Genomic DNA, 71,271 nt, shown 5'->3' with positions numbered 1-71,271 from the left:
GAATATGTGATCCCAGGTTCAATACCTGCCCCTTTGGGCCTGGTTGCTTCTCTAGAGCCCTTTCCCTCTTTACATGGATAGAAAGTGATTTAAATGAAGAAATACAGACCACACGCTTCTCAGAAGAGGAGAAAGACCCCAGACCCAGGGAGGTGGACAAACACACCAGAGAGCAGTAGCTTCAGGAGAAGGGGAGCTCGCCTGCTCCTGGGGGACTTGTTTCCAAAGACCGTATCTGAACTGCACCTTGTGATGAGTTAGCGGTGCTCCGGTTCCATTATTAAACCGCTCAGCTCAATTACGTCAGAAGGCCTGCTGCCTTCCCTTCTGTGTCTGAGGAACGATCGTTTATACCTCGGTGCTCCAGAGCCAGGGCTGCCCTCGGTCAGCAGGGAGCTGCTGCTGTGTCTGACGGCTCGATCAAGAGGCCTCCCCTCCACCCACTCCAGCAAGAGGGAGCCAGAGAGCTTTCACCTGCTTCTCTCTCTTTCTCTCTCTCTCCTCCTTCTCTCTTCTCCCCTTTATTTGATAGGACAGCGATAAGCTCAAGGGGGAGGAATATAGAGAGGAAGAGAGAGAGAGACACCTGCAGACCTGCTTCACCACTCCTGAAGCTTCCCCTCTGCAGGTGGGGACCTGGGACTTGAACCCCAGTCCTCTTGCATTTTAATGTGTGTGCTCAACTGGGTGTGGCACCACCTGGCCACATCCATCTCAACAACTGTCGGTGATGGTGTATCACCTTGGTAAGCCGCTCTCCTATATCCTGGGGAAACCAGTTTCTCTGCACTGAACTCACACACTTTCTGTGTTTTTGGAAGCTTTCCAACTAAAAGCTATTTAAGCAATGCCTTTAAAAGGGGCTCAGACACACCAGGGAGAGAGAGATACATCTGACAATTAAAACCAGCAGGAAAGATATTCGTGAAATGGAAACAGGTCACAGAAACAAGACATATCCTTGCTTAAAAAGATAATGCCAGGGGTCAGGTGGTAGCGCAGCGGGTTAAGTGCACATGGCGCAAGGACCATGGAACAAAGACCCTAGTTTGAGCCCCCAGCTCCCCACCTGCAGGGGGTGGTCACTTAATGAGTGGTGAAGTAGGTCTGCAGGTGTCTCTCTGTCTCTCTCCTTCTCTGTTGCCCCCTTCCCTCTCAATTTCTGGTTGCTTCTATCCAATAGATTAAGATAATTTTTAAAAAAGAGAAAAAATGAGAGGATGAAAGAGGCACCAGCACCAAAGTGTTAAGTTTTGCTTCCGACTGTGCCCGTTACAAACTGAGGCCAGCACAGGAAACAGATGAAGTTGAAGTATTTATTCACACAAACACAGAATAGCCATTATTACAAACTTACACATGTAAAGACACAGAAACTGAAACACACAGGGACCACAGGAGAGCTGAGGGGTCCCCCCACAAGCTGGAGTGCCAAAAGTGGCCCCTTTACTTGAGAGAGAGACCCAGAATTCTCAAACTCATATCTACTTATAACGGTCAGGAACAGCATGGTCCCTCTTAGCAAACAGGAACCAGATGACTGAGTGATCTAAAGAAGCCCACTGGCCTTGAGCGTTCAGCAATGGAGAGTTTCTCAACATCTGAAAAACCAGGTGGCCTCTGCCTGCAACTCTCAGGATGAAGAACTTTTTAAATGAAAGAGCTCTGAGAAAAGCATCTGAGTTTCTGACATCAATTTAGAATGCAACATTTTCAAAATGTTATGTATTACCGATCACATATCAATTAGGAGAGAGAGAGAGGGAGAAAGTGACTTAGAGCATTTCTTGCTCATATTAAGGGCAGAGGAACTCAGACATCACCAAACTAGGCCCTGTGCACTGAACCACCTCCACAGACACCAGAGACCTTGGAAGCAATAAGGAGCTGGCTCACAGCCTTCCTTCCAGCAGTAAAGGATTAAATCCCCTTGAAGGATTCCTGCTTGTGTGACCTCCATCCTGGCGCCTCAGCCATGCAAGCCTGGTGCTCTGCCCAGTCAACTCTGCCTCCTGCCTTTCTCTAGCTCCTGGCAAGGAAGCTGCGAAGAACAGATCCTGTGAACAGACTGCAAACACACTGCCCACATGAACACTCAAGGGGAGCCAGGCTCGCCCACCAGAGAGTGTTGTGAAATGTCGCCGCCTTGTGGACACGAAGTAGAATGCGCCTGAAGCGAGACTAGAGCCAAGCAAAGGGCTCCTGTCGTTCCCCGAATATTCTCTTCATTTTCTTTTCCTCACACACATCCACTGAGAAAAACACACACCACAAGAGACACACCACAACAAGGCTCACCTCAAGCTCAGGATGGTGCCGGGGATTGAGACTGAGATTTTGGCAGGGGTAGATACCATTAAGCTTATGAAAACAAGAGTCTCATGCCAAAATCCCAGGTTCAATCCTCCACCCTATCATAAGACAGAGCTGAACAGTGCTCTGGTAAAGCAATAAAACAAACAAGAAACACCTGGGTTCTTGAAGACACAAGCATGAAAGTCTTAAGAAGAACTCACTCATAGCTCCTAAGCCCCAGGTCCTCTGATTTTAAATATTTGCATTGTATTATATTAAATGTAGCTACTGATAGAGAAATAGAGAATGCTGCTAGCTAGTAAGCTGTCTCCCAGCCTATGGAATTCTTTTTAAAATATGTTTATTTTACTTTACTTTGTTAGTAAGTTTAGTCATGAGAGATAGGTTTAAAGAGAAAAGGATGACAACTAAGAGGCAGTTGCTCTTCCCAAGCTCTTCTGACTGATTTACTATTTCATGCTATTTTCTTTCACTGTTATCTTTAAGATAGTGAGAGCTAGAGGCCCATGAGAAAGATACAGAGACACTGACATGGGCAGGGGCAGATATCATAACGGTGACACAAGCAGACTCTCATATCTAAAACCCTGAGGTTCCCACAGCTGTATGATGCAGGATTGATCCAGGCTTTGGTAAAGAAAGAAAAAAGAAAAGAAAAGAAAAAGAAAGAAACATTCCAGATTGAGGCCACAACCACTGCTCAATCAGACTTACACCGAAGGGCTGGGAAGTGAACCTCAAGCTTTGGGACATCAAGCATAGAGCCTTTGACATGACCATTATGCTATCTGCATAGCCCCATGGTGTTCTTTCAACTCAATCCCACAGATTGTTGATTCAGGCCAAGAATGGAGCGGCCTGCCAGAGGGCTCAATGCAGGACAGAGATTCTCACATCTCAGAGCTCACTTTGATGCCCTGCCCTTACGAGGCCTAACTGTTCTGATCCCCTCTTTACTGGCTTGGCTAAATACACAAACCTGTTTTCCCCCAGAGAAAAGTGTGAATTCCTGGGCAGCATACAATGCAAAGTCTCCAGATCCCTGGACAAAGAGGAGACCTTGACTCACATCCCCCTTGCAGTGGGCAAAACTCTGCTCCTGCTGGGTGGAGTTTCCCTTTTCCTAGCACTGAGCAATGCCCAAGTCAACAGGATTTCCATTTCTCTCTCTCCCTCTGTCTCCCTATCTCTCTCTATCTCTCTCTATCTCTCTCTGATCTTTTCTGTAAAAATGCCATCCATTGTGCGCTGGGCAGTAGTGCAGCGGATTAAGTGCACATGGCACAAAGTGCAAGGACTAGCATAAGGATCCCAATTCGAGCCCCCATATCCCCACCAGCTGGGGGTCACTTCACAGGCGGTGAAGCAGGTCTGCAGGTGTCTCTCTCTCCCCCTCTTTGTCTTCCCCTCCTCTCTGTATTTCTCTCTGTCCTACCCAACAACAATGGCAGCAATAACAACAATAATAATAACAGTGATAAAAAACAAGGGCAACACAAGGGAAAAAATGGCCTCCAAGAGCAGTGGATTCGCTGTGAAGGATTCACTGAGCCCCAGCAATAAACCTGGAGGAAAAAAAAAAAGACTTTAATTTAGAATGCAACATTTTCAAGATATTACGTATTATTACCTATCACACACAAATGAGAGAGAGAGAGAGAGGGAGAAAGTGACTTAGAGCATTTTTTGCTCAGATTAAGGGCAGAGGAACTCAGACATCACCAAACTAGGCCCTGTGCACTGAACCACCTCCACAGACACCAGAGACCTTGGAAGCAATAAGGGGCCGGCTCACAGCCTTCCTGAGTCAACAGCAGTCAGTAAAGGATTAAATCCCCTTGAAAGATTCCTGGTGCCTCAGCGATGCAAGCCTGGTGTTCTGCCCAGTCAACTCTGCCTCCTGCCTTTCTCTAGCTCCTGGCAGGGAAGCTGCCAAAAACAGATCCTGTGAACAGACTGCAAACACACTGCCCACATGAACACTCAAGAGGAGCCAGGCTCGCCCACCAGAGAGTGCTGTGAAATGTCGCCGCCTTGTGGACACGAAGTAGAATGCGCCTGAAGCGAGACTAGAGCCAAGCAAAGGGCTCCTGTCGTTCCCCGAATATTCTCTTCATTTTCTTTTCCTCACACACATCCACTGAGAAAAAAAATAAAAAGCACAAGGACTGGCATAAGGATCCCGGTTGAGCCCCCGGCTCCCCACCTGCAGGGGAGTCGCTTCACAAGTGGTGAAGCAGGTCTGCAGGTGTCTGTCTTTCTCTCCCCCTCTTTGGCTTCCCCTCCTCTCTCCATTTCTCTCTGTCCTATCCAACATCGATGACATCAATAACAAAAATAATAATAACTGCAACAATAAACAACAAGGGCAATAAAAGGGAATAAATAAGTATTTTAAACAATTAAAATATATACATAAAGTAAACACAGAAAGATTAGAATTTCTTATACCTCAGGACATTGACGTACATGATGGTGTCCTTCAGTACCCAGACAAGAACATTTCTGCATGGGGAGTTGATAATTTAGGACTTCGTCACACTTTCAATTTTTCTGGTTGGACCAACTTAACATTCATCAAAGCAACCATCTCACATAGGATGCTTTACTTAGATGAATGTAAAATATATACAAAAGGGATTAGACCTAGATGTAAGGTTAAAGCAGTGGATGATAAAACATTATTTTGGTGGGAAAACATGGAATATGACAAGGAACATCCATGAGCTTTTCCATTCCAACTTGCCAGATTACTTTTCCTACTTATTACCTAACCCCCTCCCAGACGCTGACCCTAGTGATATAACAGGTGCCCCCTGGACATGGCGAATGTCAGACTGAGTGGCGCACAAACCCAAACAAGCCCCTACAGACACTGTACGTGACTCGTGGAACAGTGCATATTACCTGCCCTTGTCCCACTCTGGATATAATAAATCAGCATTAACCACTCCTTATCTCATGGACAAAGGCAAAGTACACGTCTCTGAAACCAATAAAATGATATATTTTAAATCAGCTCATTATCCGAGGAGATGGCTTATTCCTCCCCCGGGTGGTCTTAAGATCAATCGCGCACCCATGGCACTGCCAAACATTAATTAACATGCCAGCTACCATCATTATAACACCCAGGATACGTTCCGTCCAGATATCTTTTACATTGACCGCGTTCCAACCAGCTACAGCATACTGTAAGAACCTAACTAATTTAGACAGGCTGCAATATTCATCCCCCACAAAAATGGGGAGGAAGCCTCTTCAACTCTTTGCCACAGGAGCTCTGGTTGGCGGGCTTGTTGGTGGTGGTGTACCAGCGGCCATAGGCTGACATTCATCATTTAGAAATGATGAACACAGATGCGACACAAACCCTACATGCCATGTCTCAATTGTTAGATACCGTGCGTACTATTATTAATAGAGCAAACTGAAATGGACCTATTCAGGAAGAAGAGAAAAATACAACAGAACTCTCTCCTTGACTAGTAGTAACCATATAACCTCATTATGCGCCAAATGTATCTATCCAATCTGAACGGCCTAGAAAGGGAGCTAGACACCCTTTTCACCATCGGTTTAGGTAGATTGACTAAGGAATTCCAAACCCTTTTGAATCCAGAAAAAGACTCCTATTGTGCTGAGGCATTTGCACTCTAAATCTATTGCAGATATTCCTTGAGAACACCTACATAAGCGTATACCATACTCAATCGGTGCCACAAAAATTAGGAGACCAATGGGTAGTTCGTACCGACCATTTCCTACAGTCTCTCCTGAACACAACAGGTACAGCAATGTTCATACCTATAGAAGATTGTATGAGACTTGGACCCACAATGCACATACACACAAATACCCCTGAAACAAAACTGACTACTACAGACCTAGCTTCAGCCTATGTGCCAAACATGCTGAAAGATTTAGGCGACGACTCATTCCTGGCCTGCACTAGAGACAAGACCATCTTAACATGCTCATTCCTAGATAGGCACTCCCTTGTAGAAAATAAAACTCTATATGAACTTGACACTGGTTGTTATGTTGCATCTAACTTCTCCATGGTTTCAATCCATACCACCTCACAAATGACCACCTTTAGGCCTGAACAAAAGCATTATTTTGACTCCACTGGCATGTTTGGCTTTAATCTTGAATGGGATAACTACCGAAATTACTTGAAGATAGCTCAAGACATATTGAATATCGCCACACACTATGAAAAACAGCTTGATAGTCTACACAAAAAGATAGTACAGCACAAATCCATCTTCAGTGCACACCTGCAGGGTGTACACAGATGGTAGGAATATTACAGACTGACACATTCATACATAAAGACTGGAGCAAGGGCATCCAAAAATGCTCACTCTGGGACACACTCGCACGAGCAACCCAACTCGACCTTGTCTGCATTCCCATATTTAATTGATGACATTGGATAAAGGAAATATTTTGATTTATGCGCTTGATTATTGTACTTGTAATGCTGAGTCTCTTCAACAAATGGTGATGGAAAAAATGGGTTGAAACATGCAGAAGGATGAAACTGAACCACTATATTTCACTCAGCACAAACATAAATTCCAAATGGATCAAGGACCTGGGTGTTAGAACAGAAATTATCAGATACTTAGAGGAAAATATTGGCAGAACTCTCTTCTGCATAAATTTTAAAGACATTTTCAATGAAACAAATGCAATTACAAAGAAGACTAAGGCAAGTATAAACCTATGGGACTATATCAAATTAAAAAGCTTCTTCACAGCAAAAGAAACCATTACCCAAACAAAGAGACCCCTCACAGAATGGGAGAAGATCTTTACATGCCATATATCAGACAAGAGTTTAATAACCAACATATATAAAGAGCTTGCCAAACTCAACAACAGAAAACAAATGACACCATCCAAAGAAGGGGCGAGGACATGGACAGAATATTCACCACAGAAGAGATCCAAATGGCCAAGAAACACATGAAAAAATGCTCCAAGTCTTTGATTGTTAGAAGAAAAGCAAATAAAGACAACAATGAGATACCATTTCACTCCTGTGAGAATGTCGTACATCAGAAAAGGTAACAGCAACAAATGCTGGAGAGGGTGTGGGGTCAAAGGAACCCTCCTGCACTGCTGGTGGGAATGTCAGTTGGTCCAACCTCTGTGGAGAACAGTCTGGAGAACTCTCACAAGGCTAGAAATGGACCTACCCTATGATCTTGCAATTCCTCTCCTAGGGATATATCCTAAGGAACCCAGCACAACCATCCAAAAAGATTTGTGTTTTCCTATGTTCATAGCAGCACAATTTGTAATAGCCAAAACATAGAAGCAACCCAGATGCCCAATAACAAATGAGTGGCTGAGCAAGCTGTGGTATATATACACAATGGAATACTACTCAGCTATTAAAAATGGTGACTTCACCGTTTTCAGCTGATCTTGGATGGACCTTGAAAAAATCATGTTGAGTGAAATAAGTCAGAAACAGAAGGATGAATATGGAATGATCTCACTCTCAGGCAGAAGTTGAAAAACAAGATCAGAAAACACAAGTGGAACCTGAAATGGAATTGGCATATTGCACCAAAGTAAAAAACTCTGGGGTGGGTGGGTGGGGAGAATACAGGTCCAAGAAGGATTCAGAGGACCTAGTGGGGGTTGTATTGTTATATGGGAAACTGGGGAATCTTATGCATGTACAAACTATTGTACTTACTGTTGAATGTAAAACATTAATTCCCCAATAAAAAAAGAGGGAAAAAAAGAAAGAAAAGAGTATAGGCAGATATCTACATAGGCAGATGCAGATGTCATCACAGATATATAGATGACCTTTGAACAAGGTATGATGGAACTGCCAGGCCCATTGTTATGTCCATTAGCAAATATCTAAGTGTCACTTCTCTTCCTTATGGTTTTATCAGTGACATTTTATTTTGTTTACTTTGGTATAAGAATTCACTGTGTGATGCATTCAGCTTACAAAATATGTGTTCCTCAACTGTTCATGTTGTCAGCAAGCCTTCTGGTCAACAGGGGGTTATGAGTAGTTCAGTTTGGCAGGAGAGGAATTCTCCCTCTCTATCTTCCCCTCCCCACTCAATTTCCCTATGTCTTATCAAAAAATAAAAAATTAAAAAATGATCACCAGGAGCAGTGGATTCATACATAGTGCAGGCACCGAATACCAGCGATAACACTGGAGGCAAAAAAAAGAAAGAAAGGAAGAAAGAAAGGAAGAAAAGAAAGAAAGAAAAGAGGAAAAAGACTTTCATGCCTGAGGGTCAAAAACCGGTTGTTCAGTCTCAAGGACCATCATAAACCACACATAGCACTATTTTTTTTTCTCAGACCTGATTGAAGGTAGGCATTGAATTTGGGATTTTAGAACCTCGGACAGGAAAGTACCATTGCATAACCACCCTGGCAGCTGCCCGGGGGACCCTGGAACACCCAGCTGAGCACATACGTCAGCATGCACAAGGACCTGGGTTCAAGCTTCCATCTCCACCTGCAGGCCAGTGGTGTGTGTGTGTGTGTGTGTGTGTGTGTGTGTGTGTGTGTGTGTGTGTGTGTGTGTAAGCTTCACAAGCAGGGCTGCAGGTGTCTTTTCTCTCTGTCTGTCTTCCTCTTTGTCAAATAAGAAAAAAAGGAAATAAGAAATAAGGGAGGTAAGGAAAATAAAAGAAGCAAAAAGAAAGGAAGAAATGGCTTCTCGAGCAGTTAATTCATAGTGTAGGCACCAAGGCCAGTGATGAACTCTGGTGCAATACAAAAAAAAAAGAAAAACACACAGGTAAAACCCTCTAACAATACTCAATTCATCCATAAACTGTCAACGGTGACTCAAATCACAGGCAAAAGGCTGTTGGGAACAAGGCAGACACGATTTTCTATTCACCAGAGCCTACTAGGTTACCAGCAGGTTGACTCTCTGGGCTCACTAAGGAGTGCTGTGGCAAACAGACTATCTTGTCAATGAAGTGGCATTTCCAGGCCAGGAGGAGATGTACTTACATGGCCATATGTTGACCTTACTACTCAGTCCAAATGTAGCTTGTTTTCCTTCAGGATTTTGTTCTTCATATTTTATTTATAAAATTACTTTGCAATTTCCAAACATGGGGCTTTCTGGTTTAGCTTGATCAATAACTTCAAGCACAATTATATTAAGTGTTTTATGTGATTTCATTCCTGTGAAAGCGAAATTTTCTCTGTGAACAAAATAAATAAACTTTTGTATGTGGACAAATGCTTACAATTGTGCCCTTAACCATTTCTCTGTAGCTAAGAAAAGGTACAGACACAGACTCAGGCGACGGGTTGGCTGTTAAAATTTCCCTTAGGGGAGGTAGTTTAATGGTTCTGTAAAAGGCTTTCATGCCTGTGGCTCTGAGGTCCCAAATTCAATCCCCAGGACCACCATAAGCCAGAGGCAAGCAGTGCTCTGGTAAAAGAAAAAGAAAAAAAACTCTCAGTTTTAGATTGGCCTATCTGCATATGTTATCAGCTGACACAAAGGCTGTGTACACCTCCCCTGCTTTGCGTCTGAATCTGCCATCTTCACTTAATTTTTCTTATTTTTATGAATTTATTTTGGATAGAGACAGAAATTGAGAGGGAAGGGGAAATTAGGGAGGAGGGGATAGAGAGACAGGCTGAGAGGGAGAGAGACCTACAGTACTGCTTCACCGCTTATGAAGTTTCAACACTGCAGGTGGGGATCTGGAGATTGAACTCAAGTCCTTGTACACTGGGTGTTCTCAACCAAGTGCACCACCACCCAGGGCTTTTTCCATCGTTAGGTTTATATGTCTTTCAGCCACTGTCCATGGAAGACTTTGGCAGTTCAGAGAAGGAGAGGCACCCCCACCCCAGGAGTGGGCAGCAGGGGACCAGAGCTGGGAAGGACCCAGAACTCAGAAAAGTTTCCAGAGAGGAACTGCCAGTTACAGCTGCTACCAACTGCTGCCAACTGCCATTGGGCTGACATGCTGAGGGGCTCCCACTGGCATGGGGGAGGGGACACTCCATGGATGAGGTCACCAAGGCTGTGCATTGTGATGGGCAGAGACCAGCTGGGGATTGGCCAGAGCAGAGGAGGTGGCGGGGTTGCACAGGGGAAGGTTCAGAAGCTGCTGGAAGTCACAGAGCAGACAGCACAGAGCACCGGCTGGTTTCGCTGCTTCACACAGGTGCCCACACCGAGGGTTAGACTCCCCCAGCTCCGGCCGGGGCTGCCACCATCCACAGACAGGAAGAATGGACTCGAAGGGAAGCCAGCTTCACAAGCAGTGAGCCCCAGACTAGCAGAGAAAGAGAGAGACCTGCATCCCTACTTCACCACATATGAAGCTTTCCCCTGCAGGTAGAGACTGGGGGCTTGAACCTGGGTCCTTGTGCATAGTAATGTGTGTGCTCAACTGGGTGAGCCACCGCCCAGTCCCTAGAGCTTTTCACATTAAAAAAAAAAAATCAACTTCCTGAGCCTCAGTCCTCAGACCATGCCCCCCCCCCCCGTGAAGCCCCCCAGATCGGTGGCTGTGCATAGACCCCCAGGCCCTCCTTCTCCCTGAGCTGTTTTTAGGCTTCCTTCCTGTCAACCCTCTGCTCTAACCCCACAGCCTGACAGGCCCAGGACTCAGTGGACAGCTATGGCCAGAGCCCTGCTGGCTGGCCAGGAAGCACCTTGGGGCCTAGGGTAACTGAGCACACAAATCCTCACCGCTAGAGGGGCTCCCTGACAAAGCTGTGCTCTCTCCCCCATGTGGAAGAGCTGCAGAAGAAGGGAGCCAGGACATGTTGGGGTGCACAGAGCATGGAGGCTGAATGTAGAGGAGCCCAGAGCAGGAGCAGAGAGCAGGCTCCATGCCTCTAAGTCCTCACAGGGATGCTGAGGTCCCAGGAATGAGGTGGGGTGGGCAGGGCAGAGTGCAGAGAGAGGGAGTGTGGAAACAGGTGCGGGGTCTGGAGGGGTGTGGGAGGGAGAGGATGCTGGGAGAGAGGAAGGGGCTGTGGGAAGTACCTGGTCAGTGTAGGAGGCAGAGGAGGTGAGGAGGGCCAGCGGGTGGGGGGGCGGTGGCAGGGGCCATGCACCTCCCTGGGGATACACAGCAGGGCCTGGGCTGCAGGAGCAGTGGGGGAGCTGGGCTCCTGTCCCTCTGAGCAGCCAGCAGTGTGGGTGCTGCCATGACACTCTGAGCTCTGTCTGGCCAATCCCCAGCTGGCTTCTGCCCATCACAATGCACAGCCCTGGTGACCTCATCCATGGAGTGTCCCCTCCCCCATGCCAGTGGGAGCCCCTCAGCATGTCAGCCCAATGGCAGTTGCTCTCTGGAACCTTCACGGAGTTCTGGTGTTTCTGGTCCCAACTCAGGCTCCCAAACACCCACTGTGTGACAGCTTCAGTGGGACAGGCCACCCAGGGGCCACCACCTGTCAGTGGCTGAAAGGCATGTAAAGCTAATGATGGCAGCAGGCTGGGCAGTGACACACCTGTTTGAGTGCATATATGGCAGTGTACAAGGACCTGGATTCAAGTCCCGGGCCCCCACCTGCAGGGTTGGAGCCTCACAAACGGTGAAGCAGGACTGCATCTCTCTCTCACTGGAGAACCAGGGCTGGCCTAATGGGCAGGGTGTGTGTGTGTGTGTGTGTGTGTGTGTGTGTCTGTCTGTCTGTCTGTCTGTCTGTCTGTCTGTCTCGAGGGGCCTATAGTTGGGTGTGTGTTAGCACCACCGCTGACGCTACCTCTGAGTGCCCGGGTGAGGCTGGGTGGTTCTGAGTCCATGTGTCTCCTCTCAGCGACACCTCCTGTGAGTTTCCATGTGGGTGTGTTTTGATACCCCAGAAATAGCCACCACAGAAAGGGGGGCTCTCTAAGGTTTCCGCCCTTTTGCGGAAACTGAGCCCTTTTGCGCCCGCTACTCCACTCCTCCCATCTGGGATGGATGAAGGAAGGGGTCTGTTCTCAAGCTCCCAGCTGAGAGAACTTTGGGCAGTGGGAGGGGTACAGAACATGGGGGTTTCTGGGGAGGACTCTGAGGCTTGGGAAGGAGGGAATGGCATGTTGTCTTTGGTGAGTAAGATCCTGGGCCCCTGGGCAGCAGTGAGGGAGGGCATCCCTGTGATAGGGCTGCTGGGCCCCTGCTGGGCATGGCTGTCACACCCACCCAGGTCTGAATTGAGCTGGGCCGGCAGAGGCAGGACGGCTGGGGTCTGGGGAGAGGGTTGGGGCCAGGCAGTCTCTAATGGGACCAGGGTGACAATAGAAGGGCTGTGTTGAGTACCATGGATGCTGAGGCTGGTATTTTATTCTCTGCACACTTGATCCCAGAGCTCAGCAGTGACATCCAATAGAACGGGCAGACGTGGCTGAGATTAATTTTAAAAGCTGACAACATGGATACTGGCCCCCCCATGATGCTTTCTCTAGGGCAACCCTCCCCCAAGTGGGAAAGGGAGGCAGCCAGGGACTCAGCTCATCTGGCTTCATCTGGCTTCATCCTGCGACACCTGGCCCCACTCCTTTTTCCGAAGGTCGCTTCTCTTGATCTTGCCAGTGATGGTTTTGGGCAGCTCCGTGACAAACTCCACCTGGATGGGAGGAAGAAGAACCCATCCTGACTCAGTCCAGCTGCCTTGTCCTACCAACGCCCATGTCCCCTGGACAAGCCAGCCCAGGGCAGTGATCTTAACAGGGGCCCCCAGAAGCTCAAGTTCTGTGTGATCCCCTGGAGGTGGGGTGCATCCTGACTAATGACCATGCAAAGGAGGGGAGTGTGTCACCCCCAGTGAAGTGTCAGAGCCTGTAGAGGCCGGTGACTGTCCCCTCCACCTCTTGCTTCACATGCCCCGTGTCTCTCTGGTGGCTGCCCCCTGCCCTGCCCCAGGGTGCAGAGTTTAGAGGGAGAGATCCCCCCAGAGGCATGGAAGCCCCCAACATGGGCTGTTGTCCACCACACAGTGATGTCAGGCATCCCAGTCAGTCACGCCTAAAGTTCTCTCTCCACGAGACAACAGAGTAACAGGGAAGTGTGGCTTTGTTCTCACACACACACGTTTGTGTTCCAACTCTACCTGTCTTCGTGGATGCTTTATCTTCTTATTTTTATTTATTTGGATGAGATGGAAATATAACGAGAAGGGAGAGAGAGAGAGGGAGAGAGAGAGAGACCTGCAGTACTGCTTCACCACTCATGAAGCTTCCCTCTGCAGGTGGGGGCTGAGGGCTTGAACCCAGGCCCTTGCACATTGTGACCTGTTCTCAGCCCAGCATTCCGCCAGCAGGCAGCCCTTTTTTGTTTAAAACTGTCACCAGGTTGGGAGTTGGGCGGTAGCACAGCAGGTTAAGCACGTGTGGCACAAAGCACAATAACCCGCGTAAGGATCCCGGTTCGAGCCCCCAGCTCCCCACCTGCAGGGGAGTCGATTCATAAGCGAAGCAAGTCTTTCTCTCCCCCTCTCTGTCTTCCCCTCCTCTCTCTATTTCTCTCTGTCCTATCCAACAACGATGACATCAATAATAACTACAACAATACAACAACAAGGGCAACAAAAGGAAATAAATATTTAAAAAAAATAAAACTGTCACCAGGTTTACTGCTGAGGCTCAGTGCCTACACATGAACCCATCACTTCCAATGCCCCCCACTTTTCTTTTCCTGTTTTTAAAAACAGAGATTGAGAGGGAAGAAGGAGATAGAGAGGAAGAGAGAGATAGAGAGAGACACCTGCAACCCTGCTTCACTGAAGCTTCCCCTCTGCAGGTGGGGACCTGGGGTTTGAACTCAGGTCCTTGAGTAGATAGCTATTTTAGATCATTGACCTCTGAGCCCAGGACACACTCCCTAAAATGGGAGGGTGATACCATCTCAGACTGTGGGAACGAAATAACAGTATGCAGAGCCCCGAGTGCAAAGTCAGGCGTTCACCCAGCTCAGCAAGTTCTCAGCAGCCTCAGCCTAGGAGTGACTGAGCGTTCAGGAGGGCAGGAATGTAGCATTACAGAGAAAAGAGAGACTAACTCTGAGTTACATTTCTCCTCTTGGGACTGCTGCACTACTCTTTGCTAAACAAATAAACGAGTAAGACAGTATTACGGATATTACAGAGCCATTCTTTCTTCTCCTAGTCACATATGGCTGTGCTGTTTTGTATTAATATCTACTGCAGGGACTGGGTGGTGGGACACAGAGTGTAGTGTTAACATGAGCAAGAATCTGGGTCCAAACCTCCCCCTTCCCTCGGTCCCCACCTGCGGGGTGGGGAGGGGAGTGTCACAAAGAATGGAGCAGTGCTACAGGTGTCTCTCTTTCTCTCCTCTCTCCATCTCTGTTTCTCTATCTCTATCCACCCCCCCAAAAAAAGGGAAGGAAATAGGGGGATAAAAAAGGATGTCACAGGGAGTCGGGAGGTAGCACAGCGGATTAAGTGCATGTGGCACAAAGCGCAAGGACCGGCATAAGGATCCTGGTTCGAGCCCCAGGCTCCCGACCTACAGGGGAGTTGCTTCACAAATGGTGAAGCAGGTCTGCAGGTATCTATCTTTCTCTCCTCCTCTCTGTCTTCCCCCTCCTCTCTCCATTTCTCTCTGCCCTATCCAACAACGACAACATCAATATCAATAATGATAACTATAACAATAAAACAACAAGGACAACAAAAGGGAATAAATAAATATAAAGAAATTTTTTTTTTAAAAAGGATGCCACAGGGAACTATGGATGCGCACAGATGCTGAGCTCGAGGGATACACAGGTGTAAAAAAAATTGATTTCATTATTGTAAATTACAGGATAACTTAAAATTTCACAGATAATTTAATGACATCTCTACTGAGCAGTTTTGTAATTTGTGCAAATCATCTAAAACAAAAATACAGGTGGGAGGTAGGCAATGATGCGCCTGGTTAAGTGCACACACTGCAGTGCATAAGGACTTGGGTTCAAGCCCCTGGTCCCCACCTGCAGGGGAAAAGCTTCATGAGTGGTGAAGCAGGGCTTCAGGTGTCTGTCTGTCTCTTTCCCTCTCTGTCTCCCCCTCCCCTCTCAATTTCTCTGTCTCTGTCCAATAATAAATAAATTTTAAAAAATAAAAAAACACAAAAATACAGAATGCATGTTGTCAGGATAAATATCAGTTAATTTTCACTTGCCTGGATGTATGTATCAGGTTGCAATAGATAGTTTATACTTTACTACCAGTGGTTTTTAGAAGTTGCAGATGTGGATGTCTGTTTCAAAGTCGGAAAGCATATAAATTGTCTTTGTGTGGATCTTGGAGCCTTTAGGCCTGGGTTGGGATTTCCAAATAAAGTGGATTCCTTTTAGGCTGTGACGCAGGATAAAGGCTCCATCAGATCCAGCAGTTTAAGATTAACCTCAGTCGTAAACACAGAAGAGTTTCTTCTGCAGAGAATACCCTAACGCTGACTGTGGGTGCTGTTCTACATGTCCCCCAGGCCACCCTGTAAGTCTGGGAGCACAGGGCAGCTGAGCACCAGAACAGGTCAGGGAGAGCAGAGCCCACCACACGCTCCAACTCACCTTCCTCGGGTACTTGTAGGGGGCTGTTACGGACTTCACGTGCTCCTGCAGCTCCTTGGTGAGCTTGGCCTTGTCATGGGACAGGAACTGGGGGGCCAGGACCACAAATGCCTTCACCACCTGCAGTGCAGAACCCAGAAGAGATCAGAGGTGAGGAAATACCAGTCACACAACTGAAATTTCAAGTGTCTCTTGAGAGACCAGGCAGTGGTCCACCCAGTAAGCATAGATATTATCACATGCAAGGACCTGGGTTCAATCCCCTGCCCCCCACCTGCAGGGGGTACACTTCATGAGCGGTGAAGCAGGTCTGCAGGTGCCTCTCTTCCTCTCTTCCTATCTCCCCCTCCCCTCTGTCTCTATCCAAAAAAAAAAAAGAAAAAAGAAAAGAAAAAATGGCCATTGATAACCCTGGTGGAAAAAATAAATGTCTGTTGAGTGAAAGGAAAATGAGTGGACACAACTGGTCTTTTGGAAAAGGACAGACATGGGTCGAAACTGCAATACCTCCTGCTTTCACTCTTGCCCTTGGGAAAGAGACTGCTTCACCCCCTGCCCCCCTTAGCCTCTGGATTTCCTTCTCTTTGAAATGGGAATAAGTTTGTGCCTCTTAAAGGTGTACGGAAAAAAAAAAAAAAAAGTCCACATAGGAGCCAGGCGATAGCACACTGAGTTGAGCGCACATAGTACGAAGTGCAAAGACTGGCTCAAGGATCCTGGTTCGAACCCCCGGCTCCCCACCTGCGGGGGGGGGGGGTCGCTTCACAAGTGGTGAGGCAGGACTGCAGTTGTCTGTCTTTCTCTCCCCCTCTCTGTCTTGCCCTCCTCTCTCTATTTCTCTCTGTCCTATCCAATAAAATGAGGAAAAATAGCCACAGGAGCAGAAGAATGAAAGTGAACCACTATATTTCACCAAACACAAAAGTAAATTCAAAGTGGACCAAGGACTTGGATGTTAGACAAGAAATTATCAAAGACTTAGAGGAAAACATTGGCAGAACTCTGTTCTATCTAAATTTTAAAGGCATCTTCAATGATATTGAAGATATCTTCAATGATATAATCCAATTACAAAGAAGACTAAGACAAAAATAAACCAATGGAAATACATCGAATTAGAAAGCTTCTGCACAGCACAAGAAACCACCATCCATACAAAGAGAACTCCTACAGAGTGGGAGAAGATCTTTACATGCCATACATCAGACAAGAGGCTAGCAACCAAAATATATAAAGAGCTCACTAAACTCAGGAACAAATTATCCCATCCAAAAATGGGGAGGATATGAACAGAATATTCACCATAGAAGAGATGCAAAAGGCCAATGAACGTATGAAAAAATATCAGAAAAATGCACATAAAGACAACAATGAGATATAACTTCACTCCTGTGAGAATGTCATACATCAGAAAAGGTAGCAGCAACAAATGCTGGAGAGGTTGTGGGGTCAAAGGAACTCTCCTATACTGCTGGTGGGAATGTCAATTGGTCCAGCCTCTGTGAAGAACAGTCTGGAAAACTCTCAGAAGGCTAGAAGTGGACCTCCTATATGATCCTGCAATTTCTCTCCTGAGGATATATCCTAAGGAACCCAACACACACATCCAAAAAGATTTGTGTATACCTATGTTCTTAGTAACACAATTTGTAATAGCCAAAACCTGGAAGCAACCCAGGTGTCCAACAACAGAGGAGTGGCTGACCAAGTTGTGGTCTTTATACACAATGGAATACTACTCGGCTATTAAAAATGACAAATTCACCTCATCTTGGATGGAGTGAGATAAGTCAGAAAGAAAAGGATGAATATGGGATGATCTCACTCACAGACAGAAGTTGAAAAACAAAATCAGAAGGACTTGGACTGGAGTTGGTGTATTGCTTCAAAGTAAAAGACTCCGGGGTGGTGAATGGGAGAGTTCAGGTCCTGAAACATGATGGCCTAGTAGGGGGTGTACTTTTATGTGGAAATATTATGCATGTACAAACTATTGTATTTTACTGTCTACTGTAAACCATCAATCCCTCAATAAAGAAACTTTATAAAAAAAACATGAAACTAGCTTAAATTTATAATCATTCACATTATCACCATCATTGTTTTATGATTCCTGTATATGCAGTTCTGTGCCTGGAACCTTCTGGGTACTTAGTAACTGTCAGGAATTTACCATTTGAATAGCATTCCTGATGGCCTCATTTAATGACATACAGAGCAGGTGTTGGGTGAACGTTTGTTAAACGAAGGAAAAACTGTTCTCGACTGGAGTAGCTCACCAGGTAGCTCCCCTATCAAGCACACAGCTCAGGTTTGAGGCCCTGTGTGTTTTGTTAAGTGAGGGGCCAGGCACCATAGGAAGTGCTGTGGGGTGTCTCCCTCCATCTTTCTGAATAACAAAAGCATCATGGGAGCCTGTGTGGGAGGCCCTTGCTCCAAGAGGAAGGGAAGAAGAAAAGATGGGAGGGAGGGGTGAGCCATTCTAGCTCACTGTTTACTTCTTAGCTGTATGATGGGAAAGTAAACTTTTTTGTTTTATTTTGTTTTTTAATTAATTAATTTATTTATTCCCTTTTGTTGCCCTTGTTGTTTTATTGTTGTAGTTATTATTGATGTCGTAGTTGTTGGATGGGACAGAGAGAAACCGAGAGGGGAGGGGAAGACAGTGAGGGGGAGAGAAAGACAGACACCTGTAGACCTGCTTCACCGCCTATGAAGCGACTCCCCTGCAGGTGGGGAGCCCAGGGCTTGAACCAGGATCCTTATTCCGGTCCTTGAGCTTTGCACCACATGCACTTAACCCGCTGTGCTACCGCCCGACTCCCAATTTTTTTTTTTTTGTGCCTGTTTTCTTTCCTGTAAAAGACGTCCAATGACCATCCACAATTCAGTAGGTCAGAGCTCCTCGGATACCATCAACATTCAGGACCACTGGCAACTGAGGCTCTAGCGCCCCTTCGTGGCCTGTCCATGTAAATGCACTCTCTCTATTCTTAGCTCTCACCTTGGGGAGATTTAAGGCCTTCAGGGTCCCCTGTTCTGCCCTTTCAGAGCCCCCTGAACAGACACGACGTCCCCCCTGCCATCCTTCTCACCTCCCCTCGAGTGGGGTCCGGGCTGCTCACCACCCCAGATTCGGCCACCGCCGGATGCTCTGCCAGGGCGTTCTCCACCTCGGCCGGCCCAATGCGGTACCTGGAAGACAAGGGTGTGCTTCAAGGATGTGGAGGGTCCTGAGGGCAACTGTCACAGGGGGGCAGAGGGATGTGAAAAGGCTGTGCAGTGTGACACATTGTGAAGCCCTGGACTCGAACCCACTGAGGGAGGAGGCCCAGTCTCCGTGCACCCAGGGCTCTGGCTCAGAGCTCAGGCAGCTCTGCCTGCACAGCATGAATCGTTTTGGAAGGGAGTTGGGGGACAGGTAGTGGTGGTGCACATTACCACGCAAAAGGCCTTGGGTTCAAGGCCCCAGTCTCCACCTGCGGGGGGGGGGGGGGAGCTTCATAAGCAGTAATGCAGTGCTACAAGTTAAGTCCTTCTCTCTTTCTTTCTTTCTTTCTTTCTTTCTTTCTTTCTTTCTTAACTCCAGTCATTGGAGCTTGGTGCCATTACTATGAATCCACTGCTTCTGGTGGCCTTTTATTAGTTTTTTTTTTCCCCCTTTTCATTTGCTAGGACAGAGAAAAATTGAGAAGAGGAGAGACAGAGAGAGGGAGAGTAAGACACCTGCTTCACCACTCGAGAAGCATCCCCCCTGCAGGTGGGGAGTGGGGGCTCAAACCCGAGTCCTTGCACATGTCCTTGAGCATAGCACTATGTGCCTTTAACCAACTGCTCCAGTACCCGCCCCCTCTCTCTCCTTCTCTATCTCTCCTTTCTTGATTTCTCTCTGTCTCTATCAAATAAATAATTTTTTTTTTAAAAAAGAAAACATCCGTGCAGACTCTACACCATGCTCCTCATGGTATATATGCATTCAGCTCAGAAACTTTTATAAAAAGACAAAGTCAAAGTCCCTGAAACAGCCAAGAGCACTTTACTCTAGGGTCCTGCATCATTGTCCCCTACACCCTGGCTAGGGACACTGGGCTCAGAGTCAGACCACCTCAGGTTTATGCTGACACTTAGGGCAAGCTTCTTCACAGCCCAGTGACTCGGTTTCCTCACCTATAAAACTGTCATAATAGGGAGTTGGGCAGTAGCGCAGCGGGTCAAGCACATGTGGCACAAATCGCAAGGACCGGCATAAGAATTCTGATTCGAGCCCCCGGCTCCCCACCTGCAGCGGTGAAGCAGGTCTGCAGGTGTCTATCTGTCTCTCCCCCTCTCTGTCTTACCCTCCTCTCTCCATTTCTCTCTGTCCTATCCAACAACGATGACATCAATAACTACAACAATAAAACAACAAGGGCAACAAAAGAGAATAAATAAATAGTTTTTAAAAGAGAAAAAGCAGTCATAATAATCACAACTAGGAGGACAGAGGACCTAGTGGGGGTTGTATTGTTATATGGAAAACTGGGAAATGTTATGCATGTACAAACTGTTATATTTACTGTCGAACATAAAACATTAATTCCCCAATAAAGAAATTTAAAAAATAATAATAATCACAACTATCAGCTTTACAAAGCAGTGCGGACAGTATGTTCATGCAGTGAGGGCTTCAGGAAGGTCAGAAAGTGACACTACAGGCTTTTTTGTGTATGTGACGTGTGGTTCTCCACTGGAGGAGACAGAAAATAAACTCCCCAGAGATAGGGACCAAAGTGTGATCTCCTTCCCCAGCCCCACCCCTCTCTTCAAATTGCAGACCATCAGCTGACTCAAGTTTCAGGAAGTGAGGGCTGGGGGTGGAGGGGTTCACAGGTACCCTCAGACCAGACCCCATAGACATGCTTCTGTGCAAAACAGGCTGAGGGGTCCCCTGTGTCAAGGCCTGGAGGCAACTCTGGGCCTGCGAGAGGGCCCCATTCAGACCCAGGTCAACCTCACCTACCCAGAAGAGTTAATGACATCATCACTCCTTCCCAGGAACCAGATGTAACCTTCCTCGTCGATGGTCGCCTTGTCCCCAGTGTTGTAGAAGTCGCCACACTCTGTTTCAGCCGTCTTGCCTGGGTCATTCTGTGGAGTGCGGGGGGTGGGGAGTGGGCTTAGATAAAGGGCCACAAGCCACAGGCTGCGGTGTGAGGCCTTGTCTCTGGACAGATGAGAGGCGTCCACTCAATCCACAGAAGAGAAATAGAGAAGAACAAGGAGGCCTCACGGAGCATGTGGCTGTGAGTATCTTCAAGGACATCTCTGCAGAAGAAAATGTCACTTCTGGTCACAGATGCCACTGCTCTAGACAGTCCCCGTCCACTCTAGCCAGAACCTCTGTGGTTGAATCCAAAAACATACACACACTCATCTCAGATGCTTTTTAGCATGCAGGCAAGGTTGTGCACCCCATCTGTATATTAAGCTGTCAGAAAAGTCATGACATAGTTTTCCGTTTTTTTTTTTTTTTCTACAAACAAATGTGTCATGACAACCCAGTACAAGCTACTTTCTCTTCCTTTCTTTCTTTCCTTTTTACCAGAGCACTGCTCAGCTCTAGTTTATGATGGTGAAGGATTTAACCTGGGACTTTGGAGCCTCAGGCACAAGAGGCCCTTTGCATAACCATTATGCCATCTGCCCCCCCACCTTTGTTTACTCTGTATCCAAACTTCAAATGGTGCTGGTGAGCATGGAGGTGGAGGCTTGCAGGCTGGTTTTTTTTTTTTTTTTTTTTTTTTTGGAGGGATGCTATGAAAAGGAGCAGCACCCTCTCTGGGGCAATAGAGTGAGGCCAGAAATTGCACCAAAAAGAGACAGAGTCTGAGATCAGGCTTGGGGTCAGCCCCTGCTGGGTGAGGAGAGGCCACCAAGTGCCCCCCATACGCTGGTGACATGTGGCTGACCCGAAGCCTGTCTCACTGTTTCCTGGAACCTCCTGTGTTTCTCCCTTAGGAGAACACAGGCTTCCTTCCAACCTGCAGCTCCCTCTGTTGAGGGGAGATGATGACGCCCCCTGCAGGCTGATGGTGGTTAATTAATAGCTATGTTCATGCCTGGCTGGTTGATGGGAGGTTGGTATTTGAATCCAGTTCAAGCCTGCATTCTTGCCCACATAAAAACATCAGACTTCAAGGCTGGTAGCCATGAGGCCACACTTCTTTCTCCTCCATGAGTCTCCCTATAAGTACCAGGTTGGTGAAAACAGGAACAAGGTTTGCAAACACATTATGAACTTAAGGGTTAACCAGCAAAGTCTTCACAGGGGCTGAAGAGATAGCTCACTGGGTAGGGAGTGTGCCTTGTCACACACGGGGTCCAGCTTCTGGGCCCAGCTTCCAGCCCCAGCACCACAAGGGAGGGGCTATGGCACTTGGGGCTTGATGCCCTGTTTCTTTGCTGTCTCTCCCTCTCTGTCTCTCTGTCAGAATGGAAAAGCAGCCCACACTGGTGGAATCACATGTACACAAGGCTCTCAACTCTGCAGTAAGTACTTTTAGTTTCCTTTCTTTGATAGGAGAGAAAGAAACTGAGAGGGAGAGAGAGAGAGACAGACACCTGCAGCCTTGCTTCATGACTTGTGGAATGTCTCCCCCTGCAGGTGGGGAGCAGGGACTCAGACCTGGGTCCTTGTGCCTGGTAATGCGTGCACTCAACTGGAGGTACCAACACCAGGCTCCAATAATTTTTTTTTTTAAAGAAAGAAGACAAGGATTCAATGAATTGGAGCAAATAAAGGGAGAGGTGACAAAGTCACTGCTTGACACCCACTCAGCCCCCCCGTGGGATTCTGGGTTGGGGAGCAGGCTACCCTTACCTCATAGCACATGAAGATGCCCAAGGGTTTGGTGGGCTTGATCCTGATGCCAATGTTTCCTTCCGTGTTGGGGGGCAGCACATTGCCCTTGCTGTCGATGATCTGAAGCAAGAGGCCTGTGAACCCGGCCTGCCTGAAGGGGCACCCCTCAAACCCTGACCCCCACCCCACACACTGCCAGGCTAATTCAGATGACATGGATGGGGAAGGAAGGGGGACGTGACAGCAGGGAAAGAGGATAGAGTCAGAGGAGCCCTGCCAGCAGACAGACTAAAACCTTGATGTCTTTCAATCGAGCAAATGGGAAGTCCCAGGTCGTGGGTCGCATTGTAGCATGCACCGACAGTCAGAGGTCGCAACCTGTCTGCAGCCTGAAGCACTGGGACTGGGGGAAAGCTGAAAGCACCAGTTGCTGGGGACAGTCCCCAGGGTGTCACTGTGTCATCTGCATCCCAGGAGCCAGAGAAAAGGCAGGAGGCCAGCAGGAAGGGTCAGAACTGGCTTCGTCACCTGGTATCACACAGCCAGCCCAGCCCAGTTGAGTCCTAACTGCCTCCCATGCCCAAGGGTCCAGACCTGGACGTCGTAGGGTAGGATGGCCTTCCCCATGGAGCCTGGCTTGCTCTCCATGTTCTTCAAAGTGCCACAGCAAATTCCCTGTTGACAGGAGACACGACAGGGGCGGGAGCTGCTCAGAGCCCAGGCTGGTCCCCAGACTCTGGAACCACACAGAAGTGGGGTAGGGTTGGGGGGGGGGCTGTCCAGGAAACCCAAAGGCCTGGGTTCCAGCTTCCAGGCAGCAGCCCCAAAGCCCCAGGGCTGGCGAAGGACTCAGCCTTGTCCTGTGGGTGGTACTCTCCCTGTTTGTCATATCTGGGGACACAGGACTGATGCTCCAGGACACACAGAAATCCGCACTTCCTTTTGGTTCCTGCTAACTCTTCTGGCAGGGGGCGGTGGTGGGTTAAACAAGGGATGTTCAGAAAGAAATTGTGGGTGTCTGTGGTGAGACTAGAAATGGGCTTGTCAGAGCTGATCTTTAGGGAAGTGTTCTTTCCCCCTTTTTTCTCTTTCTTTCTTTCTTTCTTTCTTGCCAACAGAGTTATCACTGGGGCTCAGTGCCTCCATGATGAGTTCATAGCTCTAGGTTGCCATTATTTTCCTTATTTCTCTCTTTCTACTTTTTTTCTTCCTTCCTTCTTTTTCTCCCTTCCTTCCTTCCTTCCTTTCTTTACTTCTATCTTTCTTTTTACTTGATAGGACAGAGAGAAATTTAGAGGAGAGGGAGAAGTAGAGAGGGAGAAAGAGAGACATCAGCAGCCCTATTTCGCCACTTGTGAAGCTCCCTCCTCTCCCTGCAGGTGGGGACAGGGACTCGAACCCAGTTCCTTGCACACAGTAATGCATGTGCTCAACTGGGTGTGCACCTCCCACTCTCAGGGAAACATTTCCCATGGTTGTGAACAGTGTATTTATAAGCCATAAAGGGGCACAGGGTAAGCCCCCCTCCCCAAAGACAGACCAGCATGGTGATGGAGCTATGCTGCCTTGTACAGCTAGTTCAGCAGACATTCTCAGAATCTGACATGGGCTGGACCTGTGCTAGGTGCCAGGGTGAGAGAACCCAGTGGGGGGAGGGAGGTCCAGACAGAAGCAAGTGGGGACCGTGGGCATGATGGCATGACGTGTGTGGTGTGGAGCACCCCCTATCCATTGGCAGAAAAAAGGCCTGAGTCTTTCATAAACATAAGCCCAGGACTGCAGACAGAGAGACACCATGACACAGTCTGTCCAGTGTCGCTCTTGAGGAGCCCAGTCTCAGTGTGTGGGGTTCACAGAGAATTTCTGCTCCCTCTTCTACCCCTGCCGGGGTCCCACCATCCACCCTGTGTGTTGTCTGTACAAATGAACGAACTGCTGTGGTCCGATCCAGCCTGGAGTTAACTTGCCTCTGTGTCCACCAGGGGCTCCCCTGAGCTAATGATCCAGAGAAGGTGGCAACACGCCCTGCCCACCCACACCACCCGTGTCCATTTCTGCCCAATGGGCCCTGGCATAGTTGTCTTTTGACGAGAGCCTCGACTGTGAACTGTCATTTGCCCACTGGTCTAGGGCAAGCTCACCTTGGACTCTGGAGCCTGCAAAAAGGCCTCCAGCTATGCACACAGGGAGCCCTCCTCCCGCACACTCAGCAGCTGGCTCGGGGTTGGTGGCTGAACACATCCTGGCAGGCCCAAAAGGGACTGTCCACCTACCGTTTCTGACTGTCCATAGGCCTGGTGCAGTGGGGTGCCCGTCTGTCTCTGCCACTGCTGTTGCTCCTCGGGCAGCAGGGCCTCCCCGCCCGTCAGGCAGTACTGCAGGGTTGGGAACCTGAGGCTTCAGGGAGAAAGGTGGAACAGAGCTCACCCAAGTGGCACTCTGCCCCAGGCCCCACAGGGTAAGGGCTCACAGCCCTGTGGCGAGAATTGTGCACCCTTTGCTTGTCACCGTCTTACTAGCCTTCTGGCAATGACATGAGCTGAGAGGTTTTTATATTTGTGAGTGGAGAATATATGCTTTGTGGGGCCAGGTGGTGATGCACCTGGTTGAGCACATGTGTTACAATGTACAAGGACCCAGGTTCAAGCCCCTGTCCCCTACCTGCAAGGGGAAAGTTTCATGAGTGGTGAAGCAAGGCTACAAGTGTCTGTCTCCCTCTCTATCACCACTTTTCCCTCTCAATTTCTGGCTGTCTCTATCCAATAAATAAATAATGATATTAAAAAAGAAATATGAGAGAGAGAGAGAGAGAGAGAGAGAGAGAGAGAATACCTGCTTCCTTAGGGGCAGAGGAGGAACTGCTCTGAACAATAAGGAAGACTGTAGGATAAAAAGAAAAAAAGGGGGTGGGGTGGGGCAGTAGCACAGTGGGTTAAACACACGTGGCACAAAGCGCAAGGACCGGCATAAGGATCCTGGTTAAAACCCCCGGCTCCCCACCTGAAAGGGGTCGCTTCACAGGTGGTGAAGCAGGTCTGCAGATGTCTATCTTTCTCTCCCCTTCTCTGTCTTCCCCTCCTCTCTCCATTTCTCTCTGTCCTATCCAACAACTAGAGATATCAACAATAGCAATAATAACTACAACAACAAGGGCAACAAAAGGGGGGAAAATGGCCTCCAGGAGCAGTGGATTCATGGTGTAGGCACTGAGCCCCAGCAATAACCCTGGAGGCAAAAAAAAAAATCACAGATAACAGAAAAGAGAAAAAAAGAATTTCTGGGAGAAAAGTCTGCTGTGGGCATTTCCAGCTGTCAGTAGTTAGGCTGCCTGATAGATATCCTCGCCTCCTTTCCCTGTGAAATCGCCCACAGACAACACCAAAGCAGTCACACAAACAATGCTGAGGACATGGGGAGGGGCGGTTGAGGTCTGAGCACTGCTGGCACTCAGCTGAGCCCGTCCTGCTCTGGGGGATGAGGGAGCTGGCAGATTTCCACCTCTCTGTCCCCTCCTGGCACAGAGTCAGGAGGGATGAACAAGAGGGCTGGTTTCACTGAGGGAATCTTCCCCCTTCTTCTGACAACTGACCAAAAGTAGTCAAAGTGGGCAGGGTCCCCCCAGGGAAGCAGCAGTTATGCCCTGGGTTGGGCTTTACTGAGTTAGACAGAGGGCTGCGACCTGAGCTTTGCATTCCAGAAGGAGACAGCACAGCAGGATTATGGCCCAAGAATAATTTTTCTGTTCCGGAGTTTGTTTCTAAGAGTGGGCACTGAGTTCTTGAATATTTCAAACCTTAGGTCTAAATCACGTTTATTTTGATTTTTAAAACTTTTTATCTTATTTTTATTATTGGATAGAGATAGAGAAATTGAGAATGGAGGGGGAGATAGAGAGTGAAAGAGAGAGAGATAAGAGAAACACCTGCAGCCCTGGCTTTACCATCCATGAAGCTTTCCCCCTGCAGGTGGGGACTGGGGGCTTGAACCCAGGTCTTTACGCACTGTGATGTGTGTGTTTAACCAGGTGCGCCACCGCCTGGCCCCTCTCTTTGATTTTTAAAAGCAGCCACTTCCATTCTAGAACCTCTGAAAGGCACTCAGATGCCTATATGTTTCAAAGAGTAGGTCTCAGTTAAGTCAAAATTAATTCACAAGTCTGGAGAAATGCAATACTCAGAATTATAGTAAGAAATCCATCCGATTTCTTCCTCCACATCCATCAGACTGACAACAGTTAAGAGCTCTGACTAATCACACACATTGTCAAGGAGTTGAGCCACAGGAATTCTCTCTCTAGTTCTAGGGCTGTAAGTTGGCCTAATACTTTGGAAATTGGGCTAATAGGGTGGGTGTGATGTTAGCTTGGCCTAGTAATTCCTCTTCTTAAAAAAAAATCTGCAGGGAGTCGGGCTGTAGCGCAGCGGGTTAAGCACAGGTGGCGCAAAGCACAAGGACCGGCATAAGGATCCCGGTTCGAACCCTGGCTCCCCACCTGCAGGGGAGTCACTTCACAGGCGGTGAAGCAGGTCTGCAGGTGTCTATCTTTCTCTCTTCCTCTCTGTCTTCCCCTCCTCTCTCCATTTCTCTCTGTCCTATCCAACAACGACAACAACAATAATAACTACAACAATAAAACAACAAGGGCAACAAAAGGGAATAAATAAATTAAATAAATATTTTTTTAAAAATCTACAGAAGGGCTGGGGAGCTAGCACAGTTTCTATGCAGAATACTTTTTTTTTTATTGCTACCCAGGCCACCACTGAGCCTTGGTGCCAGTGCTAGAAATTCATCACTCCTTGTTGCCAATTCCTCCCCACCCCCTTTTTTTCCTTTCTATTTTTGTCTTATAGGACAGAGAGAAATTGAGATGGGAGGGGAAGGGAGAGGAAGAGAAAAAGACAGACATCTGTAGATCTGCTTCACTGCTCATGAAGCTTCTCCCCTGCAGGTGGGGCCTTGAACCCAGGTCCTTGCCCATAGTAATGTGTGAGCTCACCCAGGTACATCAACACCCAGCCCCTGCAAAAGACCGAAGTTCCAAGACCCCAGGTCTGGCTCCCAAGGTCCCAGGTTTTACTCCCAACACCCCAATAAGCCAGAGCGGGATAGTGATCTGGTAAAACAAAACAAAACAAACAAAATTAAAAAAAAATAAGTCCAGAAAATATATAGAAATGACGGTATCTATACACCAAGGCATCTGTCCAGGTTTTCATTAATGATAGGGCTAAAAAAAAGTTGCATTTTCATAAAATGAGTTATTAAATGGAAATCAGCTATGACAATAGAATATGAGCACATCTTAGAAATATAAGAGCAAAGGTTCTACAGAACACTGTACAACAGCACCTATGATATTGGCAAAACAAGTCAAGCAGTTTGCCTGAGAACAGCTTCTTGTGGAGGAGAGAGCAGAATGGTTATGCAAACAGACTCTACTATCTGAGGCTCCAAGGTCCCAGGTTCAATCCTCCATATCACCAAAAGCCAGAGCTGAGCAGTGCTCTGTTAAAAATAAAAAGGGAGGGAGGGAAAGGGGGGGAAAAAAGAAAAGCTTTTATATATGGAATAAACTATCAGAGAAAACAAGAAAATGAAAGTCAAGACAGTAGATTTCTTCAAAGGAAGTGGAGAGTCATCAATATGTTAATTTTTACCTTGTGTAGTTTTCTGTATGTCTGATCTTTTATGATGAACATGTTTTAAAAGGCATCAGCCAGCAAGGTTCATGGGGTGTTTTCTCCAATCAGAGTCCTGTTACTTAACCAACTAGACTGACAGGTAATTACCAGCAACACACACACACACACACACACACACACACACACACACTCTAGACTTAAGAGCAGTCAGATCATGAGGTAGCAGATTCCTTAGAACCTCACCCCCAGCAGGACAGAGATCAGTGTGTTTGGACAAACAGGAAGCTGGGAGGAGATGCCAAGAGACAAGTCAGCCAGCTGATCCAGGCCCAAAGCCTTGTGGTTCTCATGACGGGGTCCCCTCTTTTAGATGCCCCCCCTGACCCTGCCTTGGTCTCTGAGGGCATCTTTGAGGAGGCACCATCTGAGTATTTAGAAGTAGCAAACAGAAGCCGTGTGCGTACATCCCTCTCAAACCTGTGGATCCAGTGTTTGGTTTCTGAACTTCTGGACTCCAGTAAGGGTGCAAGCCAATACTGAAATAAGCCACAGCTGGAACCAGGTGGTGGCATACTTAATTGAGTACACTTGTTACCATGCTCAAGGACCCAGGTTCAAGGCCCTGTTCCCCACATGGAGGAGGAAGCTTCACAAGTGGTAAAGCAATGCTGCAAGTATTTCTATGGCATTCTCCAGAATTGAGAGGGGACTCTCAATTTTTTTTTGTCCTACCAAATGAAAGAATAATTAAAAAAAAAAAAAAAGCAAAAATGGCTTCTGGGAGTGGTGTATTCATTCACAGTGGCGGTACCAACCCCTAGCGATAAACCTGGTGGCAATAAAAGGAGAGAGAGAGAGAGTGACAGAGAAAGAGAGAGATGGAGAAAGAGACACACAGAGAGAGAGAGAGACAGAGAGGCCACAGCTTAGTTTTAGTGTTTTAATTAAGCTTGTTTGGGGTCTGTGGAGCTGGTCAAATACTGCCATCTTACCTCCCAGGGGCGGGGGATTAACTGCATGTTCTTTTGATGCCATTTTTTGTGTACCTTTGTAGGGTCTTTGAGAATGGGGCCAGTGTATCATGGGAACGCAGTGAGCCCCGCCCCACCCTGTCAGTCTTGTTAATGGGAGTGTGCTTGTCTGCTCAGGCTGCCGGAACAGAAGTGCCAGACTCTGAGTGACTTCAACCACCTGAACGCTTCATTCTAAAAGCAAATGAAGAAATAAAAATAATAAAACCTCACCCCGAAACTGTCACTCTCAAACACAGCCATGCCACCATACCTGCCAAAGTCCTTCTGTAGAATCATCCGGAAAACAATCGGTGCTGCAAGGCAGTGGGTGATGGGGTATTTCCATAGCGTCTAGAAAGTGAGCAAAGAAGAGAGCTCATTGTATACAACTAGGATTAAACATGTCAGCCAGCTGTGTGTGGTGTATCGTTGACCCCCCTCTTGAGGAGAGTGTTTCATTCCCTCTTTCCATGGATACATCCCGAATGTGGATTTTGTGCAGGATGCCTATCGGGTCGGTCAATGGAGGTGAGGGAGAGTGAGATAAAGCATTCGCTCTTCCAGAGGACAGGTGCAAAGTGAGGATATGAAACCGGACTCCAGTGTTAAAGAAGTAGATGTCACAGGAGAGAACAGAGGAAGGTTCTGTAAGAATATAGCAGGGAGGAGTACTCCTTTTGAGTTGGTGATTCAAAGACTCAGTGTGTGTGGGGGGGACAGGTAGTTGGCATACCTGGTTAAGCGCACACATTACAGTACGCAAGGACACAGGTCCCCACCTGCAGGGGGAAAGCTTCACAAGTGGTGAAGCAGGGCTGCAGGTGTCTCTGTCCCTGCCCATCTCAATTTCTGTTTCTATCCAATAGTAAATTAATATAAAAATATAAAAAAAAAGACTCAGCAGGATGAGTGGCATGTAACAAATGCACAGTGTCTACAAGCAGAGAAACGGGGAGGGGGGCGGATTCTCAAAGATAAAACATCAGGAACAATAGAAGCAAAATCCTGGGGCAAATAGACTCACAGCTATAAGAAAAATAAATAATATGGTAAATTTAGACACGTAGGAGAGGGTCAGGGTGTCAACTTAGGAACATGGGGTGTCTTAGGATCTAGAACTTATTCTGTAAGAATCAAAGGCCTAAGGCCCAGAGGCTGCAGATGCAGTTCCCAAGGCTGCCCTTTGCCAGAGCTAAATGATGCTGTGGTCTATCATTCTCTCTCACTCTCACAAAAATAATCAGCTTATGGGGGCCAGGTAGTGAAACACATGTTACCATGGACAAAGACTCAGGCTCAAGCCCCAGCTCCCCACCTGCAGGGGGAAAGCTTAGTGAGTGGTGAGGCAGTGCTGCAGGTATCTCTTTCTCTCTCACTCTCTATCTCCCCTTCACTCCTTTCTAGCTATCTATCCAATAAATAAAGATAGTTTAAGCTCCCAGTCCCCACTTGTAGGAAGCTTCACAATAGTGAAGCAGTGCTGCAGGTGTTTCTCTTTTTCTCTCCCTTTCTATCTCCCCTTCCCTCTTGGTTTTTCTCTGTCTCTATCAAAAGAGAAAGGGAAAAAATGAATAAATAGTGCTGTGAAGGTAAGAAATTAAAAAATAAGTAAAATGGATTCCACTATTGACCATTATTTAGCTAGCAGTAGGAGCCTTGCAGATGAGAGTGGGGCAGACTGGAAGAGCAAACAAGGGAACGGTGAGCCTGAGGCCTGCACTCAAATCCCACTCCCTGATTCCTTTACATCTGCTTCCATCCACACAGCTGTAACACACAGCTCTTTCAGGAGGACTTGTGATGTGGTACACGGAGCGCTGAAGCCCCCCATGCCCCTTCTCTACTCAACCCCTTTCTTGAGTCCAGTCGGCTTCACCTCTGCAACAGCTCACAACCACAACCTCTACTGAGATGTTTGACAGGGCTACTGGGTTTCTAGCTGTTCTGGCCTGGCCTGAGAAGTAGGGTGTCATCCTGGGGACCCTGTGGCCACCATGCTTTGTCCCACATAGCCAGAAAAGCCAGAGAAGTTTTGTGAGTAGAAAGACAGACAGAGATGTGCAGAGAAGAACAGACAGGGAGCTGCCTGGGTCCCTGCTGTCTCCCTGACTCTTGTTCCTGACCCCTCCTCAAGCCCAGTTGCTTCTCTTTGCCTTCAGCATATGACAAGTTCCAGTGCCCTCTCTGAAGACATTATTTTTTCCCAGCATTCCTTGCAAGCCCCCTTTTGTTTTCCTCCCTCTCCTTTTGCTCTTTTTGGTGATGTGTGTGCTTAACTGGGTGAGCCAACACCCAAGCCCCTTTTCCTCTCTTTTTGATAGAGGGTGAGACAGAGAGATAAAGAGATGGCCAGACACCGGCAACACTGCTCCACCACTCACGAATCTTCCTCTCTGCACGTGGGGACCAAGAACGTCAGTGTGGCAATGTGTGCACTCTACCAAGTGAACCACCATCCAGCTTCAAGGTTACAGCTTGATGTGGTTCTGATATGATGACAGATTCACTGCTTCACTCTCGGAGAAAGCTAGAACCAGGCTTTCATTATGCTAACAGGCTCCTTTGCAAAAGAAAATACTGCTCAGCAGGGTCCTGCTTTTGAGCTTGAAACTTGTGTTCCCCCTCCTCAGAGAGAGTTTTTTCAACACTAAAAGTCGACTTACCTGTACGATGACTTTGGGGTCGAACTGGGGGAGGTTATGGATGAAGAGTGTAGACCCTGATGTCCATGGCTCTATCATGGACCCCAAGACAGCCAGGATCCAGCCTGGGTCCGAGAGGCACCAGAAGATATCAGACGTCTTCAGCTGCAGTAATTCCCTGCTAACTCCAAAACACAATGGGCTCAGTTTCCATCAAGGGAGACTGTGTGATCGAAGGCCAGGGATCCAGGCAGCCCCCATCCCCTCAACCTTCCTTCATGTGGTTTATGTGGTTTATGTGGTTTACACCCATGCCCACCCAGGTCCCCAAAGTATGTGGTGGCAGGGGGACTGTTGCTCTCCTCCTGCACTTGAATCTGTTACTGAGAAATCTTGCCCGGATGATGGGAGGAAGAATTTCAGGATAAGAACAGCATCAGAACATAGTATGTAGTCAGTGGATAGAAAAGCAAAAACTGGGGAGCCGGGTGGTGGCGCGGAGGGTTAAGCACATGTGGTGCAAAGCCAAGGACCAGTGTAAGGATCCTGGTTTGAGCCTCGCCTCCCCACCTGCAGGGGAGTCCCTTCACAGGTGGTGAAGCAGGTCTGCAGGTATCTTTCTCTCCCCCTCTCTGTCTTCCCCTCCTCTCTCCATTTCTCTCTGTCCTATCCAACAACAACGACATTAACAACAATAATAACTACAACAACAATAAAAACGAGGGCAAAAAGGAAATAAATAAATTAAAAAAAAAAAAAAAGAAAAAACCTGGAAGCAAAGCCCACCAGAGCTCTATTTCATAAGCCCATGAATTCCCTTATTCTTGCTTGGAAATACAAAATAAAAGTTTGAACTAAGGGGCTCAGGTGGTGGTATATCTGCCAGAGCACACATATTACATTGTGCAAGGATCCAGGTTCAAGCCCGTGGTCCTTACCTGTAGGAAGGAGGCCTCACGAGTGGTAGAAGTAGTGCTTAGGTGTCTCTCTTTCTCTCTGTCTTCTTCCCCTTCCCCTCAGTTTCTCTCTTTCTCTATCCAAAATAAATAAAAATGAAAAAAAATGCTTTTTTTCAACTTTAAGCTGGCATTTCTAGCAGTTAAAAGCAGGAGAGAAATTGAGGATCCCAATTATACCTCACCTTGGAAAAGGTCTGGAAGCAACTAGCCAAAGGGCAGTAACAAGAGGCAGAGGCCTAGAGGTTTCTCATCTCCCTCAGTCTTTCTGCAACTCAGAGACCTGTGTGGGCATCTCTCATTCCTTGAGAAACACAACTCTCCCCCAATGGACTATGGTTTGGGGAGATTTGGCCTTAGGGAGGAGGGTCTTGCAAACCACCCACACTCTTCAGCTTCTGTCTAAGGATTATAGCATGCATGTGACAATGGTCACACACACACACACACACACACACACACACACACACGAAATTGTTAGCTAGGTTGTTGTCTCTTCTGAGACCCAACTACCCACTCCCATTGTGTGACCTGCCTTCAAGTCTCTGGCACTCAGTCTCAGTCACTGCCATCTTGCACTAGGATTACTCAGAGACCCTCTACATGGCCCCTCTCTAGCTAGAACCCTTTCACCACCTCCTCATTGTTTTCCTAATCATTTCCAAGCTCTGCCCTCTTGAAAGGCCCACAAGACCATGGTCTCCCCAACTCACTTTCCCAACCCCTCCCCCCCCCACCAACCCCATCTATTCTCAAGTCCTTGTTGGACTTTGAACATGACATTCTATATCTCTGTGGTCTTGTTTATATCATTTCTAACTGCACAGACATCCAGGGTTTGGCGGCTCAATTTCCTCATCAGCACAGATACTCTCTCTGAGAAGGTTTCTCTGTTTCCAGTCTGGCTAGTCAATTAGGAAATACATATGCTCTGAATACTTCTAACTAGGACAGGGGTGAGTTCTAGTTTAAAATTCATTTAATTATTAACCCAGGGTCTTTAGCCTCTGTTAGCATTTAATCCTGTAGCTTCTGTGAGAGTTATAGGCTAGGTTTGGTATAGCTTGGATGCAGAGACTTTTTTCCACTGACAATAACTCATGAGTCTGAAATTCTGAGTCTTGTTTTCCCAAAATGGAGTAGAAAAGAGGTTCTGGGGCTTTTAGTCATGCTTCTAGGTCATTCTTCCTTCCCTCCAACACCAAACCCTGGAGCCACTGACAGGGAGACAGAGCTAGTCACAGTGAGTGTTTTGCAGGTCTCTCCTGCCTTCACACCCAAATTTGCCTCCTTTGTCAGCTGGAGGCTTCTATCAGCAAAAACACAAACTCCCAGCCTTAACCTCTCAGACCTTCCTAGCAGAAGGAAGAAACACAATGGTAGTCAACTCTACCTAAGTATATTTTACACACACATACACATACACACACACACACACAAACACACACACACACACACACACACACACACACTTCACCCCAAATTTGACTCGGCCTCTCAACATGGCACCCTCTTTCCTACCATGAAGGGACAGAGGACCGGAAGGCAAGTCCATGGTTATGTTTTGCCATCTTGGGGAGGCCTGTGGTCCCACTGGTGAAGAAGATGACCATCGGGTCAAGGGTCTTTGACTTGATACAGGTGTGATCTGGGGAAGCTGATCTGCAAAAGAATTAAATACAGGGTGGGGGAGATAGCATAATGGTTATGCAAACAGACTCTCATACCTGAGCTCCTAAATGCCAGGTTCAATCCCCCTCACCACCATAAGCCAGAGCTGAGCAGTGCTCTGGTGTTTCTCTCTGTCTTTCTCCCTCTCTCTCCGCATTTCTCTCAAAAATAAAATAAAATAAAAAGAATTAAATACAAAAGGGAAAAGGAAAAACATCTTGTTCCCTATATTTCTATCCTGTGGGGGCAAAGAACAAAAGAAGTAGTCTGGAAGTGTAAAAAAAAAAAAACCAAAAAACAAAACAAAAAACAAACCTGGGATTTGCAACACTGAAAGAAAAATGGTTCTTGGGGAGCAGGCAGTGGTACACCAGGCTAAGTGCCCATAGTAAGTGCAAGGACCAGCAAAAGGATCCCAGTTTGAACCCCGGCTCTCCACCTGCAGGGGGGTTGCTTCACAACCAGTGAAACAGTTCTCCAGGTGTCTATCTTTCTTTCTCCCTCTCTATTTTCCCTACTCCTTCAGTTTCTCTCCAACTTATCCAAAAAAAATTGAAAAAACGGGCACGGGGGTAGTGGATTCATAGTGCCAGCACTGAACCTCAAGCGATAAACCAGGCAAGGAAGAAAAAGAAGAGAAAGGAAAAGAAAAGGAAAGAAAAGAAAAAGAGAAGAGAAGAGAAAGGAAAAGGAAAGGAAAGAAAAGAAAAGGAAAGAAAAGAAAAGAAAAGAAAAGAAAAGAAAAGAAAAGAATAATGGTTCTCCTGGGGAGTCAGGTGGTAGCTCAGCGGGTTAAGTGCACATGGCACCAAGTGCAAGGACCAGCGTAAGGATCCCTATTGGAGCCCCTGGCTCCCCACCTGCAGGGGGGTCACTCACTTCACAAGCTGTAAAGCAGGTCTGCAGGTGTCTGTCTTTCTCTCCCCCTCTCTGTCTTCCCCTCCTCTCTCCATTTCTCTCTGTCCTATCCAACAACGACGACATCAATAACAGCAACAATAATAACTACAACAAAAAAACAAGGGCAACAAAAAGGGAAAATAAACAAATATTTTTTAAAAATGGTTCTCCTAGTGTTCAACATGAGAGATTAGGGGTGATTTGGGTCAGTGAACCAGCATCTGTTCATTTGAAACTCACTTCAACAGTGACTGGAAGTCCTGCCACCCTTCCCGGCTGTGGTCAGACACTAGGAGCTTGATTTTCAGGGCCGGGCACTCGGAGGCCACAGAATCCACCTCTGGAGCTAAGGTGTCAGAGGTCATGATGCCCTGAGCTTTAGACGCTTGCAATCGGTAGAGAATATCCTTGGCCTTCATCTGAGTGGTTCCTGGCATGAAGATGATCCCTGGGAGGAGCAGAAAGGAACTACCAGTCTGGGGTGCCTCTTCCACACCCTGCCTTGTCTATATTGAAATCCCCTGACGTCCCCTGAATACGGCCCACAGGCTAGCAGCATCAGATCCACCCAGGGCACAGAATCTCACACCCCACCCCACAACAGCTGGACAAGACCGCTAAGTGGTCCTTGAGTCCAACCAGGAGACCCTAAGCTAGCAGCAACACAAGAGATCTGGTGCTACAGCTTATGGTGGGACAGTGTCCCTGATACCAACATTAGCTGCCTCCCAGAACTATCTTTCAGGGGTAGACAGGGAAGGACACTTGAGTGCAGAAACAAGTTTCTCTCAGTTTCTTTCTTTTTCATTTGTGTATTTATGTATCCATTTATTATTGGATAGAAACGGAGAGAAATTAGGAGAGGAGGAGGCTATAGAGAGGGAAATAGACAGACATCTGCAGCCCTGCTTCACCACTCATGAAGCTTTCCCCACTGCAGGTGGGGACCAGGGGTTTGAACCCAGGTCCTTGTGCACTTTAATTCACGCACTTAAGCAGGTGCACCACCGCCTGGCCCCTCCCTCTAAGTTTCTCTCTGATTCTATATATTAAAAAAAAAAAAAGATAAAGTACAATTTTTAAAAAATATTTATTTATTCCCTTTTGTCACCCTTGTTGTTTTATTGTAGTTATTATTGTTGTTATTGATGTCATCGTTGCTGAATAGGACAGAGAGAAAAGGAGAGAGGAGGGGAAGACAGAGAGGGGGAGAGAAAGACAGACACCTGCAGACCTGCTTCACCACTTGTGAAGCGAACCTCCCTATAGGTGGGGAGCCGGGGACTCGAACCGGGATCCTTATGCCAGTCCTTGTGCTTTGCACCACATGGGCTTAGCCCGCTGCGCTACCACCCGACTCCCATAAAGTACAATTTTTAAAAAGAACCATGTTTCATTTCTCTCCCTGTTTTGCATCGCCTGACACCCTGAGTCTCTTCTCTTTTCCTGCATTCTGTAGATACATGTGTATGTGTGCTCCCTATCATTTCTTTCACCTTCTGTCACCCACCATTACTTTAGGCCTTTGTGTTTGCCCTGGGTCCCAATCTCTCCACTGGACACCCTTTCCTGAATCTCCTACTAACCATCTTCTTTTTCATTATTATTAGTGATTCAATATTGACTTACAAAATTACATGTCAGCAGGGGTATATAATTCCATACTGTTCCCACCACTAGAGTTCTGAATCCCAAGTCCCTCCATTGCAAGCCACTGTGGTTCTCCCAAGGCTGCAGACATAGGTTAACTGTCATCTCGACAAATATCTGTCTACATTAGCACATAATTGCCACCTTTTTCTTCCAGGTCCAGCCCTCTCTTCCCCTCCAAGCCACACATAACCCTACTAATTACTACATCTAAATATCTCTCCCCTTTTTGTCCTCTCTCTCTGGGACCTGATGGAGCTTGAGTTCAGAGCCCTCTTATCCTTTTCCTCCTATCACTTCTCCCCCACTGGCAGTATGGATCAAAGTTGTTTTTAGGGTGCAGAAGATAGGAGTTCTGGCTTCTATAATTGTTTCTCCACTGGATTTGGGCGTTGACAGGTCGATCCATACCTCCAGACTGTCTCTATCTTTCCCTAGTGGGATAAGGGCTCTGGAGAGGTGAGGTTCCAGGACACATTGGTGAGATGGTTTGCCCAAAGAAGTCAGAGTGGAATCATGGTAGCATCTGCAACTTGGTGTCTGGAAGGTGGCAGGACATAGGTGAGAGAAAATGCTAACCATCTCCTATCCTATCACACATGTGAGTGAAACCAGCTAGTAGTTGTCTTTCGCCTCTTATTTTGCTAGACATAATCCTGGTGAATCTTTCTGGAAGGGCAAGAAGGGCTGAGGCTATGAAGTGAAACTGCATGCCTGTGCATGAACGAGAGAACATTACCACACTGTGTTAAGAGTGTACACATGTGAGGGAGAGGGTGGGCGAGAAGGAGGGAGAGAAACTCTCCAGGACAGAAGGGCTCTAGAGGGTTCCCAGGGCTCCCGGGGTCTCTCGGGTCACCGACCTGTCCGTATACAGCCAATGGCCACCAGCCACCACTCAGGCACCCGGGGCAGGATCAAGGCCAGCCGGTCTCCCTGCCGCAGGCCACAGGCCTGTGTGAGCACATTGGCCGTGCGGCGGCTGAAGTCCGTCAGCTCTCTGAAGCTCCACTTCACTTGGTCGCCTTGTTCATTCACCCACCACAGGGCTGGTCTTGGGGGCCTCTTGCCCTCCTGCTCAAGAGCAGACACCATGTGTTACTTCCTGCCTGGCAGGTGCAGGTCCACAGCCAGAGTCACAGCCTGGCGTGAGACCCCAGGAGCACAGACAGGGTGGGCGCGATCAAACCTATTTCTTCTGGCCTACTGTGGCTGCCTCCTCTCCAGTTCACATATGACCAGGCTTCTCCACACCTGGATGGAAATCTCTAGTCTCCCATAGAGTCCGCCCTGATTCTGTGTGGACAGTGAGTTTCTTTCATGCCTCAGTTTCCCATCCTATCTATGAAAGGGGAGCAACAGAGCTTCTTAGGAGGCAGCTATGTTTACATGGGTTATTTACGTAAGCAAAATGGATACAAAGGGGCCTGGCATACTGTTGGTGTTAGCTAAATATCACTATGGTTAATGGTGACAAACAAACCTCTTACTTCAATGGCTTTTCATTAATAAAATCATGTAGGTGTGAGGTCCTGGGCTGCACAAATTAATAAATGCATGAGTAAATAAATGAACCTGTGGAATGAGAATATTAATAAATGCAAAGTGTCCGTCCAAACAGTCTCCATAGTTGAGGGCTCTAATTTTCTTGAAGTTACAGAAACTTAGAGAAATTCAGAGAAAGGGAAAAACAAGGAAATGGAAGCCCCCACAGAAGGCCTATATGCCTTGAGCACCAGTATCATTCTGTGTTCCTGGGAGGTTTACAAATGACAGCAGCTCTCTGGGGGCAGCTGGTGGAGCACCTGGTTGAGTGCACATGTTACCATGTGCAAAGACCCAGGTTCTAGGCCCTGGTCCCCAAATACAGGGGGGAAGCAGCAGGAGTGGTGAGGCAGTGCTGCAGGTGTCTCTCCCTTTATCTCCCCCCTTCTTTCTCAATTTTTCTGTCTGTATCCAATAAAAACATAAAATATTTTTTAAATGATAGCAACCATGACTAGACCATGGTACACTTGATTGAGCGTGCGGACACACACACACACACACACACACACACACACACACACACTGCCATGTGCAAGGATATAGGCTCAAGCCCCTGCTCCCCCCTCCAGAGGGTAAGCTTCACAAGCAGCTAAAGTAGGTCTGCAGGTGTCTATCTTTCTCTCTCCCTCTCTCTCTCTATCACCTCCTGCCTCTCAACTCCCCTCTCTCCCATCAAATAAAATAGAAAGAAAAAGGGGGGAGGCCTCAGGGAGCTGTGGATTCATAGCGTTAATGCCAAGCCCCAGAAATAACTATGGTGCGATTAAAAAAAAAAAAAGAGCAACTCTCTACTCCCTTGTGAGTTCTTAATTCTACACAGACTAGCTGAGACTTAGAGGAAGGACACAACCCCTAACCTACGTCAGCGTATAATGTTTCCACTGCTCCTCTCCAAGCATTTGGAGTTTTCTTTATATATATATGTATTTTAATTCTTGTTATTAGAAACTATTGAGACTATACATTACACATGATTCAGCAGTGAGACTATACCAAGCAAAGGCCAAAGGAGAATCGTCCACTTCTCTTTGGTCTGGTCACTCAGAAATATGTTACCTGCTATGACGGCTGTTGCTTGTCATCTCACATTATTTTTTTTTAATTTTTAAATATTTATATATTTATTTATTCCCTTTTGTTGCCCTTGTTGTTTTATTCTTGTAGTTATTATTATTATTGATGTCTTTGTTGGATAGGACAGAAAGAAATGGAGAGAGGAGGGGAAGACAGAGAGGGGGAAAGAAAGACAGACACCTGCAGAGCTGCTTCACCACCTGTGAAGCAATCCCCCTGCAGGTGGGGAGCCAGGGGTTTGAACCGGGATCCTCACACCGATCCTTGTGCTTTGCACCACGTGCGCTTAACCCGCTGCACTACAGCCTCACATTATTTTTATCCATGTATTCACCATAGTCTACTTTCCCTTCCACAAAAATTCAAGACCCCTTTTTGACATACTGATAAGCCACATCTCTGAGGCCCGGCCGGAACACTGATATTCTGTGCCACGCTGTCTTTTGACTAATGTCACCTATCTGGTATGCTTCATTGTTCCCTGAGCGCCACATTTCATTTGTTGCCATAGAAAATACTGTGGCCGGGTTTTACCTTCCACTTGCCTCATGACAGTGTTCTGACCCACTCGTCCCAGTAACTACACACGATTCAGAGATCTTTCCAGAACCAAACTGGTAGTTACTTCTGACTGGTGTCATACAAACTGGTGAAGCACCTGCAATACAGGTCTCTGAAACATGGTCGCTAGTGTCTGAACTTTAGTCTTCTCCTAGGCTCACGATAGGACAGAGAGCACTTGGGGTTTTCTGTAGAGACATGTAACACCTGGTAGCCACAGGGAATGGCCTCTGGGGGCACAGGCTGAAGCTACACTAAAACAGGCAGTTGAGAGGGAGGACTCACGGGAAGGTGGATGGCCTGACTTAGCCTTATGCGTCAGATGCTCAGTCCGGTGCTCTGCCCCTCTTCCTCCAGAGACAGCGGAAATGGAGCCCAAGCCCCAGATGCATGAACTCCAGGCTCATCACAGCCAGTGGGTTAAAGGCAATAACTTGCTGGCCATTGTTCAGTCATGGAGTGCTGACTGGGTCCCAGATCTTTTCACCTGCTTTCTTGTTTCTTTCTTTCTTCCTTTCTTTCTTTCTTTCTCTCTTTCTTCTCTCTCCCTCCCTCTCTCTATCTCTCTCTCCCTCTCTCTATCTTTTCCTTTTCCTTTCTTTCTTTCTGTCTTCCTTCCTTCATTCCTTCCCTCCCTCCCTCCTTTCTTTTTTTCTTCTTCTTCAAATTTTGATAGGACAGAGAGTAACTGGGGGGAGGGAGATAGAAAGAATCAGAGACACCTGCAACACTACTTAGTCGCTCATAAAGCCTCCCCCACTGCAGGTGCAGAGCGAGGGGGTGGGGCGGGAGGTTTGAACCTTTCACATGGTAACTTGCGTGCTCAACCAGGTGCCCGACTGTCTGGCCCCCTTCCTTGTTTCTGAGATGAAATTATTCCTGTTTCCACTCATGTCTGCAAAGTGGAGAGGTGGCTGGATTCAGCTCTGAACCCTCACACATAAGGTGGGGCAGGAGCTGCCCGTGGGGGCTGAGAAGTAGCCCAGTGGGGTGCATTCTGTGCCACACATGGCGGGGTGGGTGCTGGGGATGGGGGTTGGTTTGAGCCCTGGCACATGGGAAGCTCCCCCATGCTGTGATGTTTCTGTGCTGTCTCTACCTCTCTGACACACTGTGTGTGTGTGTGTGCGTGTGCATGTGCGGTGTGGTATGTGTGGTGTGGTGTGTGTAACTAAAAGAATGAGAAATTCTACCAGGAGCATGCATAAGGCACTGCAAATACTAGTCATAATCATAGTCAAGGCTTCCCATGGTTCTGTGTCACTCAAAACCATAACTGTAAGAGTGAATTAAAGCTAGAGATCTCTCCCTCTTTCTCTTTCCTCCTCCTCCTCCTCCCACTCCCCCACCTCCTCACCTCCTCCACCTGAGTCCAATAGTCTAGCACATCGCTTGCAAAGTTAAATTCCTTGGGTCTGTCATGGTCGTTCCATCTTCGGGCTTCAACTCCTGACAGGTGTGGAGAGGCAGGGTGGAAGCCCCGGCAGGCCCCATTGGTGGCCCAGAGGAGCCCCAGGTAGCGCCTGTGGGTGGCCCACCTAGTCAGCCACTGCATGGTGGAGCAAGTGTCGGCAGCACGGGAGCCCTCTGCTCAGCACCTGCCAGAAGGGAGGAGACAGCTGACAGGTAGGTCGGAGCAGGAACTTTGCATGTTCCTGGTTCATTGCTAAGGGGGGCGGGGTGATGCTACCAGATGAGGCTGGTACAGGTTCCTGAGAACTTTCTTCACTGTCCCCACCCCCTTAGCCCCCAATTTAACCCACATTGCCCCATGTTGGCCATCATGTCCTCCCTCGCTCTGGACAGCTCACTTCTGGCTGATTCCTTTGCATGATGCTCCCATGTGGTGGCAGGGGACTTGAACCTGAGTCTTCAGGCAGAGTTACATGTATGCTCCACCTGGTAAGCTATCGGCTGCTGGCCCCTCATCAAGTGTTTTCAAGCAAGGTAGGGTTCAGGAAGACAGCTCTGAATCATGACCACCCACAAGTTGTGAGATCTCATGAGTCAAAGGTTTCCCACGCAAACTTGCAAGGTCGTGGCAATCTGACACCAGGCTGGGATAAATCTCAGGCAGAGTTTTACCTGCTTCAATTAAGCGTGATGTTCTCCAAGTTGACATGTGACTGCCACTCCCTGATTTGTGGACCACCTACCTGCTTCTCCACTGACTGTTCCTGTGCACCTCCACACCCACCCCATGAACTTTTGAACTTAAAATGTCTCATCTACAGGGCCCGGTGGTAGCACACCAGGTTGAGTGCACATAGTGTGAAGCACAAGGATTGGCTCACAGAACCCAGTTCGAGCCCCCGGCTCCCCACCTGCAGGGGAGTCACTTCACAAGCAGTGAAGCAGGTCTGCAGGTGTCTATATTTATCTTACCCTCTCTGTCTTCCCCTCCTCTCTCAGCTTCTCTTTGTCCTATCCAACAACCACAACATCAGCAAAAATCAACAATGGAAAAAAAAATGGCCTCCAGGAGCAGTGGATTCGTAGTATAGGCACTGAGGCCCAGAAATAACCCTGGAGGCAAAAACAAAAACAAACAAACAAACAAAAATGCCTGATCTAGGCCAGCAGCCAAGAGAAACAAAAATTGCTTCAAGGCTGCAAGGCCAGCTTAGTAGCTGGTTCCAAAGGCCTCCCACCCTCTCTCCCTCCCTCCCCAGGCCAGAGCTGCTATTTTATACACAGGTAGGAGAGACCTCAGAGTCTGCAGCGGAGGGCAGTACAAAGCAGCCCTTAAGATACAACTAAGAAAAGGACAGAAAGGAGAGAACTTAAAGGGAAAACAAAGAACTCCCTTGGTATTTCCTTCTGGAGGCCCTAAACACACACACACACACACACACACACACACACACACACACACACACACACACACACCCCTCTTAATTCCATAAGAAGGAACTTCAGTGCCAATCACAGGCCCTTTGTTCCCTACCTACAGCACAAGGGATGGTTTCCTGATTTCTTTTTAAAAAGTGGAAATGTGGGGGCCAGGCAGTAGCGCACTTAGGTTAAGCTCACATAGCATGAAGCGCAATGACTTGTGAAAGGATCCCAATTCGAGCCCCCTACCTGTAGAGGGGGTCACTTCACAGGCAGTGAAGCAGGTCTGCAGATGTCTGCCAGGCTAGCTTCACGGGCGGGAGAAAGACAACCAGGGACTCATGGCTGAGCTGGGAAGCAGTATCTCTTTATCCATGTGGAACGCAGCACAATCTAAGCTATCTCTAATCACAGTCTTGTCATTATATATCCTGGGGCTGCCAGTGCAGATCAGCTTATAGGCTCTCTTCAGAGCCTGTTAGAGAAGGAAGTCCTGGTGAAGTGCTTCTGATGATTCTGGTGACAGAGCAGCTGTACATATACTCGCCAAGTAGGGTGGAAACGGATGTGACATAGAGAGGGTGGAGCAAAAAGAGATTGGTGGAAATCAGGGTGTGACGAGGAGAAGGGGCAGAACAAAAAGAGAGTATGAACCAGTGGGATTAAACCAATGCCCTGTAGGCAGAGCGGTGCTTAGTTAACAGTGGTTATGTAAATAGAATACAGTGTTAAGCAGGGGGATTAAACCAATGAAACAGAAGGGGTTTTAGAAGCAGAATTAGAAGCATACCAACAGATGTCTATCTTTCTCTCCCCCTCTCTGTCTTCCCCTCCTCTCTCCATTTCTCTTTGTCCTATCCAACAACCACAATAGCAGCAACAATAAAAATGGAAAAAAGCCTCCAGGAGCTGTGGATTCATAGTGCAGGCACCGAGCCCTAGCAATAACCCTGGAGGCAAAAAAAAAAAAAAGAATAAATGGGGTGCACTGAATGGCACCATGGATCAAGGATTCAGGACAGTCCCTGCATGGGAAGATACTCCAGAAATGGCAGGACTTGAAACATTCCAGAGAAGTTCACACCCTCACTGGGAGAACCTAGTTAGCCATACAAGAAGTAGCCACCTCCTGTTTGGAACTGTAGTATAAGGAGAAAGGATGTTGGGTATATTCACAACACATAGGCAGATTCTGACTTCAGCATGAATAAGAACTCAGTCTTTGAGCCAACTGGTAGCACACTTGGTCAAACATCCATATCACCATGCTCAAGGATCCAAGTTCAAGCCCCCATCCCCACCTGTGGGCAGCGGTGGAGAGATACTTCACAAGCGGTAAAGCAGTATTGTAGGTATATCTCTTTGCCTCTTTATCTCCCCTTCCCTTTTAATTTTCTCTGTCTTATTAAATAAAAAAATAAATATTTTAAACCATACAAAAATCACAATTTCTTATCCACTTAAGTGGGATCTTTAGAGCTATATTTATAGCGCTCTCTATTGGTCTTTATAAATACACACTATCTGTGTATATGTCAATATCTATAATATGTCAGCATGTGTCAATCTGTAATTTTAGCTATATTTTCATTTACATCTATAACTATATTGCCAGCTATATATCTATCACTATTAGTGACTATACGACTAATTTTAATACAGTTGGTCCTTAACTAGCATGTTTAAAATCTCTGTATAATTCTGAATTCCTCTCCTGCCAAACTGAACTACTCATAACCCCCTGTTGACCAGAAGGCTTGCTGACAACATGAACAGTTGAGGAACACATATTTTGTAAGCTGAATGCATCACACAGTGAATTCTTATAACAAAGTAAACAACAGAAAAGAAAATGTCACTGATAAAACCATAAGGAAGAGAAGTGACACTTGGGTATTTGCTAATGGACATAACAATGGGCCTGGCAGTTCCATCATACCTTGTTCAAAGGTCATCTATATATCTGTGATGACATCTGCATCTGCCTATGTAGATATCTGCCTATACTCTTTTCTTTCTTTTTTTCCTTTTTTTTTTTTATTGGGGAATTAATGTTTTACATTCAACAGTAAGTACAATAGTTTGTACATGCATAACATTCCCCAGTTTGCCATATAACAATACAACCCCCACTAGATCCTCTGAATCCTTCTTGGACTTGTATTCTCCCCATCCACCCACCCCAGAGTTTTTTACTTTGGTGCAATATGCCAATTCCATTCCAGGTTCTACTTGTATTTTCTTTTCTGATCTTGTTTTTCAACTTCTGCCTGAGAGTGAGATCATCCCATATTCATCCTTTTCTTTCTGACTTATTTCACTCAACATGATTTTTTCAAGGTCCATCCAAGATCAGCTGAAAATGGTGAAGTCACCATTTTTAATAGCTGAGTAGTATTCCATTGTGTATATAGACCACAACTTGCTCAGCCACTCATCTGTTGTTGGACACCTGGATTGCTTCCAGGTTTTGGCTATTACAAATTGTGCTGCCAAGATCATATGTGTACACAGATCTTTTTGGATGGATATGTTGGGTTCCTTAGGATATATCCCCAGGAGAGGAATTGCAGGATCATAGGGTAGGTCCATGTCTAGCCTTCTGAGAGTTCTCCAGACTGTTCTCCACAGAGGTTGGACCAATTTACACTCCCACCAGCCGTGTGGGAGGGTTCCTTTGACCCCACAACCTCTCCAGCATTTGATGCTGTTACCTTTTCTGATGTATGACATTCTCACAGGAGTGAAGTGGTATCTTATTGTTGTCTTTATTTGCATTTCTCTGACAATCAGAGACTTGGAGCATTTTTCATGTGTTTCTCGGCCTTTTGGATCTCTTCTGTGGTGAATATTCTGTCCAAGTCCTCCCCCCATTTTTGGATGGGGTTATTTGTTGTCTTGTTGAGTTTGGCAAGCTCTTTATATATGTTGGTTATTAACTCTTGTCTGATGTATGGCATGTAAAGATCTTCTCCCATTCTGTGAGAGGTCTCTTGGTTTGGGTAGTGGGTCTTTTGCTGTGAAGAAGCTTTTTAATTTGATGTAGTCCCATAGGTTTATACTTGCCTCAGTCTTCTTTGTAATTGGATTCGTTTCACTGACGATGTCTTCAAAATTTATGCGGAAAAGAGTTCTGCCAATATTTTCTTCTAAGTATCTGATAGTTTGTGGTCTAATATCCAAGTCCTTGATCCACTTGGAATTTACTTTTGTATTTGGTGAAATACAGTGGTTCAGTTTCATTCTTCTGCATGTTTCAACCCATTGTTTCCAATTTGTTGCAGAAACTGCTTTCCCCATTTAATACTCTGAGCCCCTTTGTCAAAGATTAGATGTCCATAGGTGTGGGGGCTCACTTCTGGGCTCTTAATTCTATTCCACCCAGTGTGTCTATTCATGTTCCAGTACCAAGCAGTTTTGATGACAATGGCCCTATAATACAATTTGAGATCTGGGAGTGTGATGCCTCCATTTCTGTTCTTTTTTCTCAAGATTGTTTTGGCAATTCTAGGTCTTTTCTGGTTCCAGATAAATATTTGTAGCATTTGTTCTATTCTCCTAAAAATGAGCTTGGGATCTTGATGGGGATAGCATTAAATTTGTAGATGGCTCTGGGTAGTATATTCATTTTGATGATGTTAATTCTACCAACCCATGAACATGGAATATCTTTCCACTTCTTTGTGTCTTTTTTCAATTTCCTTGAGTAGTGACACATAATTTTCAGTATACAAGTCTTTCACTTCTTTGGTTAGGTTTACTCCTAGATATTTTATTGTTTTAGTTGCTATAGTAAAAGGAATTGATTTCTGGATTTCAATTTCTTCTAGCTTAGTGTTTGCATAGAGGAATGCCACTGACTTTTGAATGTTCATTTTGTAGCCTGACCCCTTACTGTATTGCCTGATGATTTCCAAAAGCTTCTTTCTGGATTCCTTAGGTTTTTCCATGTATACTATCATGTCATCTGCAAATAAGGAGAGTTTTACTTCTTCTCTTCCAATCTGTATGCCTTTAATTCCTTGCTTCTGCCTGATTGCTATGGCAAGAACTTCCAACACTATGTTGAATAGTAATGGTGATAGTGGGTAGCCCTGTCTAGTACCTGATCTGAGTGGAAATGCTTCCAGTTTTTCACCATTGAGTATGATGTTGGCTGTAGGTTTGCTATATATAGACTCCACTATTTTCAGGAATTTTCCATCTATTCCCATTTTTTGTAGTGTTTTGATCATAAAGGGATGTTATATTTTGTCAAAGGCTTTCTCTGCATCTATTGATATGACCATGTGGTTTTTGGTCTTGCTTTTGTTGATGTGGTGGATCACATTGATTGATTTACGTATATTAAACTAATCTTGCATGCCTGGGATAAACCCCACTTGGTCATGATGAACAATCTTTTTAATATACTGCTGTATCTGGTTGGCTAGAATTTTGTTCAGTATTTTCGCATCTATGTTCATCAGAGATATTGTTCTGTAGTTTTCTTTTTTGGTTGTGTCCCTGTCTGCTTTTGGTATCAGAGTGATGTTAGCTTCATAGAAGCTGGCAGGGAGTATTCCAGTGTCTTCAATCTTCTGGAAGACTTTTAAAAGTAGAGGTATTAGTTCTTCTTTGAAAGTTTTGTAGAATTCATTTGTAAAACCATCTGGTCCAGGACTTTTATTTTTGGGGAGATTTTTGACAACTGTTTCAATTTCATTAGCTATGATGGGCCTGTTCATGTTATCCACTTCCTCTTTACTTAGTTTTGGAAGTTGGTAGGTATCTAGGAAATCGTCAATTTCTTCCAGGTTCTCTAGCTTGGTGGCATATAGTTGTTCATAGAAGCCTCGCATGATATGTTGAATTTCTGCAGTGTCTGTTGTGATATCTCCTCTTTCATTTACTATCCGATTTATTTGGGTCTTCTCCCTTTTTTGTTTTGTGAGTCTGGCTAAAGGTTTGTCAATTTTGTTCACTCTTTCGAAGAACCAACATTTACTTTCGTTGATCTTTTGTATGGTTTTCTTATTCTCAATGTTATTGATTTCTGCCCTAACTTCAGTGATTTCTGTCCTTCTGGTTGCTTTAGGGCTCCTTTGTTGTTCTTCTTCTAGGTATTTAAGATGTGCAATCAGGCTGTTTATTTGTGCTTTTTCTTGTTTCCTAATGTGTGCTTGTATAACTATGAACTGCCCTCTCAGTACTGCCTTAGCTGTGTCCCAAATATTTTGATAGCTTGTGTCTTCATTTTCATTGAAATCTCGAAACATTTTTATTTCTTCCTTTATTTCCTCTTTGACCCAGAGGTTGTTAAGAAGTGTACTGTTGAGCTTCCACATTTTGGGACTATTACTAATCTTTTGTTGATTGTTAAGTGTTAGTTTAATTCCACTGTGGTCTGAGAAACTGCTTGGGATGATTTCAATGCTCTTGAATTTGCTGATGCTGTCTTTGTGGCCTAACATATGGTCTATCCTTGAGAATGATCCACGTGGATTTGAGTAAAATGTGTATTTCAGTTTCTTGGGATGAATGACTCTGAAAATGTCCAATAGTTCTAGTTTATCTATCTCTTCATTTAGCTCCATTATGTCTTTATTGATTTTCTGCCTGGATGAGCTGTCAAGTTGAGAGAGTGGGGTGTTGAAGTCCCCTACTATGACTGTGTTGCTGTTAATATATTGCTGTAGCTCTTTCAGTAGATGTTTGATATATTTAGATGGCTTCTCATTGGGTGCATAGATGTTAATAATTGTTAAGTCCTCTTGATTGACTGATCCTCTGAGCATTAAGTAGTGCCCATTCCTGTCTTTTTTAATCTTATCTACTTTAAAGTCTATCATGTCAGATATGAGAATAGCTGTTCCTGCCCTTTTTTGTGGGTCATTGGTTTGTATGATAGTTTTCCATCCTTTCACTTTAAGTCGGTGTTTGTCTTGTTGAGTTAGGTGGGTTTCCTGTAGACAGCATATTGTTGGGTTGTATTTTCTGATCCATCTTTCTACTCTGTGTTTTTTAATAGGTGAATTCAGGCCATTGACATTTATTGATATCAAAGACTGAAGATATTTTAATGTCATTCTTGTAGAGTTTTAGAGTGTTCTGATATATGTCCTATTTATGATGGTCTGACTCTTTATAGAAGACCTTTCAGAACTTCTTTCAGGGGAGGCTTGGTGATAGTTGATTCCTTCAACTGTTGCTTGTCTGAGAAGGTTTTGATGCCTCCATCTAGTCTGAATGACAGTCTAGCAGGATATAGTATTCTTGGTTGAAAGCCTTTCTCATTAAGCACTAGATAGATATCTTGCCATTCTCTTCTGGCCTGTAGTGTTTGTGTGGAGAAGTCAGCTGCTAATCTTATGGGTTTTCCTCTGTAGGTGACTGTTTTTCTCTTGCAGCCTTCAGGATCCTTTCTTCATCCTTATTTGTTTCCATTTTAAATATTATGTGTCTTGGTGTCTTTAAGTCTGGGTTAATTCTGTTTGGGACCCTCTGGGCTTCTTGAGTCTTTATGTCTTTGATGTTGTCTAGACTAGAGAAGTTTTCAGCTATTATGGCCTGAAGAATGCTTTCTTCCTCTCCTTCTTTTTCTTCCTCTGGTAAGCCAATAATGCGTATATTGTTTCTTTTGAAGTCATCCCATATGTCCCTGTTGTTGTTTTCAGCATCTCTTAATCTCTTTTTGAGATCACTTACTTCTTTTTTAGTTGTCTCTAATTCACCCTTGTTGGTTGAACAGACTGGAGGTGGTGTCTCAACTGATAGACCATCGGGACTGTTGCCAGACACTTAGTCTCCCCCTAGGCTCCTCTCTGTCACCAGCCACGTGTTTCTGCACTCACCAGTGATTTGGTGGGTTCCTGTAGTTATTCTAGTCCTGCCTTGTTTCAGTCCCAGGTGGTCTCCTTTGGTATTCCTAGTTGATCCGGGAGAGGAGAGAAACAGATCTGCTGCTGCTCATAGCCCCACCTCCGGAAGTCTCCCCTATACTCTTTTCTTAAAAAATTTTTTTAATTGAGGGATTAGTATTTTACACTCAATAGTAAGTAAAATAGTTTGCACATGTATAACATTTCCCAGTTCTCCGCATAACAATACAACTCCCACTGGGTCCTCTTCCATCCTGTTCCAGGACCTGAATTCTCCCCCCACCCACCCCAGAGTCTTTTACTTTGGTGTAAAACACCAATTCCAGTCCAGATTCTACTTGTGTTTCCTCTTCTGATTTTGTTTTTCAACTTCTGCCTGTGTGTGAGGTCATCCCATATTCATCCTTCTGTTTCTGACTTATTTCACTTAACATTATTTCTTCAAATTCCATCCAAGATGGGATGAAAATGGTGGAATCACCATTTTTAATAGCTGAGTAGTACTCTGTTGTGTATATGCACCACAACTTGTTCAGCCATTCATCTGTTGTTGGACACCTGGGTTGTTGTTGGTCCAGGTTTTGGCTCTTACAAATTGTGTTGCTATGAACATAGGTATGCACAAACCTTTTTGGATAGGTGTGTTGGGTTCCTTAGGATATATCCCCAGGAGAGGAATTGCAGGGCCATAGGGTAGGTCCATTTCTAGTCTTCAGAGAGTTCTCCAGACTGCTCCCCACAGGAGCTGAACTAATTTATATTTCCACCAGCAGTGAAGGAGGGTTCCTTTGTCCCCAGAATCTTTCCAGCTTTTGTTGCTGCTACCTTTTCTGATGTATGACATTCTCACAGGAGTGAGGTAGTATCTCATTGTTGTTCTGCCTGTAGTCTTAACAATGCAGACACATACTCAGGACTCAACAGACGATGAGGATCTTCCTTTTGGTATAATTCAGAAACAAGAAGACAAATACTGCAGGCTGAGAATCCAGTAGGTGTATGGCAAGTCTGTGCTTCAACCCAGGGATTGAGATAACATTGAGGACTTCCGGAGGCGGAGCTACGAGCAGCAGATCGCTTTCTCTCCTCTCCTCTCCTCTCCCGGATCAACTAGGAATACCAAAAGAGACCACCCGGACCGAAACAAGACAGGACTAGAATGACCACAGAAACTCAGTAAATCACCCGTGAGTACAAACACACGTGGCTGGTGACAGAGAGGAGAGAGGGGCCTAAGGAGAGATTAAGTGAGAAACAACTGTTAATTTTCACAGCTGTGAACTCTTTAAGTACCTTACTTAGACATAAGTCAATCCAGGCAAGAGTAATCAGTGGACTGAAAAGTACTGAGAGAAGGACCTCATAACACACTATAATAATGGTTAAACCAAGAAGAAACATTGGAGAAATGAACCAGGACAAAAGCCCAGCTAAAAGCCTCCCAGAGGTAGAAGCACAGAAGAATAAGATCAACATTGAAATGCTAGTTGAGGTATTAGTCACAGGAGTGAGTAAAGAGTTTGAAAGAATTGTCATCAGAAATGCAGAAACAACAAATGAGACTCTGAAAGAAAGAACTAACTATCTCAAGGTAATTAGAGAGCTGAAAGCTGAAATACCTGAGCTAAGAGCACAACTAGCTGAACAAGCTAATACAGTATCATAACAGGGTAACAAAATAGCTGAGCTACAGAAAACAACAGAGAGGAGAGAGAATAGAATAAATGAGGCAGAAAACAGAATTAGCAAGATTAAGGATGAATTAGAGAAAACTAAGAAAGAAGTAAGAAATCTCAAAAAGAGATTAAGAGATACTGAAAACAACAACAGAGAAATATGGGATGATGTCAAAAGAAATAATATACATATTATAGACCTACCAGAGGAAGAAAGAGAAGGAGGGGAAGAAAGCATTCTACAGGACATAATAGATTAGAACTTCCCTAGTCTAGACAACATAAAAGACATAAAGGTTCAAAAAGCCCAGAGGGTGCCAAACAGAATTAACCCAGACTTAAAGACACCAAGACACATCATATTTAAAATGGAAACAAATAAGGATGAAGAAAGGATCCTCAAGGCTGCAAAAGAAAAACAAAGAGTCACCTACAGAGGAAAACCCATAAGATTAGCAGTTGACTTCTTCACACAAACACTACAGGCCTGAAGAGAATGGAAAGATACTTATCCAGTGCTCAGTGAGAAAGGCTTTCAACCAAGACTACTGCATCCTGCTAGACTGTCATTCAGACTAGATGGAGGCATAAAAACCTCTCAGTCAAGCAACAGTTGATTCCTTCACCAAGCTACCCTGAAAGAAGTTCTGAAAGGTCTCCTATAAACAATCAGATCACCATAAATATACCATATATCAGAACACTCTAAAAATCTACAACAACGGCATTAAAATATCTTCAATCTTTACTATCAATAATGTCAATGGTTCAAGCCACCGGCTCCCCACCTGCAAGGGAGTCATTTCACAAGCGGTGAAGCAGGTCTTCAGGTGTCTTTCATTCTCTTTCCCTCTCTGACTTCCCCTCCTCTCTCCATTTCTCTCTGTCCTATACAACAATGACAACAACACCAATAACAACAACAATAATAACTACAACAACAAAAATAAAAAATAAGGACAACAAAAAGGAAATAAATAAATAATTTAAAAAATAAATAAATAAATGTCAATGGCCTGAATTCACCTATTACAAGGCACATATTAGGAAAGATGGATCAGAAAACACCCTAACCATGTGTTGTTTGCAGGAATCCCACCCAACTCAACAAGACAAACACAGACTCAAAATGAAAGGATGGAAAACTATCATACAAGGCAATGGACCACAAAAAAAAAAAAAAGACAAGAACAAGTATGCTCATATCTGACATGATAGACCTTAAAATAAATAAAATTTTAAAAGATAGGGATGGACATTACTTAGTGCTCAGAGGATCAATCAATCAAGAGGACTTAATGACTATCAACATCTATGCACCCAAGAAGCGGCCAACTAAATACATCAAACATCTACTGAAGAAGCTACCACAATATATTAACAGCAACACAGTCATAGTAGGGGACTTCAACACCCCACTCTCTCAACTTGACAGATCATCCAGGCAGAAAATCAATAAAGACATAAGGGAGCTAAACGAAGAGATAGATAAACTACAACTATTGAACATTTTCAGAGTAAAAATAGTGATTTCACCATTTTCAGCCCATCTTGGATGGAGCTTGAAAAAATCATGTTAGGTGAAATAAGTCAGAAATAGAAGGATGAATATGGGATGATCTCACTCTCAGGCAGAAGTTGAAAAACAAGATCAGAAGAGGAAACACAAGTAGAACCTGGACTGGAGTTGGCGTATTGCACCAAAGTAAAAGACTCTGTGGTGGGTGTGGAGGAGAATACAGGTCCAGGAAGGATGACAGAGGACCTAGTGGGGGTTGTATTGTTATATGGAAAACTGAGAAATGCGATGCATGTACAAACTATTGTATTTACTGTCGAATGTAAAACATTAATTCCCCAATAAAGAAATTTTAAAAAAGGATGAATATGGGATGACCTCACGCACAGGCAGAAGTTGAAAAACAAGATCAGAAGAGAAAACACTAAGCAGAACCTGGCCTGGAGCTGGTGTATTGCACCAAAGTCAACAACTCTGGGGTGAGTATGGGGAGAGTTCAAGTCCTGGAACAGATGGCAGAGGACCCAGTGGGGGTTGTATTATTGTGTGGAAAAATGAGAGATGTTATGCATGTGCAAACTATTGTATTTAGTGTTGAATGCAAAACATTAATCCCCCAATAAAGAAACTTTTAAAAAGACAGAAAGAAAGGAAGGGAGGGAGGGAGGCAAGAAGGAAGGAAGGAGAAAGGAAGGAGGAGGAGAATGAAAGAAACACATTTTTAAAAGTATTCATTCTATACCAGGTGAACTAATTTCTGCACAGTGGGCCTTTCATTTTAGTGATCACCCTCTGTAACCCTTTCACTCCCTACTGTTCTCTCCCCGCCACAATCCACTGCCTGGTCCCAAGCTGCCTGATAGAGAATTGATCACTTTCTCTAGCTATATGCCAGCCACCGAGGTAGGGCCCTCACATGTACACTCCCAGTGTCCCCTTCACTCAATGCTACCATCCTCATCTTGCTTAAGGAAATGAAAATGTCAGAAGTTAAGAGACTTGCCCCAGACCAGCCAACACAGGAATGCCAGGAACAGAACTTGAAGCTGAGCCTTCAGGTTTTAAGTTTGTGGTTCTGTGTACTTATTGCCCTGCAGATACCTACACATCACACCCACCCATACACACACACACACACACACACACACACACACACACACACACACACCACACCACACCACACCACACCACACCACACATCACACACATTACCATTCAACTGTCTTACCTGGGACTGTCTAGAATAGACTGGCTCTGGGTAGAGAAAAAGAGACTTTGGATGTCTAGTTCTCTCTGGTCAGAAGTTCCAGCAGTGTGTACACAGCAGGACTTGGCTCCCAGCTACAGCTGAGGGCAGAGACCATGGTAGGAACTGGATGATCAGTTAGGGGGCGGAGAGATTCAGGGCTTTGGGACTGCCAGAAATCCAGCATAGATCTTCTGCAGAGAGGCAGCTGGAAAAGCCAGTCCCTGTGATGTCCCTGTGAGGTCCCGATCAGGTCTGATGGGCTGACCTGCAGTGTGAATGGGCAAGTCCAGTGGAGAAGCACTTTGCCTAAATCTCTGTGCCTTTTGGCTTCCCTTCCCAGCCTTGTGTCACCAGTGATTGTACTTCAAGGACAGCTGATAGGCAGCAGAGAAAGCTTGTTCTCCATAAGCAGAGAAGTTTGGGCTTAAGCATCAGCTCTCTGGCCTGCCTGGACCCCTTTCTCTCGGCCTCAGCTTCCTTATTCTGAAATGGGGACAAGAACTACAGGACCTACCCACCGTGAGTGCTGTGTTGCTGCTTCACTGTTAAGAATAGACTAAATAATGCATAAAAAGTGCATGGTACAGGGGCCAGAGGCTGACTCACCTGGCAGGGCACTGCTTGCCATGCATTTGTTGTGAATGTGATGTCCCTTCTTCTGTCACTGTCTCACTTGTCCTGTTGCTCTCTCTGGATCTGTCTGAAATAAAGAGAATGAAACGATCAGCTCAAGAGCTGTGAGATCACATATATGTGAGACCACAGAACTTAAGGGGAAAAAAAGAGGATAGGTAAGTGGGAGGGACAAAGCAATGTTAGCCATGCTCAATGCTGGTAGAATAATTATTATTATTTTTCCTATTATCATGTATTAATTTGGGGTGCTAATGCAAACACATTCAAAATCCAGAATCACTGGATTCCCAGGCATGAGCTTAAATCCTGACTCAGGCCTCAACGCCTCTCGCAACCTTCATTTTAATTTCTGTCTTCCAAATGGGGAATGTGTTATAAAAAGTGATGGTGGAGACACCTAGGACACTCCTGCACTGACAAGGCGGCCTGGCTCCTAGGAAATGAGTCCTATCCTTCCTGATTAGTGTATTTGTGGCGAGGATGGAATAATGGTTATGCAAGTGACCAGAGGTCCCAGGTTCAGTCCCTCAGTCCCCTGAACCACCATAAGCCAGAGGTGAGCAGTGTTTTGGGGAAAAGACAAAAAGAAGGAGGAGGAGAAGAAAAAGAAGGAGGAGGATAAAAAGGAGGAGGAGGAGGAAGAGAAGGAGGAGGAGGAAGAGAAGGAGGAGGAGAAGAAGGAGGAGGAGGAGGAGAAGAAGGAGGAGAAGGAGAAGGAGAAGGAGAAGGAGAAGGAGAAGGAGAAGGAGAAGGAGAAGGAGAAGGAGAAGGAGAAGACTTTCAAAGTCCCAGGTTCAGTCATAAGGCAGAGTGGTCTGGATGGTGGTGCAGTGGATAAAGCAATGGACTCTCAAGCATGAGGTCCTGAGTTCAATACCCAGCAGCGTGTGTACCAGAGTGATGTCTGGTTCTTTCTCTATCTCTTGTCATTCTTATTAATAAATAAATATTTTTTAAAAAATCATAAGGCAGTGCTGAGCAGTGCTCTGGGGTCTCTCTTTGTATCTTTCTTTTTTTTCTATCTCCCTTGTTAAAATGAAACAAATAGAATAATACATCTACATACACGTTTTTGTGATGGACTTTCCACTCAGGAAGAGCTTTTGTTTTCAGGAGACTAGGTGAGTGAGCATTAGGACTAGTTGGCTCAGCCACAGAGAGCTAAAGGGTAAACAAAGTATCAAAGTACAATAACAAAATCCTGTTAACTCAAGTAAGGGGCAGTCCCTTTTGGAAAAGAATGGAGGAAGAGGAGTTCTGAGACACTCCCTGGGTCTCCCCAGTGATCCTGTGCAGAACCATGACTGCTGAGCCCTGGCCAGGAAGGCTGGGTCTGGGAGCAGGCGGCCAGGCCCGGGTTCTGTCCGTCTTTCACCAGTCACCAGCACTGTGAGGTTTCTCTTCCTCCATCTAAGCATCCATATTTTCATCTTCAACTATGGGCAAGGCAGCGGTGGAAGGTCCCACAAACATTCTTCTTTGTTTTGCAGCTGAGTTGCTCTTATGGTTGGGTGAGGACACCCAATTAAGGACAATGAATTCCAGGGGTAGGTGACACTAGTCACTTGTCTGGTCTGGGATATGGAAGGGCAGACCTGAATTCTCTAAGCCTTCTTTCATTCTTTCTTCCCTTCTTTTTTTTTAAAGATAATCTTTTTTTATTTCTTTATTGGGGGATTAATGTTTTACAGTCGACAGTAAGTACGATTGTTTATACATGCATAACGTTTGCCAGTTTCCACATAACAATACAACCCCCACTAGGTCCTCTGTCATCCTTCTTGGACCTGTATTCTCCCTACCACCCACCTCAGAGTCTTTTACTTTGGTGCAATACACCAACTCCAGTCCAGGTTCTACTTGTGTTTTCTCTTCTGATCTTGTTTTTCAACTTCCTTTCTTCTTTTAAATGTATCTTATTTATTTATTCATTTATTGGATAAAGACAGAGGTAAACTGTGGTCTTGGAGGTGGCACAGTAAAAGGCTTTGGACTCTCAAGCATGAGGTCCTGAGTTCAATCCCCGGCAGCACATGTACCAGAGTGATTGATGTCTGGTTCTTTCTCCCTCTTCTATCATTTCTTATGAATAAACAAACAAAATCTTTAAAAACAAAATACAGAGGTAACTGAGATGCAAGGGGAGATAGGAGAGAGAGAGAAGGAGAGGGAGAGATAGAGGGAGAGAGACCTGCAGCGCTCATGAAGTTTCCCCCTGCAGGTGGGGTCTGGGACTTGAACCAAGAACCTTGTGCATTGTAACATGTGCACTCAGGCAAGTGATCCACCACTTGGCCCCTATATGCTTTATTTCTTGACTCAATAGCTCTGGGTGGCACGTGTGAAGAAGTGACAGTGAAACACGGCAGAGATTCCATCAGCCTAATTCTCTAAGTGACTCTGAAGCCAAGCTCCTGTCACCCTAAGCAGCGAGGACATCCTGTGTCCTCCACCATCTTAAACCCTCGGCAAATTCATTCACTCCGTGAGTTTTTTGCCTGAGTACCGCCAAGGTGAGGCTCTATCTCCCAACAGGTCAGACAAGGTCACTGCTCTCAAGAAGTGTACATTCCCATGGCAGGAGACAAAAGACAGCAATGAAGTAGACAAGGGGATTGCAGCTGGATAAAGTGCCAAGAAGAAAGCAGAACGGAGGACAGTGTGTGAGAGTGTGGTATGGCTGAGGTGTCTTCTCTTAGAACATCTAGATGGTGGCATTTTAAGTGCAACAGGAAGTGAGTTTTTTTTTTATTTGTGGGGAGTGATAATGACTTTTTTTTTTTAAGTTAACATGTTCAGAACAAGAACATAAGAACTAAGCCATCCATAAATATGAGAAGGCTTCTGTTCAAAGGAGCTGTCTAGATCCTGTGTGGATATCTACAGCTAAGCACCCTCTACTTTTTTCTTCTTGCCTCTTAGGTTATTGCTAGGGCTTGGTGGCTGCACTACAAATCTACTGCTCCTGGAGGCCATTTTTCCCATTTTTCTTGCCCCTGTTGTTATTAGTGCTGTTGTTGTTGTTGTTGTTGGATAGGACAGAGAGAAATCGAGAGAGGAGGGGAAGACAGAGAAGGGGAGAGAAAGATGGATACCTGCAGACCTGCTTCACCGCTTGGGAAGCTCAAACTGGGATCCTTATGCACTTCACACCATGTGCGATTAACCTGGTGCACTGCTGCCCGGTATCCAGCATTCTCTGCTTTTAAGATGTCTTGTGCAGTTGTCAACAGCTAGGGAGATCATGTGTTTCAAATAAGAAAGGACATTTTCCCATTCCACAGGGTCACACTGAAGACACTGCTCACAGAGGTGATGATCAGAGAGCTTCCAACTAGAAACGCTGTAGCCTAGAGACTAGATGCTGCAGAACTAGGGTTACTTCTTCAGCATGTGCACAGCAAAACAAAATGCACACAACATACAAGAACAACTGTCTGAAAATGCCCGACTGTGAGCATGTCAGCTTTTGCAAGCCTTTCTCACTCATTCTCTCCAAACTATGGACCAGACACAGACAGCTCCCACAGTGCTCAGTGCTAGTTTACCAAGTCCATTCTCCAAAGACAATATTTCTTCTGAATTTTAGCAAATGAAACATATATTTACAAAGGGGGGGGCAAGTGGTGGCACACCTGGTTGAGTGCACACGTTACAGTGCTGCACAAGGACCCAGGTTTGAGTCCCCGGTCCCCACTTGCAGGGGGAGAGCTTCACGAGTGGTGAAGCAGGGCAGCAGGTGTCTCTCTGTCTCTCTTCCTCTCTATCACCCCCTTCCCTCTCAGTTTCTGGCTGTGTCTATCCAATAAATAAATAAAGATAATTTTAAAAACAAACAAACAAAAGACCAAAGTGGCATTAAATTACCTCAATATTCAAAACACATGAACATTTCGAAAACCACTGCTGGGCTCCATGCTTCAACATGGAGACAGTTGGTAACTTGCACATCAGTAGGAACTGTGATCCGCCAGCAGAAATAGAAACATTCCTGCCTAAGACTGACCTTCTCTCCCTCTTCCACCAACCCAGGGGGCTGTAATGCTCACTTTGTAAAAAAAAAAAAAACAAACTGTCTCTCCCAGGAAATGTCAAACAAAATGCACAAGCTGTGTTTACTAAGTAGCTGCTTTTGCCACCCACCAGTAATGTCTTTATCATGGGGAAAGAACAGACACTGTAAATCAGAATGCATTTGTCCACTAATGCACAGGATAACACGGGCTGTAGCCTTGACTCCCTTTAGACTCCCTGACATGCTCTCTAGGCCTCTCTCTCTGGCCCATCTCCTGACCCAGTGTACAGACAAAGTTCCCTTCCCCCAAACACCACCACACAGCCATCTTGGCAGAGAGATTTATAAACATGCTTGGTCACTCTCTCCTCTGAGCATGTCAAGCACCTGAGCACACCCAGAAAGACCAGCCATTTCAACACAGTGTCAGTGTTGCCTCTGAAAAGGCTGAGGAGAAGAGAATCACATATCTTCCACATTATTTCCACAGGCCCGCAACTTCCTAGAGCAGCGTCCTTGCAGTCACGGTGCTGTGGCTCCCCGGTTCGTTTCTCTCATCCCACCTCAGGACCTGCTGGGAGAAAGACCGGCTACTCCCTTCCACCTGCATCTCAAGGACCAGCTGGCTCATCTGGGTTGTTATCCATTGTCCGGGCCCGAGTCTCCTCCCGAGATGTCAGAATGGTCACCGCAGGTCACGCACAGGAGCAGATCTGTCACCATGAGAGGTGGCAGGACCTGTGTCCATGCCGGCCTGCCTGCTCCACCCTGCATACCCCTGCAGGCCTCTGCTGGAGGCCCTGTTCTCCTCTGGCCACTCCCAAAGGCACCTAGTCCTTTAGGGCTTGGTGTGGGCTTCTCTGACCTCTGGGCCTAGTTTGGACCAGAAGACCCAGAGATCTGGAAGTTGAGGGATACAAACTCCAACAGATGCCATCACCCACTGGGGACCAGAGGTAGTGGGTGCAGAGGATTATGGGGCAAAGGTTCTTGGTCTCCACATACTGAGGCCACCTGACCCAGTATAGACGCCCCACCCACCGCCTGAGGCTGGGGAGTCCGAGATGAGGGGCAGTACAGGGACGAGTGGAGGGGAAGAGGCATCCACTTCTCTAAAGGCTCTTTGCTGGAACTCTGGAGAGTGCTGAGAAAATTTTCAGAGGGGAGAAAAAAAGGGGGGATCCAATGAAGTAATTACATTCAGTTCTGGCTTCTGATGATGCTGGGGACTGAACCTGGCACCTCAGAGCCTCAGGCTCCAGAGTGTTTTGCAGAACCCTTAAGCTACCTCCTCTGTGGTTCATTGATGGCCTGTGTAGCCTCCTGACTGCCCCTTTGAAGTCCCCACATGCTCCTTTGAATTCCTTTCTGTCAGTGTTATGAGAGGATGAGGTGCTGCTGGTCAGGGAAGACTTCCCTGGGGAAGTGGCCAGGTTCAGACAGGAGAACCAGTCCCTGAACACCAGAGCAGCACCTTGAATCTAGGTGATGTGGGCTTAGAGGCTGGCCTAGTGCACACCTACAAGTGCAGTGGTGGAGAGGTTCTGGAGGCTTCTCCTGCCCCCCTCCACCCCTACACTGAGGATAGAAACAAAGGGCCTGAGAGATAGCAAGAAATCTCTTGTCAAGAGAGGCCAGATAAAATGCTTTGGGTTTCAAATCATAGCACGATCTGACCACAAAAATCAATGAAACTCTGGCTTTTGGCCCCACCAAATGCCCCCTGGACATCATTGGAGGGACTCCCAAAACATGGGTTTTGCTTATCTCTAGTGAAAGAACAGAGGTGGCCAAGGGGATATTTTTGTTGGCAAGCCTCTAACAGCCTCAGAACCCCTTTGGCAGTGCCTATGTGGAAGGTAAATAACACTAAGGTACAAAAAAGAGGGCAGCATGCTCATGTCCAGCAGCAAAACAACTGCAGAACTTAGAACTCCTTCCTTCTGCAACCCAAAAAGAATGTTACTCTGTATTCCCAAAGGGGGAGAAATGTTAGGGGGAAGATGCCCAGAGGGCTCAGAAACCCAGTTCCATCAGGACCCAGAGAGAGAAGAGGAAAGAAAGGAAGTAGTAATAGGTCTAGGTATAACTTAGAAAGGAAGAGAAGGCAGAGTCATAGAAAAAAGGGACAAAAAGATGATAGATAGATAGATAGATAGATAGATAGATAGATAGATGATATAGAAATAATAGTCAACCCATATCTGTGACCTTGGGAGAAATACTGCAGTTTCCAATAAAGGGAATAGGGCCACAGAACTCTGGTGGTGGGAACTGTACCCCAGTTATCTTGTAGTATTGCAAATCACTGTTGAGTCACTAATAAAAATTTATACTAAAAAAAGAAAAAGAAGACAAAGAGGTCAGGATGGGGCTGTCATCTCCACAGGGCACTGCAGGTTTTAGAAGTTACAGAGCCTCGAACCAACTGCAGCTCTTGTGGGGTGAGCTCTGTCTCCAGCCTACAGTCCCAGGGGGTTGCTTCTCTTATCTCAGCTCACTGTTCTCTGTAGAAGGGCTGGACCCCGAGGGGCATGGGAGAGGAAAAGGACCCTGAGTAGGGAGAGAACAATGACTCAAAAAGCCATGACTCCATCTGGAAGCTGGGCCTTAGTGTCTGTAAAAAGCCCTGCTCTTCTAAGCCCACCCTCCTCCCTGCTTGGCCCTCTACTCTCCTTTCCTCTCCCCTTCCCTCTTCTCCTCTCGCCTCCCCTGCCCTCTCCTCTCCCCTCTCCTCGATTCACAGGACCTGACTGGCTGTCTTGGTGAACTTGAGAGTTCATGAAAGGTGCCAGAACTTCAGCAAGAGGTCACCCTGGTCAGAGTCCATGCAGCAGGTTGGAGGTGCCCTGGCTGCACCCTTGTGCGGAGTCAGCATTCACTCTCCTGCCCCCACCTCTGTCCTCACTCTCTGTCTCTCAAACATTAATCCCCCGCTGACTGTCAGCATGAACCCTGGAGGGGTTCCCATGGGTGTGACTTCCCGAAACCTCTACTCTATCCTCCTGCTGTTGCTGAACACGCCATTCCCAGATGGGGAAACTGAGGCCCAGCGTGTGCAGGGGACCCCTCTGCCATAGCAGAACTAGGACCTGGACCCATAGCCCTCAAACTCCCAGGGTTCTCTGCTTTCCCCACTCATCCATGGTCACTGCCTTTGAGGCAGGAAGACTCAGCAAAGCAGAGAGGGGTGTGTGTGTGTGTGTGTGTGTGTTTGTGTATGTGTGTGTACTGGTCACAGCATCTGTAGATTTGAGGGAATGATAAAGAGTTTTACAGAATAAAACAGTCTAAACCAACACTGCAGGGAATACTAAAGGATTATTTGTGTAAAAAAAAAAAAAAAACCATAAAATGTGTGGGAGGAGGAGAATAATATGAGGGCTTCTTAGAAAGACCTCAATATTTATTTGCTTTTAATCTGAAAAAAAAGTAAGTCTACAACCTCAGGCATAAACTGTACAGTAACCTTAAATAAATAAAAAAAAGAAATCACCAAAAAAGAGAAAAACCAAAGTCCTTTCAGTTTGAGGACAAGGCGATTGAAATTTGAAAGGATGGTGAGGAAAGCAGCTCAGCTGGTAGAGTGCAGGGCTTGAATGCCTGAGGCTCCCCGTTCACATACACACCCACCATCCAGGACTGCAGTCATGGGTGTGCTGCCCTGGCTTCTCTCTGTGCTTCTTTTCTTCTCTCTCAAAGAAAACTTTCTCTCATATCATTTAACTTAAAATAAAGAAAAGGAAGGTTGGGTCCTGAGCTATGAGTGAGTGTCAGATCTGTATTATGATCTGAATGTGCCCTCTGCCCAATCCTGCCTCCTCACTCCCGGGCTCGTCTCTCCTGGAGTCCCTCCTAATAAAATCTTCCCATTTCTGTCTCTATGTCTCTGTCTCTGTCTCTGTCTCTGTCTCTGTCTCTGTCTGCTTCTTGGACCAGCCCACATCCCTGGAGCTCCCACAGTTGACAAACACGCTGCCAATCATGCCGATAGAGAAATGTGGTGGTTCCCTGAGTGGCCACGAGGGGGAGCGCGAACACCATTCACAGAAAAATGGCAGTTTCTGTGTGCAGCAACGGCCAGCAGAGGGCGCGCGCTCTACTGGTCAAAGTCCAGAGGACAGCACAGGTTCTTGGAGCAGCTTCCCCAAGGGACCTGCTCTGCCCTTCCAGAGCTATCAGCAGGTGTGGCAGGGCTTTGACCCAACTTGACGCCTCTTGAGCTGTGAGAAGCTGCCTACTGACGCCTATCTCTGAAAAGAGAGCTCTGTGTGACCTCTCAGGGACAGATGTCACTGGACCTCACAGACCTTTGCATTTGGGACTGTCTCCTCTATACTTTGCTTTCTCTGGCAATACCCAGACAGGATTATCTCAGTGTCCGATTGACTGAGGGCTTCCAAGATTCTAAAGCACAGACGATGTGATGCAAGAGACGTTTTCTCTCAACAGAGTTGTGTCTGGAGTGAAGTCAATTCGGAGGCACTAGGACACGAATGTCCCAAACACGCAATGCCAGGACCTTCCAGGAATCAACCAGGGATCTGCCTGCCCAGTCATGTGGGAACCCCACCTTGGAGGTAAAGGGGAAAAGACCCACTCTTGCCCCGTTTGTCTGAAAAATATTGAAAACCCAACATGAAGGCATGATGAATTGAGCTTGTTTAATTTGTTTTAAAAGTTAGTTTATTTACAAACAAGGAAGAGAGACATCACCAGAGCATACAAGGTGCAGGGATCAAATTATTTTTTTCTCTGTACCACCTCCTGAGTCACAGTGAAGCTTATTTTTTAAATATTTATTTCACTTTTGTTGTCCTTTTTTATTGTTGTTGTAGTTATTGTTGTTGATGTCATCATTGTTGGATAGGACAGAGAGAAATGGAGAGAGGAGGGGAAGACAGGGGGAGAGAAAGATAGACACCTGCAGACCTGCTTCACCGCCTGTGAAGTGACTCCCCTACAGGTGAGGAGACAGGGACTCGAACCAGGATCCTCACGCTGGTCCTTGTGCTTTGCGCCACATGCGCTTAACCCACTGCGCTACCACCAGACTCCCAGTGAAGCTTATTTTAACGTAAAATTTCAGAAAACATATTGGATGTCACTAGAGGAGAGGGAAGATGGGGGAGAAGAGAAGTTAATTTACCAGCTGAATGGAAACTAGGATTTGCTGTAGATCTCAAATGACAGCACTATACACTGAAATGTATGTTATAAACCAGTGCTACTTCAGTAAAAAGTTCTGTCGGTGGGAGCCAGGTGGTGAACACACACCTGCTTGAACACACATTTTTACCATGCACAAGGACCCAGGTTCAAGCCCCTGCTCCCCACCTGCAGGTGGGACACTTCATAAGTAGTGAGGCAGGTCTGCAGGTGTCTTTCTCTCTCCTCTCAATTTTTCTCTGTCCTATCAAATAAAAATAGAAAAATAAAAAAGGAAAAAGTGGTCACTGGGAATGGTGGATTCATAGTGCTGGCATCAAGCCCCACTGATAACCCTGCTGCTAACTAAAAAAAAAAATTCTATGTATGTATATGGGTGTGTGTGTGTGTGTGTGTGATAACTTGTATTCTCTCCAGCTGATCTGTTATGCTAAATAATTTCAAAACATACGCAGATCTCATTCACAGGACAAGAACCATTGTAGGGCCAAGAAAATAGCTCAGCATTAGAACATAGGACTTGCATGTCAGAGGCCCATGAGGTCCCAGGTTCAATCCTGGCACTACCACATACCAGAGCTGAGTAGTTTTTCTGTTTCATAAAGATAAACGAATTGGGGCAGAGGAGAGATAGCATAATGGTTATGCAAAAAGACTGTCATGCCTGAGGCCTTGAGGTTCCAGGTTCAGTCTTCCTTCCCACCATAAGCCAGAGCTGAGCAGGGAAATTGTGAAAGATAAGAGAGAAAGAGAGAGAGAGAGAGAGAGAGAGAGAGAGAGAGAAAGGAAGGAAGAAAAAGGAGGAAAGGAAAGGAAGGGAGGAAAGGAAGGAAGGAAGGAAGGATAAGCGAAGGTACTTAGATTTTAAATTCTTGTTAAAAATAAGATTCTGGGAAAATATGTGAATCTGTTTTAGAAGAAAAAAACATGATTTTTTAGCATTTCAAGCTGATGAAAAAAGAAGAGAATTCATTCTCAACAGCTAAGATGACAACAAACGTGGAAGTTCACACCCACTGATTCACGTTGCCGATTTCTTTTCTTTTTCATTTTTCATTTTCATTCCTTCTTATGTTTTACAGTCACTGCACACACTTTAAAAGACTCCTTTGTCTCATTTGTCATAAGGTATCATCTCTTAGTGAGTGCAAAGCTTTCTATAATAATGTCAGGACCTTTTTTTTTTTTTTTTGCTGTAGATCTCCATGAACTTTTCCTACTTGTTGAAAGCACCACGTCACTATGACAAGTTACAGAAAAGGACTGGATCATTTTGCATCAGAAAAAGTTGACGTCATCCTCATTCACTTCTTCACTTGATAGCCTACACAGATGTGAATATTGAATGGGTATGTCGTGAATATAAACATATTAAGCAGGAGACTATTCACCAGTTCATAAAGTCTGAACAAAAATGCATATAGTCTCTGCATGTCTGTATATACTTCTCTTACTTAGTTTTTTTTTTACATGTTATTTTAATTTTTTTCATTTGTTCATACAGGAGGACTGTATCTTCAGATATTTTCCATCTAGATGTCTAGGCAGTTCAAGAGTACACTAAAGAGAACCTCAACTTCCTTTTCAGTGTAAGTTTTTAATTTTTTTTCATTTTAAATTACCCTAGACATCCACAACTATGAAATTGTTACCTTTTTTATTTATTTCCATTTGTTGTTCTTGTTGTTTTATTGTTGTAGTTATTATTGATGTCATTGTTGTCGAATAGGACAGAGTGAAATGGAGAGAGGAGGGGAAGACAGAGAGGGGGAGAGAAAGACAGACACCTGCAGACCTGCTTTACCGCCTGTGAAGCAACTCCCCTGCAGGTGGGGAGCCGGGTGCTCCAGCCTGGGGCTCCAGCCGGGATCCTTATTCTGGTCCTTGTTCTTTGCACCACCTGTGCTTAATCTGCTGAGCTACCGCACAACTCCCGAAATTGTTACTTTTACATGTCTGAAACTGTTGTTAGGAAGACCAAAAAAGAATCTGATACTCCATCCGTGCAGTTTTTCTGAAACTATTTTAATAGAGATGACTTCAATATTCCACTGCTTTCAAGAATATAACTGGTCGGACTTCAATATGTGTGGTGCCATGTAGTATGACGACAGTCAAGGGTGGTGGTCACTCCCCACACACAGAGAAGGTGCCCTGAAGTCCCTCTCCTCATCTGCTCTCCACCAGCCTTTGCTTCTGCCCCTTCTCTTCAGCCTCATAGGCTTTGCTGCTACTGTTACTTAGGTAACAGTAGCACGGCTTCCTGCATGTGTTTATTCATTTACTTATTTTTACTTATTTATCTATTTAAGCAAGAGGGAGGAGAGGACCCATGGTACTGCTCCACCATCCCTGGAGAGTATGATCCTTAACGCATAAAGAGTAGCACCTCTGAGGTTATTTCGTGATTTGCAACTCTATAAATTGGCGGGGGGGGGGGGAGGATTGGTGGGATTTTTTTCTTTAATCATTATTATACAAATAGCAAGTATAGCAAGTATTTTAAATTCTTGCTCTTGTCTAAAAGAATGATCAGTAACATGTGCACTTTTTTAGTCTTATTAATATTGCCAGCCTCTGAAGAAACGGAAAGATTCCACATGCCCACCATTTCAGAAGCAGTGGATTCCACTGGGCATACTGGCTGGCAGAGGGGGGTTACTTCTCGGGCACTCCTGTGGAGTTTAGAAAGAGGAACCTTTCTGAGTCCATATCTTGAGCTTTTCTTTATTTCTTTTTTAATTACATTAACATGTTATTTACTTAGAATAGAGACAGAAGGAAATTGAGAGGGGAAATAGGGAGAGAGAGAGAGAGAGAGAGAGAGAGAGAGAGACCTATAGCACTGCTTCACCACTCACAAAGCTTCATCCCTGCAGGTGGGGACTAGGAACTTGAACCTAGTTTCTCCTGCACTGTGTGTGCATTCAACCAGGTGTACCACTGCCAGGCCCCTACAATTTAAAGGTTTGTATATTATGGAGGGGGGGAGTGGAGAGGGAGAAGGGAAAGAAGAGGGAAACAGAATATACTGCAGAGGGAGGGATATATATATATATACACACACACACACACACACAGGGAGGGAGGGATATATATATACATATACACACACACACACATATATATATATATATATGGAGGGGGGGGAGAGAGAGACAGAGAGTGAGAGAGAGACCTATAGCACTGCTTCACCACTCAGCTGCTCAGCTCTGGCATAAGGTGGTAGCATGGAATGAACTTATAACCTCTGGGGCCTCAGGCATGCAACTGGTGCCCTAACACACTGTGCTGTCTCCCTCAGCCTAACATTTTTATCTTACCAGCTTGGGATTCTGCTCGACTGTTTATTTCTTGGCCCTGATCTTGATGCTTGTCTTTGGAAGCCTAGCATCATGACTGCCTACCTGGGAATGGCCTGCTGACTCGGGACACTATCTTGGCTAGGAGCACAGCAGACAGATTTATAGCTATACTTTGAGTCATAAACAGATTGGGGCCTTTCTATTCATTGGACCTTTCACTTGCTTCCTTTCATCTTATTAACATGAATGCAAATTTATGTTTGAAAGGAAAGTAATTTTGCAAAATATTCTATCCTTCTCCCATAAAGAGCACAGTAAGAAAACCATAATCTTAATTAACTGTAAATTCTCATAACTATTCTTACATGCAGGTGACTAATAGGTATGAAATGCTTAAAATGTTCATCTTATACTCCATTCAGTGTAACTTGGCCCTCAGTCTACCCTCATGAAATAACCAGTTATCCATGTAAAGATTCCATATGAAGCTATTTAACATAGTGGTTACTCTGAAAACTGGCAACAACTGAAACGTCTGATGGAATTGTGAAGTTGTTATCCATCCACTCGGTGCAATATTGGGCATTTTATATTTATTTTCTGATTGTAACAACATCATTTTCTGATTCTTCTTCTCCCCAGTTGACCATAGCACTTAATTTTTCTCACACAAGATAAATTGCTGAGACTTGATCTCACAAGACAGAGAACAATCAAAATGCCTTGTTCACTGAGATTTGCATACAGCAAAATCTTCCAGAAATGAAAAAAGATGAATCCAATTAGAGGTGTGAACACAAGGCAAATAACAAGAACATTTCTGGAACTCTTTTGCCGGCCCCTGGAGAAATCCTGGAATAAGAAGCTTCACAAGAATTTCTTGTGCAGATCAAGGAAGTGAACTCGGAAGGGTCTCACCAAGTCAGTGGATTTTTCTTTCACACACATTCTTACGTCAGATACAAAATGACCTGGTCACACAGACTAGGGATTTCAAAAAAATAGACTTTAAACATACCAAGGGATCAGCTGACATGAATATAAGGCCAAATCAGTAGTACATTCTACAAACCAGGCCTGCTTGGAATCAGGAGGAAGAAGAAGAAGAAGAAGAAGAAGAAGAAGAAGAAGAAGAAGAAGAAGAAGAAGAAGAAGAAGAAGAAGAAGAAGAAGAAGAATTTTTTTTTTTTGTTCCAAAGGTTTCTTCCAGTTTCATGAGGTCAGCTTGAGGTGTCTCCATGTTCACCCAGGGGAGAGGTGGGAAATGCATACATCTGAAGTCCCTGGTGCAGCTCACGTTCTGTTTCAGCAGAATCCATGGTGGGGGATGGAGAATGTCTCACTCACTGCATTCTCACTTGCTGATCAACATCTGCTGGGAAGCAGAAGTGAGGCCAGATGGAGCCCCACCTCCATGCACAGTGCCCTGGCATTCAGGAGGAACAATGACTGTCATCACCATGCTGGAGACCAGTTCCCAGATCTCCAGCATCCTGTCTGTGAAGCCCCAGTGGGCAGCTCTGTGGTAGCCTGTAGGCCCTTCCAGACGTTGGCATCCCACCTCGTGATGGAGCTAAAGGTGGTCTCGTGGATGTCACGGGACTCCATATGCAAGAAAGAGGGTTGGATGAGTGCCTCTGGACACCAGAACCCTCAGGCAGCTGAGAAATCTTCTCCAGGAAGGAGGAAGACATGGCAGTGGCCATCTTCTGCCCCAAGCCCAGGGGAATGTAGGTCATAGGTCTAAGCCAGCCAGGTCCTTTATGTGGCCACTGTCTCTGACCCACCCTGCCCAGAGCCCACAATTCCCACATTTCAGCCAGAAGCATTTAGAGGCTAGCCAGACTGTTAAGGTCTCATATATGGACCAAGTCCTCATCTTGTGGTTAACCTTGGGATTCAAAGTTGTGGGCCTTAAGTCATTAGCAAAGGGGGCATTTAGGGGAGGTGGCCACACACTGTTCAACACAGAAGCTGCTGGAGATGCCAGGATAGCTTCACAGGCAGGAGACAGATGACCAGGGACTCATGGCTGAGCTGGGATGCAATGCAATGCAATGCTGGCTTTATTCATCTGCATTTATACTCTCCAGGAAGGAAGTGGTAGAGTGTAAAAACAGGATGTGCCATAGAGAGGGTGGAGCAAAAAGAGACTGGTGGAAAACAGGGTGTGACTAGGAGAAGGGGTGGAGCAAAAAGAGAGTGTGAACCAGTGGGGATTTTGCCAATGCTCTGCAGGTAGAGCGGTTCTTAAGTAACAGTGGTTATGTAAATACATTGCAGCGCTGAGCCGGGGGAAGCTGGTGTACTGCCCAACATCTCCCCCTTTCTTTTTAACTAATGGCCATAGTATCAGAAGTGCAGGGCACTTTGTGAGGCAGGGAGACTGATAGGAGGAGGCACACCTTTGGGGTTCTACTGTCCCTCCTTGCTCAACCTCTCAGTAGAGAGAGACACTAACAGGATTGACACACCCCTCAGGCTCAAATCCTTCCAACCTCAACCACATCCTCACAATTTCCCAATAGAAGCTGTGCTGCCAGACCTCATCCCAGCTGGTGATGACACCATGTCTGATGGGGTACCTGAAAGGGTAGGATGTCTGCTCTGAATTGCTTGCCTTGTTCTTGTGGTCTCAGCCAACCATGATACCCTGGTACTAGGAGTGCTTGAGGACAGAGGAAAACATAGCATAGGAGTTGTCATCCCCAACAAAGCCAAGGCCTTTGCATTTGATAGGTGGCACCCTAGGGTGCTGACTGGAAGCAGGAAGTAGCTTCCAGGCCAGCTGTGGGGAGGCCATTTCCTCTCCCCTGATGATGTCCTTAACCTCATGGAGACTCTGCAGCCTGGTAGGGGGTGCAGTGGATATCTCCTAAGGATGCTCACACCCAGTAAGAGCAGAAGGGGGCTCTCTCTCTCTCTCTCTTTCCAGATGTGACCCACAGCTAGCAATCTTTTCAGAGTCTGTTACTTCTGACATTGAGAAAAGATCACCTTTGCTGTCACCTTTGCTCACTGTGTCTGTCTGTTGTAGAATAGGCAAGGTCCTCTGCAGCCTTCCCAAAGCTGAATTATCTGTGCAGGTAGAAGCACCTCTTTTCTACAGAATAAAGGGTGACCAGAAGGCACAAGACCAAGGACTTCCTTGCTCTGTTGTTGGCTTCCCCCACTTTGCCCACCATTTGAAACCCACACGTTGAGAGTGTACATCCCAGTAGAAAAGCTGCTTCTTGTCCAGTGAAATGAGGGACGAGAGAGAGGAAGCTTAGTGTGTCCTCAGTTCTAACACCCAGTTGTCAGAGTCCTGGGTAGCAGCTGTCCCATCCGTGGTCTGATGAGATTTGGGGCCTGAGACAGACAAGCAATCCCAGCTGACTTTGTGAGTTTTGACTTCTCTGACTGATGACACCAGGGAAGATTTTGAAAGGCCAGGCACAGGTCTTCTTCAGACTTTAATGAGAACTCAACCAATGAAAACCATGTTTTCATTCCTCTTTGAGTTAACTTCTAGCCACTATGATGGAAGTGTCCTTGCAGCTGGGCTCTATCTGATCACAGAGTGGATCTGGCCTTGAGGGCTCTTGACACTACCTGGTCTCACACTCAAAGAACCATCTTCAGAGGACCTTACCACTTC

At 45.9% G+C, this 71,271-nt stretch overlaps 1 protein-coding gene and 1 long non-coding RNA gene across 6 annotated transcripts; one reads left to right on the top strand and one right to left on the bottom strand.

Annotated features, from left to right (window-relative positions):
- Positions 1-12,612: 12,612 nt before the first annotated feature.
- ACSM1 (acyl-CoA synthetase medium chain family member 1) lies at positions 12,613-55,128 on the bottom strand. 4 transcript variants are annotated; one of them, XM_016185349.2, is made up of 15 exons: positions 55,113-55,128; positions 54,486-54,604; positions 41,725-41,965; positions 38,048-38,261; positions 35,775-35,982; positions 34,485-34,625; positions 32,029-32,188; positions 29,637-29,716; positions 24,981-25,104; positions 23,302-23,382; positions 22,726-22,827; positions 20,866-20,993; positions 18,962-19,061; positions 15,867-15,986; positions 12,613-12,915 (listed from the first exon to the last, which is right to left on the bottom strand). In XM_016185349.2, the coding sequence occupies exons 3-15, from the start codon at positions 41,920-41,922 to the stop codon at positions 12,811-12,813; spliced, it is 1,761 nt and encodes a 586-aa protein (XP_016040835.2). In that variant the 5' UTR covers positions 41,923-41,965; positions 54,486-54,604; positions 55,113-55,128; the 3' UTR covers positions 12,613-12,810. The 4 variants fall into 4 exon arrangements, with proteins under 4 accessions (XP_016040835.2, XP_007516652.2, XP_060028858.1 ...); XM_007516590.3 differs by lacking the exon at positions 55,113-55,128 and having other exon boundaries at positions 38,048-38,258; positions 54,486-54,587; XM_060172875.1 differs by lacking the exons at positions 54,486-54,604; positions 55,113-55,128 and adding an exon at positions 54,261-54,354.
- Positions 54,658-68,716, top strand: LOC132533087 (uncharacterized). Of its 2 annotated transcripts, XR_009544973.1 has the most exons (5): positions 54,658-55,025; positions 63,610-63,737; positions 65,526-65,675; positions 65,831-65,915; positions 68,274-68,716. It is a non-coding gene; the product is annotated as an uncharacterized LOC132533087 (long non-coding RNA). The 2 variants fall into 2 exon arrangements; XR_009544972.1 differs by lacking the exon at positions 54,658-55,025 and having other exon boundaries at positions 63,085-63,737.
- Positions 68,717-71,271: the final 2,555 nt, after the last annotated feature.

The sequence above is a fragment of the Erinaceus europaeus genome, chromosome 15 (genome assembly GCF_950295315.1).
Source record: "Erinaceus europaeus chromosome 15, mEriEur2.1, whole genome shotgun sequence".
Classification (NCBI taxonomy): Eukaryota; Metazoa; Chordata; class Mammalia; order Eulipotyphla; family Erinaceidae; genus Erinaceus; species Erinaceus europaeus.
This window is presented reverse-complemented; position numbering and strand designations above follow the sequence as displayed.

Excerpts from the sequence above, each read along its gene's own strand:
- ACSM1 (XM_016185349.2), bottom strand. The coding sequence starts at position 41,922 with ATGCAGTGGCTGACTAGGTGGGCCACCCACAGGCGCTACCTGGGGCTC. Across the intron at positions 20,994-22,725 it reads GCATCTTCATGTGCTATGAG|AATGACCCAGGCAAGACGGC; the intron begins GTAAGGGTAGCC and ends CGCACTCCACAG. Across the intron at positions 15,987-18,961 it reads CGGACCCCACTCGAGGGGAG|GTGGTGAAGGCATTTGTGGT; the intron begins GTGAGAAGGATG and ends TCTGCACTGCAG.